Source organism: Lissotriton helveticus, chromosome 8, assembly GCF_964261635.1.
Source record: "Lissotriton helveticus chromosome 8, aLisHel1.1, whole genome shotgun sequence".
NCBI lineage: Eukaryota > Metazoa > Chordata > Amphibia > Caudata > Salamandridae > Lissotriton > Lissotriton helveticus.
The window spans coordinates 1,564,081,304-1,564,153,392 of NC_136069.1; the positions used below are offsets into that span (position 1 = coordinate 1,564,081,304).

General features: G+C 43.8%; 2 protein-coding genes across 2 annotated transcripts; one reads left to right on the plus strand and one right to left on the minus strand.

Moving 5' to 3' along the window:
• Positions 1 to 13,886: 13,886 nt before the first annotated feature.
• On the minus strand, positions 13,887 to 54,977 carry LOC144773927 (odorant receptor 131-2-like). The gene is given in 4 exon segments (XM_078658985.1): positions 13,887 to 13,969; positions 13,972 to 14,557; positions 52,942 to 52,948; positions 54,880 to 54,977. Coding segments are annotated over 4 exon segments (774 nt in total).
• Positions 54,978 to 63,987: 9,010 nt separating this feature from the next.
• LOC144773928 (odorant receptor 131-2-like) lies at positions 63,988 to 64,932 on the plus strand. The gene has a single exon (XM_078658986.1). It carries the CDS (start codon positions 63,988 to 63,990, stop codon positions 64,930 to 64,932), a length of 945 nt encoding a protein of 314 aa, XP_078515112.1.
• Positions 64,933 to 72,089: the final 7,157 nt, after the last annotated feature.

Below are 72,089 nucleotides of genomic sequence, written 5' to 3' on the forward strand. Positions count from 1 at the left end.
TTTCAACTACATCATTTTTCTCATATGTAATCACAGTCACATTATTCGACACTGGGTGTGTTTCTCTTGTGTCTACTATCCTTTCCCTAGCTAATTACATACTACCTTATTTGAGGACTGCTTTTTTACAGCAGGAAACCCCACTGGTAGGAAACCACACAATAGTAATGCAAAAATGATAACTGGAAACCATGGCATGCACTGTTTGATGACCCACAGGAAGAGCCAGGAAAAAATATAATGAAACCAGCCCTGCTCAGGGACAGCTCCCTCCATCTTCTTGTGAGCTTGTAAAAGATGCAGCGCTTGAATGGCAAAAGAGTTCTTTTTTAAAGATAATGTCCATAAATAAACGTGCAACAAGAAGCAACAATCTTGGCACACATTCCACCCTCCATCGTGGTCATCAAGTCCAGCACATACCGATGCTACATCACCATGAGCCGAATGGCTCTTAGTTCGTCTCTGATAACATTTAGGCCGAGCTCAGTGTCCTTAATCATTTTCATCAACTCCCACCTGGTTATCTGTAACCAGCGGGCATTTGCCTTTGTTTGTAAAGTAAAGAAAGGTACGGACCCTCTTGCGATCTCTTGCGTGTCATAGAACAGTCGGAATTCTTCCATAATTTCCTTATAATGAGCCCAGCCCAAATAGTCCGCAGGACTTCTTCTTCGAACCAGAAACAATAGATTTGTTTTCTTGTAAATGTAAATGTGTTTGCATTTATATAGCGCCTTCTACCCAGAGGTCTCGTAGTGCTGTATTCATACCGCTGTGGAGCCTTTCCTGAGAGATGTCGACTCATGGGCACCCCCAAGGTGAAGGCAGGCATCCAAGCGCTGCTGGGGCCGTTGTGGAGATTAAGCAAGCTATTACCCAGAGTCACAGAGTGGGACCCATGAGTAGACTAGGCACCGAGGTGAGAATTATCAGGTCTGGGGAGATTGAGTCCAAGAGCCGCCGAGGCGGGAATTGAACCCTGGTCCCGGGCCAGACCTCTGCATCAGTGTCTGCTGCTCTAACAATTGAGCCACGCTTCTGTAGCCGATGTTAGGACAACTGAGACAGATCTTCTTCAGGGATGATCAGGGTTGGGGTGTGTATGGTCACATAGGTGCAGATTCCCGGCTATCCGGGGACGAGCTGTGCATAAGGCAAAGTCACTGCATTTCCAGTTGTAATAAATCATTGTGGAAGTGCTCCATTGCAGGTCCGGTATGTGCAATATTGTTTAACAGTTTACGTTCCTTTGACTCTGAAACACACAGCATACAGTCTAGGTTTCTATATAATTAGGGGTTGCCCCTTCCCTTCCTACCACGTGTACCTATTGTTCTCGGAATACCAGATTTCCTGGCCTGTGTTGTCTATGCTGGAGTTTGACCACCTCCCATGAGACTCATTTTCCCTATCATCATCGAGGTGAATGACCTGCACTGGAATTCCATGTTCGGAGTCCATTTGTCATTAAGGAAGAATGCCCCAAATAGGTTAAGGGCCACCCTGGGACCGCAGACGGTGATGAGAAAGGACGTATCAGTACCCTGGCGCAGTGGTTTTGCAACCTCCAAGGACCTCTTTTCCACAAAGTCTTGAGGCCAAACAGTGTTCTCCCCTAAAGTGCCCTTTCTGCACATCCTATATAGATCCGTTTTAATGTCACTAGGTTTGGTAAAAAGGTATAGTACTGTTGGGTTGATCTCATAAAGGGTGATGTTACCTACTGCTCTATGGGGTTTTACTCTATTGGGTTGTATGGCATATCTGAATAGGCAAAAAGTGGACTGTAAACACATTATAAGGCATATCATATCAATATCAGAATCACACCATAATGAAAACACGAGTCAAATTTAATGTAATTCCTGGATAAATTACCCAGCAGGCACAGTACAGAAAGCCCTCAGCTGAATCTGCTTGGAGCACTGAGAACAATCAAATTAATTGATATACAAATCATATTCTCACGTGCATGCTACCCAGGACTGTCATATTACTCCCATGTAGCCCATAATGGGCCACAGGGCAAAATGTGCTACAAATCCCATTAAGCACAGTTATACTGTCCCCTTAATCAATTCCTGACAGAGTAACATGATAGTACATAGAGTCCAAGTAGGCTTAATAATATGGCAATGTGACGTTGGTAATCAATCGGCAAGTGTCTAATTGCAACCTTGTACAGAAATAGAGCCCACATGGGCTAAAGTGTATAGAAATGAGACATTGGTAATCAAACATAGACCAAGAAAAATATTCTCAATTTTACTGTTCAAACTAACCCAGATTCACATATAGGTATTAGTGAAGAACAAATGAAAGTGCAAATCATATCACTCAATGTGTTCCAAGTGTTCCAGAAGAAAATGGTAGGGTGCCCCAGTCAGGGCCTCCTCTCGAACTCAGCACAGCAGGTGAGAGTCCCTTCCTGTCCTCCGTGTAAAGATATAAAAACAGGTATCGCACAGTGTCAAGACAGACAACACACAGAGAATGGTCTGTTATAAAAAAAGAAGATGTAAAGCATTATATATAGAATTAGCAAATCACTCTAAGTACATTGAGGGCAATATTTCAGCAATTTCAATCCAGATGGACAAATAGCACTTCATCCAACTTTAGACTGTAAGGGATCTTGGCGTTGAGCTCAATAATGGGTTTAGATTCCCATTTCCTCAGTGTGGCAGTGCGATCACCACCACAGGGATCTATCCTGACATGGTCAATCCTAGGAAATTTGAGTTTTTTTCTGTGGCTATAATGGTGCATCAAATTGCCTAGCTACTAAGTAGTGTTTTTCTAGTTTTGTGATAGTCTGGCCTGTTTTAAAATTCTTTAGCGCACCGGTTGGTTGGTGCGGCCCACGGATGTATGACGGTACGACGCGGGCTATTACCACGCGCACCGTTACAACGCGTGTTTTACAACACAAGTCGTTATCACGACTTGCGCTGTAGGGTGCGGACTTAGGAATAGTTTAATTTAACACCAGTCCCCGTGGATAGTAGGGAAGGTGTTGGAATAGTAAATGAACTATTCCTTGTCCTTGAGCACCCTCCAGCGCAAGTCGTGGTTAAGACTTGAGTTGAAAGAGATGCATCGTAATGGTAGCGCGGGGTAACATCCGCGTCATAAAGGATGTTCCCCGCGGCCCACATACCTAAGTCTACAAGAGTATTCCAAAGCAAAACAAAGGTAGTGCAACATGTAATAAACTAAGTTTTCAGCTTATGCTTTGTGGTGCAAGGGATTGAACTTTCTTTACAGTTGGTAGAGTGCTCGCAAGCTTTCCACTTACTGCTGGTGTAAAAGCCTCTAAGGAGGTTAGTTTGTCCATTGTGTGTGTTGTCTGTTGTGCAGATGTCTGTTTTCACAAGCATGTCTCATTATGTTCTTGTTCTACGGTAAGTGATTGTGGGCTTCTTATTGATACTTTCCCCTATAACTCGATCACCCTTGATGAAACCCAATTTATTGCCAGAATGCCCCATTCTGTACCGGATTTAGCATTGTATGTGGTAATGAGCCTAGTTTTGTTCTTAGTGGTGTCTGTTTTGTCACCAGTGGACCCTCTGTTGGAGCCAAACAAAATCTCATTTCTAGATAAGTTTCCACGTTCCCGACTCCTTTTGTCAAGCACCCATCTCGGGTAACGGCAGGTGTATGAAGAGTTGAACCATATTTTTCTGTTCCGTTTGAAAAGTACCCTCATCAGTGCAGTTTCTTTTATCTCGTATCAGTTCCCCAAAGGAGATGCCCCACTTGAACTCACTCAGACAGCTGTTTTGGGTGTGGAGTAGGTATTTTACCTGCATTAGGCTTTCTGTGTAATTTTGAGGTAACGCTGTTGTTGACTATTTCTACCTCAACATCAGGAAAGGTAATGTGTTTCCTAGTCAGACTTGAGGTGAATTCTAGATTGAGATTGTTGTCATTTAGATGAGTAACATATCTGTTGGCCTCTTGTTCACTGCCTTGCCAGATCAAAACAAGCATTTGCAATGCAATCAGACTTGCCTTTGGGACCTTATAAGTATTTAGCTATGCAGCACATTAGCTTAGGTGCTGAAACATCTACTGTTCTTTAACATGGAGGGAAAGGTATGGCAACACATGGAGAGAAATGGTATAGTCCAAAGCTCTGTTTTTATTATAAAATCAGGGCCTTCGGTAGTCATATCACTGAAAATACAAGATCTGAAAAAATATATTTGTCTACGGGTGCTCGTGGAAGACAATTTCTATGGACTGGAATCTAGAGAATGCTAAAGTGATTCTGGTATTTTACTGACCGCTGCTGGTCATTATCTATCAAGAAAGTTAAATTGAGGTAGTTGCCAGAAAAATAAAAAAAAAGATAGTTCTTCTGCAGAAAGCAATTCTGGCATTTTACTGACCTCTGCTGGTCTTTTTCTATCAACACAGTAAAATAGAGGCAGTTGAACAGACAAAAAAGTCCCGAAGCGAAAGCAGACAAGTCCTAGGGCTGATCTCAAAAGCCCACAAAGTACATACACATATGAGCACATACAAAAGTATGTAAGTCTATACTAATGAATACATAAGAGGTCTCCAATGCTTGAACTAGAGATCATCAATAAATCTCACCCAGAGTATGATCTTCTCTACATCCTCACTGTTTTCCAATGAGAAGATTATTTTTCTCACCATATGTGTAAAATTACGTGAGTGGCTTGGTGCAGTGTCTGTTTTAAGGACAGGCCCTGTGGCTAACCCCAGCTGCACAATGGCATGAATGAATATTGTTTTTTAAATATAACCATTCCTCATAATTGGAATCATAATTTATACTAATAACTCCAATCAATTTTAAAGATATTGGCGTGCCATGCCTTGTTTAAAAATCAGTTTGATGAAGAATGCCAGTTTATCCTCTCTCATATGAATGTGTTTTAAAAACCATCATGCACAATGATTGACAACTGTACTGCCATCTATGGCAATATCATATGTCAACCTGTGTCTTTGCCCACGTGAGCCAATCACATAATACATAAAAAGATCTACACCAAATCGATATGTAATTCACCATCTTAATTGTCAAACACATTTAATTAAATAATTTATGTAGGTCATTGAACAGCAGTCCTTGTGTGACAGTTTTTTTCTTCAAAAATCTTTTTATTGCATTTTCCATCAACAGAGATAGAGCAGCAGTAAAGTATATAAGAATTCTGTGTGCCAACTCAGGGGTGGGACCGCCTATAAGTGAGATATGTACGGCATCATGGCATAAAGAAATTGAGTGGAGTTCACACCTTCAATTAATTTTCCCAGTGTTAAGGGGAGTCCTCATCATGGTCACCATTGTCCAAGTCAGGGTCAGTGTTCAGGTCTGTGTGTGAGTGCCATCTGGCCCAGACCCGCTACCATTTGTGTGGACAACCCCTTCCCAGATAAATCTACTTTTCATTTGTCATACACTAGTCCATGTCCCGTTCCCACCCCACCATGGTTGGAGCCTCTCTAGCATCACATAAATGTTTAGTTTGGCAACCACAATACCCAGTGAGAGCCACAACTTGCTATATCTTGGCGTTGGATCGTCCCCTCATATGTGTAGAAGGCATATCTTCCCTTGTGTGACAGTTGGTCCATATAGCAAAATAGAGCCAGAATCTTATTAATCATGCTCAAGTGGGCTCCATCTTAGTCATTCAAAAACATCATTACCAACCACCATGGAATAATCAGAGTCATAGTCTGAGGTAAACTCTTCTTGCTTAGACGGCTGGACTGTTGTTCCACTCCCTTTACATTACCAAAGAGACATATAAAAGCCTATATCCTGCAAGTGGAGAGTAGTTTGAATCTAGTTTGATTATTGGAAATATCTATCTATCTGCATAGATAAATAGATAGATAGATAGTGAGTTTTTCTTCACATATATATGGGTGTGTGTGTATATATATACATATATGCACATATGTACATATATAAATAAATAAATATATATAGCGTTAATATACATATATGTATGGAGATATCAATCAATCAATCAATCAAGGGTTTGCTAAGCACAGCTACTCACCCTGAAGGGTTTCAAGTCACAGAGGGGAGGGGGGAGCACAGCTCCTAGGTGCTCATGGAGCATCGTCGAGGCCAAGTGGATCCGAGGTCTTTTCTGGCCTTTCAGGGTCTGTGTGGTGCTGGATGCTCATGGTGACAGGGGTGGAGAGGGTGAGTGTTCCAGGTCTTTTCAGCGAGGAAGGAGAAGAAAAAACCTCCTGTTCTAGTCTTCTTGATGCGTGGTACTGTGGTGAGGGAAAGCTGGGCTGAGTGGAGGCATTTTTTGGGGTGCATTGAGCGAGAGGCGGTGGTTCATGTAGGCGGGGGCCAGTGTTGTGGAGGGCTTTGTGGTCGTGGGTGAGAAGCTTGAAGGTGATTCTCTTCTCGATGGGGAGCCTGCCGGTGTTGGGCGATGTGGCAATGGTGCAGTAGGTTAAGGACTAGTATGGTGGTCGTGTTCTGGATGTTCTGGAGTTTGTGGGTGAGGTTCTTGTTGATCCTGGCATAGACTGCATTGCCGTAGTCCAGCCTGCTGCAGATGAGGGCATGGGTGATGGTATTCCTGTGTTCGAGGGGGATCCAGTTGAAAGTTTTACATAGTTGCCGGAGGGTGTGAAAACAGGGAGAGGTGACAGCGTTGATCTGGTGGTCCATTTTGAGTTCAGAGTCCAGGATGATTCTGAGGTTGCGTGCATGGTCCGCGGGTGGGATGGATTTCCGAGGGCTGGGAGCCACGAGGTGTTGTTCCAGGCATCGAGATGTGGGCCTATGATGAGTACTTCAGTTTTGTCTGTGTTAAGTTGTAGGCAGCTGCTCTTCATCCACCTGGCGACTGCTTCCATTACTTCGTGAAAGTTGTGTTTCAAGATGTTGGGTTTGTTGGATAGTGAGAGGATGAGTTGTGTGTCATCTGCGTATGATACGATGTTGAGTCCATGTGATCTGTTGATGGAAGTGAGAGGGGCCATGTAGATGTTGAACAGAGTAGGGCTGATGGAGGATCTTTGGGGGACTCTGCAGATGGTTGGCATGGGCTCTAAGATGAAGGGAGGTAATCTGACACCCTGCGTTCTGCCTGAGTGGAATGACCGTATGTAGTCGAGGGCTTTATTGTAAGCATGGGCTGAAAATTTGTTCCGCTCGCGGAATTTGTGGATTTTCTGCGATTTTGCGATCTGCAAATCTCGCGAAATCGCGGTAAAATCCGCGAATCAGCGGGACACATTTTCAGCCAAGCACTTACAGGGTTACAGCAGCAGGTGCAAAAGTTGAAGCTAATTTTTTGTAACCTTTTACAAAAGGGTTACAAAGAAATTAACTTCAACTTGGGCACCTGCTGCTGTAAGCCTGTAAGTGCTTCCTGGCGCCTCGTTGCCTACTTGCAACTATTCTCTGACCCTGCTCTGACCCTTGAAGCAGGGTCAGAGAATAGTTACAAGTAGGCAATGAGGCCCCTGTCACGAAAATTAAACCTCAACGGGAAGCACTGACAGATATAAAAACAAGCATTTGCAATGCAATAGGTCTCGCATTATAAACATTTGAGCTATTGGTCTTGTAAATGACAATTTTTTTTATTTATGTGTTGGTTTTGAAAATAGCTAAATTAATAGCTTTGTCATTTACAATGCCAATAGTTATAACTTTCGCAAATGTGACACCTATAGCATTTGTAATGCAACATGTTTTGTATTTACGTGACTTAGATGTATTGATATTACAAATTACAATGGCTTTTAATTTTTTTAAAATAATGAATACTTAAATAAAAGGGATTTTAATTTATAATGGCAATAGCTTAAACTTTTGTAAATAACTTTTGTGAAGGTTATGTTCAGTGTATTTTATTGTGACGAAAATCCAAGAACAGAAGTGAAATATTAACATATTTTTGTGACATTTGTAATAAAGCTTGAAACATTGAGAGAACATATTTGAACCAGTTGTTGTTGAATGGTTGCGCAGATTGATGCTGGGGTGGCGCTGAGTGGTGCTGTGGTGGTGCTGAGTGGTGCTGTGGTGATGCTGAGTGGTGCTGTGGTGGTGCTGAGTGATAATGTGGTGGTGCTGAGTGATGCTGTGGTGGTGCTGAGTGATGCTGTGGTGGCGCTAAATGGTGCTGTGGTAGTGCTGAGTGGTGCTGTGGTGTTGCTGAGGGATGCTGTGGTGTTGCTGAGTGATAATGTGGTGGTGCTGAGTGATGCTGTGGTGGTGCTGAGTGATGCTGTGGTGGCGCTGAGTGGTGCTGTGGTAGTGCTGAGTGGTGCTGTGGTGTTGCTGAGGGATGCTGTGGTGTTGCTGAGTGATGCTGTCGTGGTGCTGAGTGGTGCTGTGATGGTGCTGAGTGATAATGTGGTGGCGCTGAGTGATGCTGTAGTGGCGCTGAGTGGTGCTGTGGTGGTGCTGAGTGGTGCTGTGGTGGTGCTGAGTGATGCTGTGGTGGTGCCGAGTGGTGCTGTGGTGGTGCTGAGTGATAATGTGGTTGTGCTGAGTGATAATGTGGTGGTGCTCAGTGATGCTGGGGTAGGGCTGTGTGATTATGTGGTGATGCAGAGGGCAGAAAGGCACAAAAAGCAGTCTAACAAACGGCAGAAGGGCAGAAAAACAAGGGAAAAACGAGTCTAACAGAGGGCAGAAGGGCACAAAAAAACAGTCTAACAGAGGACAGAAGGGCAGATAAACAAGGGAAAAACGAGTCTAACAGAGGGCAGAAGGGCACAAAAAATCAAAACGAGTCTAACAGGGGGCAGAAATGCACAAAAACGAGTCTAACAGAGGGCAGAAGGGCAGAAAAACAAGGCAATAACAGAGGGCAGAAGGGCACAAAAAACGAGTCTAACAGAGGGCAGAGGGGCAGAAAAACAAGGGAAAAACGAGTCTAACAGAGGGCAGAAGGGCAGAAAAACAAGGGAAAAACGAGTCTAACAGAGGGCAGAAGGGCACAAAAAACGAGTCTAACAGGGGGCAGAAGGGCAGAAAAACCATGGAAAAACGAGTCTAACAGAGGGCAGAAGGGCACAAAAAACGAGTCTAACAGGGGGCATAATGAATCCCGCCCAGCGTGTTTGTCCACAAAGATGCCACCGTTTTGAGCAATACCTCTACTCAACTGGAGTACTTTATACTGTCTAATCAGTAAGTGCTCGCTCATTGGCTAAATGTATAGGGGCAAATTTACAATAACTAGCGCATCCCCAGGGATGCACTAGTTATTGTGCGCCGCAGCTCCGCCACCTATGGTGCGCCGGATTTACAATGTGGCTCACCATGTGGCAAAAACGGCACAGATGTGTCACACATCTGTGCCGTGAAAGCAGCGCATTGCTGGAGCTGCGTCACAAGCGCGACGCAGCACCAGCAATGCTCTGGGGGGCCCTATCTTCCCAATGCTGCGTCAAGCCTTGCGCCTGCTTCAAGCAGGCGCAGGGTTTTGACGCTGCATTGGCCTAAAAGTGACTGAGTGAAATCTTGTACATTTCACTCAGCCACTTTCATGAGGCGTCCCTGCGCAGGAACGCCCTCCCCTGCGCCGGAACGCCTCCTGATGGCGCAGGGCTTTACAACGTGACGCATCTCTCAGATGCGTCACGTTGTTAATACCCAGCACCATGGCGCATCTTTTGTGCTGCCGCTGCGTCACAAAAGTGACGCAACTGCGGCGCAAAAGAGGCGCAAGAGGCTTATAAATCTGCCCCATAATGCTTTTACTACACTGTAGCTGCGTAAAGGGCCAGAAGATGTGTCTCCAGTGACCATGTGTGCCTGTGCCTGTATTACAAGCACACATGGTCACTGGAGACACATCTTCTGGCCCTTTACGCAGCTGCAGTGTTGTAAAAGCACTATATATTTACCCAATGAGGGAGCACTTACTGGATTAGCCAGTAGAAAGTACTCCAGGGCAAATCGCAAAAAATCAGCGATTTCGAGGGAAAATTTGCAAATTCGCAGATTTTTTTTTAGATATGGCGGGGAAATCCTTACTTTATTCCAGATTCCTACATTGTGGAGTCTGCATAATAGGGTGCAGTGTGAGAGGTCTGGGAGGATGAGGGCCGCAATCTCTCCTCTGTCGAGGAGGAAGCAGATATCATCTGTCGCGGGGATGCGGGCGGTCCCTGTGCTTTGGTTCTTCCTGAAGCCTGATTGGGAGGGATTGAGGATGTTATTATCATCAGATGAAGGAGGCGAGTTGGCTGTTGATGGCTTTTTAAATGACAATCACCTGATAGGGAAGTAGGGAGATTGGTCTGTAGTTCTTGAGGTCGCTGGGGTCCGCCGATGGTTTCTGTAGGAGAGGTTTGGTCTTGGCGTGTTTCCAGTCATCAGGGAAGGAGACGTCTCAATGGATTGGTTGATGATTCTTTGTAGCTCGGTGCAATGATGTCTGCAGCTCTGTAGTAGATGTGGTGGGGGCAGGGGTCCGTGGGGGCCCGGCGTGGGTGTTCCTCATGGTCTTTGGGGTATCTTTGATGCTGAGGGTGGTCCATCTGCCCAGTGTCAGCTGTGTGGTTCAGGAAGTAGTGGGTGTAGGTTGCTCGTGGGATTGTTGTTGTCGAAGTTGAAATAGATGGTCGTGAATTTTGTGGTGGACGAAGGCGATGAGTTTGTTGCTGAGGTTCTTGGAGGGTGGGATGTTGGTGGACTCGCTGTTGTGTTGGGCAAACTCTTTGATGAGGCCGAAGAGTTCTTTGCTGTTGTGTGCATGGGCAGAGATTCTGTCCTGTAGTGCTTTCTTCCATTGTCTGATGAGTTTGTGGTGGACAGTGGTGGCGGTTTTGTAGTTATCGAGGTTGGCTGGGGTTTTTGAGTTCCTCCATAGTTTTTCAAAACGCCTGCAGGTTCTTCTGGATTCCCGGAGTTTGGTGGAGAACCAGCTGACCTTCTTGGCGTGAAGGTTGGAGGATTTCTTGAGGGGGACGATGGTGTTGGCGCAGTTGATGATCCATTTGTGTAGGGTGTGGGCGGCGGTGGTGGGTTTGTTGTCTGAGGTGGTGGGCGCTGAGCTGCTCAGGGTGATGGTGAGTTGCTTGTCAGAGGTCTTGTTCCAATTCCTGCGTTGGAGCTGGGGTAGGTGTCTGTGGTGGATGTTTGCTTTGTAGGTGAAGTGGATGCAGCGGTGGTCTGTCTATGGAAGTTCAGAGGTGTGTATGAAGGAGATGGAATTTCCTGCTGTGAAGGTGGGGTCCTGCTGAGTGCGTTAGTCCTGGTACAATCTGATTGAGTCTGATGATGTGGAGGTTTCCCAGCAGGGAGATGGAGTTGGGGTCTTGACAGCTGTTGAGGTGGAAGTTGAGGTCTCCCAGCGAAATTCAGTCCATGGAGGGGATGGCAGGCGGGGTGATTATATCGGTGATGGAGTCGGATGAAGTGTGTGCGGGGTCCGGCAGGTCAGTAGTTGAGGGTGCCTCGTAGGCGAGCAAGCTGAATGCATGCATGAAAGCATTGTTCTTCCTAACCATATACTGTTGGTGTGCATGAAAGTTGAAATGTTTATCAAAATTAAAACCCAGATACATGTAGGTACTGACTTCTTCTATGATTACAATATCCAGCTTGATCTTCAAAGCAGCATGCGAATTATTTCCAGTAAGCATGGAGTTTGTTCTGGCAATGTTTATTTCTAATTTGTTAAGTTTTGTATCTGCCGCTGTTTCTTTGATCAATCTTTGAAGTCCGATTTCTGTATGACTCAGCACCACAATGTCATCAGCGTATGATAGATGGGATATCGTTAGTGGACCTAACCTTGGAGCATGTGAATTAACTAGATCCAGGTGGTTGTTAAATCCGCCGTAAAGAGGTTGAACAGATGTGGAACAAGCACACACCCTTGCTTGAGACCTCTTGCGGTTGGTTTTTTCCTTGATAGTTTTGTCCTGTCCCTTGCCTTGATTTGAATCCATGTTTCTGTATATAACAATTCAACTGCTCTTAACTTTTTTTGTTGTATACCCCACCATCTTAGCTTAGCCCATAGGAGTGGTCGATCCACCCGAACGAAAGCAGCTTTCAGATCTATAAAGCAGAGTTGTAGTTTTTTCTTCAGGCGTTTGCTTTCTTCCACAATTAATGCTACTGTTATCATATTAATTGAGGTGCCATACCCTTTCCGAAATTCTGTTTGCTTGGGTGGAATCTGGTTCTTAGAATTTTACCACTCTATTAGATCTTCCAATATTATTGATGCATAATATTTTGCTTCTGAGTCAATGAGGCCTATTACTCTGTAATAAGATGGTTTTGTTTTGTCTCCAACCTTAAATATAGGTTTTATTATTGATCCCCTATATGGAATCTGACCTGTATTTTCCACCTCTTTAAATAGTAGCATTATCGGATTGGCCTAATATGTTGGGTCCACTTTAAATATGGCCTGTGGGTTGCCATTTGGTCCTGGGGCACTGTCACTTCTTCCTGATGTGATCACATTTTCGACTCTTGTTAGCGCACACAATGTATTATCAGGGGAGGGTGTGACAGCTGGGAGGCGGGTGCGGTTAAAACGCATGAGTGGGTGGGTCCGTGGGGGGCAGCAGCAGAGGGAACTGGCAGAATGGCAAGACCAGGAGGTGGGAGGCATGGGAATCAGGATTGTAAAAAGAAGTAAGGGGATAAAAGAAATGAAAAGGTAAAACAACAACCTAAGCCACCAGAGAAAAATCCAAAAGCAGTATGAGGTAGAGCACTGTCTGAATGAGCTGCAGAGCAGTGCTTTAGATGAGCAGGAACCCAGGGGGTTATGCTCAACTTAGCGCCCAGCGGCCTCCATTAAGTAGAGGTTGGGGAAGGGCGTGACCGCTTGGAGGTGGGGGCGGGATAAACAGAAGGACAGAATGCAGAGAGGGAGGAATGAGAATCAGGGGTGTAAAAAGAATTAAGGGGAAAACAAACAAAAAAGAAATAAAGCGAGAACCTAAGCGACCAGAGAAAAACACAAGCGCAGCCCAGGGCCTTGAACCATAATCGGAGCAGGTCAGAGGCAACGCACTTCCTGGATTAGCTGGGGAGCTCTGCACTGACCCAGGGGGTTATGCTCAACTCAGCGCGCAGTGGCCTCTATTAAGCAGAAGTCGGGGGAGGGTGTAACGACTGGGAGGTGGGAGTGGGAAAAACGCTGGAGCAGGTGGGCCCAAGGGCAGCAGCAGAGGGAACCAGCAGAAGGGCAGGATGCGGAGGGGGAAGAATGGGAATCAGGAGTGTAAAAATAAGTAGATCCATTAAAGAAATGAAAAGAAAAGAAAACAAGAACCTAAGACACCAGAGAAAAAAGACAAGAGCAGTCCAAGGTGAGGCACAGGGCCTTGAACCGTGGTCTGAGCAGGTCAGAGGCAGAGCACTGCCTGGATGAGTTGTGGAGCAAGCCCTGGAAGAGCAGGAACCCACAGGTATAGTACATTTATAATTATGTGCATATTCGTACGTTCACAATATCTTTGTAGTCAATATTTTGGCTACAATGTGTTAGTAGTATGAAATTCTAAATTGGTTGGGGAAGTAAAGTAGCTTCTCCTGAAATTCAACTAATGGGTGACAAATGAATGGCGTGATAAGGGAAGGAAGAATTGTTCTTGGGCATGCTCCTTAAATTGGTAAAGTATTCATCCATGCTCTTTATTCGTTTTAAGGGGCATGGCCACACCAAGTGGTACATGACAGTCTTCCAAGCTATGGGTCAGACAAAAAAAGGTCATCCCTAATCACCCATGCTTCTCAGCGTATAAACTACCCATGGCTGAAGATTGTCCATGAGTATAAAACCAGGTAACATTGCAACTTTTAGATCTGACATCCCCATGTTAGCATTTCCTTAAAAAATACATAGCACATTACAAATCATTTAGATGGTCCATTAAGTATTGCATGCTCCAAGGCACCTTTGGGGGAAGCAAGGAAAAAACTTTCTGATATGAGTCCTAAATGTTTCATCACGAAGCCAAAAATTAATGGGCTTAAAAACCTAGGAAGAAGCATGAACATGTACATATTGAAGACTCGAAGGTAGACAACCTGATCTTTCACTAGCGTCTCTGTCATTGGATACGTAAAGGAGCTCATACATAAGAGCAGCTGAACAGCATGAAGGACCACAGTCCTGCTGGCCTTGGAAGAGGAGGTTCTATCACTACTGATCTTCCTTGCCTCCAACATTATTCGTATGTAGGTGTAGAGTATGATCAAAGACACAATGGAAAAAGTAAAGCTGTGTTTGGCAGACCGTAGAGCGGACTGCTCTGGTGTTAATAAGAAGATCTCTCGACGACACACCATTGATGTTGAGAAGTAGCCCACTTTCCCCACAAAAAGCATAATAATAATGTCAATGAAGACCGGCAAGAAGCTGATGGCACAAATGGCAATGATGGCGAGCCATGACCTTTCTACCGGGCATATCTCGGCATGTTGAAGAGGATAACAGATTGCCACATACCGCTCCAATGACATTGCTGCTAGGCTGTTTGGGCTATTTATAAAGGAGGTAGCAGAAATTGCCACTAACACAAAGCATGCAGAGAGTGGAATCTTATAGATGATTGTAGCAACCAAAAATAAAGCGCCGCTTGTTGCTCCAAAGCGTCACTCAAACAGAATGTCACTGGATTTGCATTTCAGTTTCCGCAAAGGTGCTATCCCTGACCTGGCAGGCCGTAATACATCAAGTTCCACAAGTTGCCCTTTTGGATAGCACTCCCAAAAAGATTTTCAAAAGCACTGTGTGAGTGACGCTTTGGAGCAACAAGCGGCGCTTTATTTTTGGAACAATCCTTTGTTGTTTGTGCAAGCAATGCTAACAAAAGGAAAATATGTACTTTATATTTCAACAGGTTCTGTGTCCGGACCCACTTGGGATTTAAAAATGACTCCAACTCCCATGATTCTTTGCTTCCAGGCCCAGCTGGGCAGGATATTAATTAGAGGGGATTTGTTAGTTGGAGTGCTCAGGGAACGAACTTTGTTTGACATGCTGCCTCTGAAGAACGAGTGTTAACTCTGAAACGCGTCAGGCAAGGCGTGTACTGATTAAATTACTTGTGCTGCACGAAGGTTGTCCCAGTTCTTTTGAAAATCTTGTTGGGAGTGCTATCCAAAAGGGCAACTTGTGGAACTTGATGTATTACGGCCTGCCAGGGCAGGGATAGCACCTTTGCAGATACTGAAATGCAAATCCAGTGACATTCTGTGTGAGTGACGCTTTGGAGCGCTCTGAAACGCGTCAGTTGGACATTTTGCTCGTTCAAAACCATAGAAATTCCACCGTTGTAGTTAGTTCACCAAACTATAACTCGCGGCCCCGGAATAAACTGCTGATGACATCACTTATTACATCACTCATGACATGGTCAGTGACATCACTGATGATATCTCAAATGACATCACTGATGACATCATCCAGTGACTGTGTGTATCTGTAAAGTTCAAATATGTTTAATATATATAGGGAAAGGCGTGTTGAAGAATGAGTGTGTGTATAAGTGTCTGAATGGATAATTTAGTAGGTGCATGACTGACTCTATAAGTGAGTGATTAAACATATCTTACTGAATGCATGGGTTAGTGACTAAACTGTGTGAATGTCTGTATCCGTCTGTCTGGTGGTGTGTAAGCGGCTGCATGGGTTTGCGAATAGCTACATGAGTGTCTATATGGGTTATTGATTGATTGTCTGAGTATCTGTATGGGTGCCTGAGTGTTTGAGTGGGTGGGGTGTGTGTGTGACTCTGTGTATAGATGTGTGAGTGGGTGATGCACTGGGTGCATGGTTTCAATAGTGCATCTGTGATGGACTGTATGGGTGGGTGAGTGTGTGTATGGGTGTGTTAGTGTGTGAATGCATATGAATGAATGATTACGTGCTTGTATAGCGCATGGCTACCCGGGGGCATCCCAGCGCTTTGGACCGAGCACGAAACACCGCTCACTGAAAAAGGAAGGCCTTCAGCGTTTCCTAAATGCAAGATGGTTGGATTCCAGCCGGATACAGTCTGGAAGCTGATTCCAAAATTTGGCTGCGTGGAATTAGAAGCGTCCGCCACCCGTACGCGTCCGCTTGATCCTAGGAACTATTAGAATGTTTTTGTGGTTAGATCTGAGAGATCGGGGGATCTGATGGTGAAGAAACATGGGGCAAAGAAGGGCCGGGTCATTGTCAATGGTTGACTTGTGAACCATACACATGGCCTTGAACCGAATCCTCTCCTGCACCAGCAGCCAGTGCAGAGCTTGCAGTACTGCCTTAGCAGAACTACATTTAGGGACATCCATAAGTAGTCGGGCCGCACAATTCTGGACAGACTGTAGGATTTTAATAGTTCCTACTGGTGCACCCAAATAAACCGTGTTCGCGTAGTCCAAACAAGATAGAATGAGTGTCTGGACATGGAGGCGTCTAGACTTGAGGGGAAGTAGGGCCAATACCTTCCTTAGAGATCTAAGCAGACCATAACATGTTGCTGCCACCTTGCGTGCCTGTACTTGGAAACCCAAACCCATATCTCAGTGGTACATGTGTGAGTAACTACATATGTGAAAGGCAGTATATATGTGTGTTGGAGTATATAAATTGTGATAAGTGAGAGTGTGTTATTGTGATAGTGGCTGTATGGATGAGTGTGTGCTTGTATCAGTGATTGTAAAAGAGCACAAGAATGTGCTAGTATTTGTATAAGTAATTGAGCTGGTGTGTGTATAACTGTATAGGTGAGTAAATGACAGTGTGAATAATTATTTGCATGACTGACTAGGTGTGTGAGTACCTCTATGGATGAGTGGCGGTGTGTGAGTGTCTTTATAGGTGTATGAGTGCATATGATAGTCCTCTACTGAGTGACCCTAAGTATGAGTGACTGTACAGGTTAGTGAGTGGATGTGTGTGTAGACCTAAAAAATCAGTGAGTGGATATGTAGTTATTGGAGTGTCTATGGTTTTGAGAATGGCAGTCTGTAATTTAGAGTAGGTGTATCTAAAGTTATATTAGGGTGTGAGAAGATGCATGAAATTATCACATGGATGAAGTCATCAGTGATGACATTTGAGATGTCATGAGTGATGTCACTGACCATGTCATGAGTGATGTAATATGTGACATCATCAGCAGTGCATTGCGGGGGCGCGAGTTTTAGTTAGCTGAACTAACTATAACGGGGGAATTTCTATGGGTTTGTACGAGTAAAATATTTAACTAACTATAACTTTCTCTAAAACCTATGGTTTTTTCATTGAATTTCAAAGGTTTTTTAAATGCTAATTTCTAACTATAATGTGCCGGAAGCCTATGTTTTTTCAGTGAATTTCAAAGGTTTTTCAAATGCTAGATTCTAAGTATGCCTACAGAGGTAGGTCATGTGAAGAAAGAAGAAAAAACGCACAGAAAGAAGCAAAAGAAATGCAGAAAGAAGCAACAGAAGTCCACAAAGACAGGGAAAAGTGCAGGAAGAAGCAAGACATGTGCAGAAAGAACCAACAGAGGAGCAGGAAGAGGCCTTGTTGCAAAATCATCCTGTGGCCACAACGTTTTCAGACGGGTACTGGTGGTAACTGACTCCGACTAACCAGGCCTAGAGCCAGTGCTATGGTAAAAGACACTTAGAATACAGTGAAAACACCTACATACACTAGGAAACACTATGCGTTGAGGTACCCCTGTGATTAGCATGACCTCCTCTGTAAGGCCCTAGTACATAATAGGGCAGGGGGATTAAAACTACCTCTTAAAATGCGCTACAGGGCGCTCTTTGCACAGTGGTGTAGGGAGGGAGGCATGAGATGACATGTGTGCAAATACGCCCTGTGGCCATTTAAAGTTAAGTTAAATTACTTCCTCTTCAATCCTGAGTGTCCCTGGGGTCCAACTAGCCCACCAAGTACCTCCAGTAAGCGCCACAGAGCTTCCCCTATTTTTTATTTATATTTTTAAGTGAAAGGGGGCTACCTGGCCCCTCTTCCGAGGCCATATTTGGTCCCGTGGACCCCATCCCCTGGGGCATGGCCAGTGTTTTTTTCATATCTTTGGAGAGGGCTGCGTGGCCCCCCGCTCAGGCCCTTTATGGCCATGGCCCCGGGGACCCCATTCCCCGGGGACGGCCTTTGCATGTTTTTTTTAAATTATTTAATTATTTTAGTTAAGGGGGGGCATGTGGCCCCCTCCCAGGCCACTTCTGACCCCGGAGACCCCATTTCCCAGGGCCCTGGTCACTTCGTTGGGGACCGTGGGGGGAGCCCCAATGCCCCCACGGTCCCAGCCGGCTCACCGCCTCCTGTGGGATCCGGCATTGCTTTTCCACACGGGGAGCTGCTGACATACAGCTCCCCGTGTGGAAAAGCAATGTGGTTTGAATTTTGGAAGAGAGAGCAGGTTTACTGCCATAGCAAACTGCTGAATCCCGGGGGTGGGCACCCCAGGACACTGCAGGAGCAAGCCCTGGGGGTTGGTGGTCCCCAGGGCCATGAAGGGCTCCAGGAGAGGGGCCGCACAGCCCCCCTCCAAACGTTTGCAAAGCCCAGGGGGTGGTGGTCCCCAGGGCTTGGGGGTCCGTAACGGACCCCAAAATTTAAATATTAGTGCCCTGGGTAGGTGGCTTGAGCCCCCCACACAGGTATATATATATATATATATATATATATTTTTAAAAGAAGTCCCGGGGGCTACGGTCCCCGGGGCTGCGGGAGGGGGCAGTGTGCCCCCCGCAAATAATTAATGAAAGCCCGGGGTGGCGGTCCCCGGGGCTGCGGGGGACCCTCTGGGCCCCCGCAACTCAATTTGAGCATGACCCCGGGCTTGGCCCACACCGGGGCTAAATAATAACGAAGCGTGTGAGCCCGTGCTTCATTTTTTTTTTTCATCCGGATTCGCGCACCTAGAGCGAATTCGGCTGATTTTTCTTTTTTTTAATGCTTTTTTGGGCCCAGGGGGGCCTTGTGGGACCACCTGAGCAGGCCTAGGGGCTCAAAGTGTGTCTACCCTACCCCCTTTTCTTGTTTTGCACGTTTATTTTACTGTTTTGCTGAGTCAAAAGATAGCTGCCAACACTTCCGGGTTTGAAATTTTGACAGCCAATTAAAATGCAGCTCATGATCGGCAGGGTGCGCGGAGCCACCGCTCCTCTATATAACAAAACTTTTATTTGGTTTTTTTCTCAGCAACTACTGAATGGATTTACGCCATTTCAGAAAAAGAGTTCTTTCTGAACTAAGGGCACTCTTTTTGCCAAATTTGGTGTAATTCCGTTCAGCAGTTCGGACTATAGCCGTGTCTAAAGTTTCCTATATGAAATAACATGGAGAAAGCACGTTTGGGACCCCCCTTTTTTCTCGGCCCCCGCTTGGCGAATCATTCCAAAAGTTTCAGGATAGGAGCTGACCGGATATATTGCCGTCATTTGATGAATCTTCATGAAATTTTCAAAACTAATTCTTTGTTCATATCAGCTCCTATGTTGAAAGATTGGGGGTGATTGGTCAAGGGGGGGCCAAGATAGAGGGGGGGTCCAAAAACCTGTTTTCTCTATGTTAATTTCCATAGGAAACTTTAGACAAGGCTACAGGTCGAATGGGTGAACGGAATTACCCCAAATTTGGCAGGGAGAAGGGTCTTGGTCTAGAAAGCATGATTTTGTTTATTTGGTATAAATTGGTTTAGTAGTTGTGGGGAATATCGAAATTTACAGATATTGATATTTGGGAATTCTGCCATCTGATTGGCGGAGGCATTATGAGCACGAGCTTTCTACTGATTGGCTGCGAGCGGTGCAAGCGGTTGCAACTAGGAAGTGTTACCCACCATTTTGTGATTCCGCTGAAGCGAGTAAGGGGAAAAAAGTGGGAAAGAGGAGGGTAGGAGCACTGTAACCTCTGTGGGGTGTTTAGGGTGTGCTATAGAGGGGGTGTGAAGCAAAGTATTCACCCCTACTGGTGTGAAAGTGGTGGGCTACGGAAATTAAGTGAGGTATTGCCTAGAGTCTGATGCTGCTCAGGTGAGCTGGTGCGGGACTCAGGGATTAAAGCATGAGCCCAAATTGTGTGTCTTATGCTGTGAAGTCATGTGCCGTGGCCGCTGCACTACACCTGTGGAAGTAGTGTCAGCATGTGTGTATACCTACTAGGATGAACTAATGACCCGTAATGGTCTGAATGTCCTGGGGTACGGAAAATATGTGAGGTATTGTCTAGAGTCTCATGCTGCTAAGCTGAGCTGCTGCTGGACTCGGGGATGAAAGCGTGAACCCAAACTGTGTGTCATATGCTGTGAAATCATGTGCTCTGGCCGCTGTGCCTCATCTGTCCAAGTAGTGTGAGCATGCAGTTATACCTACTCGGATGAACTTTTGTTTCGAACATTGTAACTTGTGCATGATGCTTAGGGGGTGTTATACAGGGAGTGCGAAGGTAAATTTGCGCGTATCAAATCAATTCGGTATTTGTGAAGTGCAAACTACTTACTCCTACGAGTCTGATGGTGCTGGGGGCGTAAGCTGAGCCGCTGCCGGAGGCGGGGTAAAGTTGCAGAACAACTGACCCCTACCGGTCTCAAGTGCTAGGTACGGAAATTAAGTGAGGTATTGCCTAGAGTGTCATGCTGCTAAAGTGAGCTGCTGCTGAACTCGGGGATGAAACCGTGAGCCTAGACTGTGTGTACAATGCTGTGAAGTCATGTGCTCTGGGTGCTGTGCCACATGTGTCAAACTTGTATATGGTGCTTAGGTGGTGTTGTATAGGGAGTGCAAAGGTAAATCAATACAGTATTTGTAAAGCGCAAACTACTCACCCCTATGTGTGAGTAGAGCAGCTGATCAAAGCGGGAGCGCTCTGCTGCAAATTGAGATGGTCTGGCTGCTGCACCACAGCTGTGTGGAGAATACATTTAGGCGAGGGTCCGGGAGTTGCCGTTACCTGGCCCTAATATAGCGGGCCTAAGTTGTAAGTTATAGGGTGGCTCCAATAAGATCCCATGGGTTCATTAGTTGGAGCTACATATAAGTGCGGATGCACAGCTTCAAGTTATTCAGGAAAACTCGATTTTCCTGATCTGTGAAGTGTACTCCATCACTTCTGTAGATATCAGCCATATCAAAATGTATGGTGTTTTTGTAGATGGACCCCATTTTGTGGTCTCGGAGGTATGCAGACACAATCTGAGGACAAAATTGTTTTGACCATTTCCACTTCTGTCTTTGGCATATATTGGAATATAGAAAAGACAGTTTGAGGCAAAAGTAACATCAATTGTCCAAAGGTGCCCTCCATAAGCATTTCCAAACCTATCCCAGTAAATGTGCCTTGGTCGTTTCCAACGCAGTGCACAATCGTGAGGTCAGAGTGTTGGAGATGCCAACAGGTTTTAACAAAAGACAACATTGGTGCCACTTCAATCCTCTCTGTGCAAACCATTTAATGTCAACATTTTGTAAACCTAGGTCTAAGCCAATAAGTCTCTGTTCTGCATACCTCTTGCACCAAAAAACATAGCTATGTCCTACGATCCACACTAGCATTTTGAAGGTATAGCTGGAAGGTATGGAAAGATGTCTGTAGCTCATGCACTAGCTCATGCAGTTCCTTCATAGAATACGAAATATGTTTAAAGATGGGGAACTAGTTTTCTTTCACATACAAATCGATACCTGATTGGAAAATGAAAAGCATTATTTTTTAAAAGTAGGGTACACATTCGTTTTGTGGAAAAGCATCTTTGTGATTGGTTAAGAAAAAGCAGTTTGAACGTGGAGTACATATTATAGGATAACATTTGCTCAACTCAACCACACCTGCTACTTGCATTTGGAAGGCACTGTTTGAACTTAAAACAATCGTAAACTTTTAACCTGCATGTGCTGTTAAATGTTCAAGAAAATGCTGGAAAAAAAATTGATGGGTTTTAAAAAATTGATGACCTTTTTACCTGCACGTGTTGTAGAGTGTTCTAGAAAGTGTGTTGATAGAATACGTTGCACTGCTCACTTTGATGTTTCGTTGAATATGAAAAAAACTGTTTATATGGAAAATTAAAAAGAAATTAATAGAGAAGTTTTGAAATGTAAAAGAATCAAGGAAGTATTCTAATTTGTTCTTTACATGTATTTATGTGTGGAGGAACAAAATTATAGAAACAACAGCACCAGGAAGAGGAAGTGGGGGGACAGGGGGAGATCGGCACAGTGGCACACATGTACAATGAAGTACAGCACGAGTATAGACAAACAATGGCCAAAATGAAACACACCAACAAGGAACATAAGTCACATAACCCGGCAACATCACACCACTGAACGAGCATAGAAGTGAAAACCACGCTGCATTCATACCGGATGTGTACAAAGGCTGGTCGTGTGTGTTGTGGGATGTCTGCAACCGTGGTCATCATGGATGAGATGCTCAGCACGTGGCACATGGGCGGGTTCACTGTGTGTGTTATGTTGCCAAACAGCTGCTCCTCCCTCCCACAAGGCCCCACACTTTTGTACGGTGCGCTGTTGTATCCCGTGCACTTGTACGGCATAGCATTGTAATGCCTATTCCGGCATGTACTGCAGCATTCAAACTACACCATGAGAGTGCTGTTTGGTGGTGGTGTATGCCGCTTTACAACATCGTCTGCTGCGTCCCTTTTGGCAGGCCACACCAGAACACAGAGAGAAACTTACTGCACTTCCTGCACAATGACATGTCCGAAACACCCTGTTTCCCTTGCCGGATAGGTACACCCCTGTGCTTACCTGTGTACGCCGGACCAGCACACCTGTGTTGTGCTTGCAGTAGGATGCGTACGAAGCTACATGTTCGCGGTCACTACCAATGCTGAGGTGGCATGGTAATGTCTGCTGAATACAGCACACTGTAATGTTGCAGGGCCCGTCCCTATCATGCTAACACAATGACCACATGGACACACTTGCTCAGATGAGCAAGTTGCCCTCATAGGTATCCTTGTATCATGCTCATTGACTCTATGGCACCTGTGGGTGTTCTGGTGTGGCTCTTGGCTGTGTTTCCTTTCATACTGCAGGTAGTCGTCCTACTAAACACCAGCAGAAAGCAGGTGTAATATTCCTGGTGGTAACGTGGGTTATCGCCGGAATTAATTTTGCATTGCAGTTGTGAAAGTTGTGATGTCATTTTGTCGTGCGCAGAACAATGTACGAACTGGGCAGTGTATCCCATCAAGATCCAGCAGCTGAGGCACTATTCCTAATCAATATAAATACGATGAGATTTCTTCATTGATTTTGTGTGTACACTGTAAGTGCAGGCACTACCTCAGTGCAATTCAATACAGGATTTTAGTATTTAGAATAAATTGCAAAGTTGCGCCTTGTGACTTTTTGCACAGGCACGGCTACTCTGCATTTCATTATCAGAACTTTAATGCAACTAAAGTTGAGATAAATCTAACACAGTATTCAGAAGTTGGTGCAAACTGCAGAGATCACCAGTATTCCTGCGATAAGTGCTCCAAAACTTAACACCATGGTGGATACCAGCAAATAACAGTAATAAGAACAAGAAAGAGTAACGCAGCAGTTAAGAAAACAACCAAAAAGGTTATCAATTCTTTTTTTGTCAAACTTTATTTTTTATAAACATATATAAACCATAAACTATTTTCAAATTTTATTTTTTATTAATATATATATAAAAAATAAACCAATAAACAAAATTGTACAAATATAATAGAAAACAACAAGGTGGAAGTGGGGACCATGGATGTCGACGACAGAGCCTGGAAAATAAAGCACAAAATACGGACGTGTGTAATGCGCATATCAAAGGACTGAGAGAGAGAAACAGAGAAGGAAAAACAAGCCATAGAGAAAAAGAGAGGGAAGGAAAGAAAGGGAGTGAGAAAGGGAGAAGGGAGAGAGAGATAGAAGAAAATGAATGAAGAGAGTGAGAGAGGGAGAGAGAGAGAGAGAGAGAGAGAGAAGAGAGGGAAGTGAGTGAGAGAGAGAGAGAGAGAGAGAGAGAGAGAGAGAGAGAGAGAGAGAGAGAGAGAGAGAGAGAGACTTTCGCCTCTGCACATCCATCAGCAAATAATTACATGGTGCCAGCGAAGTGTGTATCAGTGGCCGGCTCCACGTGCACGTCAAAACCTCGCTGATCTCAGAGGTGTTGCTGAGTCCTGAGTCATAAATAGCGGAGACCACATCATCCTCTACGCGGATCTTACACATGTCGCTGAGTCCTGAGTCCTGAATGGCGGAGACCACATCAGCTTCTTCGTGGATCTGACAGATGTCGCTGAGTCCTGAATGGTGGAGACCACTTCAGCTTCTCCCCGGTCCGGCAGAGCTCACACATGTGGCTGAGTCCTGAGTCGTCAATGGCGGAGATAACCTCAGGGTTTGGTGCCGCTAAGCCTGTGGAATTAAAGTTTGTGCCACGTGGTGGTAGGCTCCTGATGGCCACATGAGTTTGGGGTGACACTAACCCTATGCATATGAAGTCCGCGCCAAGGGGATGGTAGGCCGCTGACGGCCATACAGCTGAGGGTGCGACTAACCTTCTGCGCACATTTTCATGGACTCTTTATGATTGAAACCCGTGGAGCGTTCTCCAGCTAGTCAGCATCGGCAATAAGGAATGTGACGTTGTCGATCTATTATATTTGCATGGTCACATGGCCTGTGCCGGATGGGTGTGGGCAGGGATAGACACAATGACATGGACGGCTCTTAGTACTGCATCTGGGAGTCGAGCGGACGGGCCGCAGCTGCCCCTCTTTGAGCCTGGGTCCGAACTGTTCATAACTCACACTACATAAGTATGGGAAAACCATTTTGTGATTCAGTCTGTCAGCTGGCATCTGTCCAAGGCATTTGTGAAAACATATCAGAGTTCTTTCTGTGAGTGATACCCCTTTGATGCTCCCTCTCCCCACATCAGCAGGTAATGTACCCTCTTCCCACATTACCTACACACCCCCAGCAACCTTCTTGGGCCCGGAAGTGTCACTGTGCGGTTGAACAAAGAAGAATCTTAGTCATGTATAGATTTATATATAAAAAAAAATATTTAAAGAAAAGATCAACAAATACTCCTGAAGGGAGTCTGGTTCTGTGGTCGCTGCCATGAAATTGGGGTCACTGCCGTTCAGGTCTCAGGACACAGTTGCACATGTGGGATTGGTTTGTGTTAAATAGGGTTAGTGGTACCAGATGCATTGAGACTGTATGAGCCTGTGATGATGCTTGATGTAGACGGGTCGCACTGGAAGCAATGTGTCTTGCCTACTGGACTGCGTCATGTGGAATTGGGACTGTATCTGAATTGTGAGGCCTCCTGACCATAGTGTAGAGTTTCAACGGGGTATACCCTAAAAATATCTGACCTGGGTCAATAATTAGGTACATATGAAAGGGTCAGTGTCTATTTCTTTCAAACGCAACAAATGTCAAATATATACATTCCGTATTTCTGATACTAACCAGTCCAGTAATTCAATACACATTTTATTTGGTATAGCAGTGAAAGGAAACTAGGCATCAATCAATAAGTTCCGTGAATTATTAATTGTAATACACTTGCAGCGAAAGACATAGAAATTTTTGGGAAAAAATCATTTATAACTTTTATCAATCAAAGTTATATCATGGTATCTACATAAATATAAATCGGCGCACTCTCAGTGAGAAAGGAGAAAGGTAGTAAAGTGGGATAGGTGTGATGGGATAAGTGTGGGGACTGGGTAAAGGTGTTGTGACAATGACACAATCACAGTAGAACTCAATAGGACCTTTACAGTCTAATTTAGATCAACAGTTCCATATATCTCTTTTAATACATAGGATTGGTTTACTCCATTTAATTTTCTCCTATGTTAAGAGAAGTAGTATGGTCTGGTCTACGTTTCGACCCCGCGTGGTGTAAGGGTTAGTTGGAACCTCATTCTGGGGTCTTCATCAGGACATTGAAAGGACGAGGGCACCTGCTTTGCATGTGGCCATCCAATGACCATTATAGTAGGACCTTCATTCGTTCCTATTGTGAGCGATGCAACTGGGATAGAAACAAACATCCAGTCCAAGTCTGTAATTTCAGATTGTTAGGATGCAGCTTCGAGGGTGTGCGGACCGTCACCGTCCCCCGGTGGTTCTAATCTTCACACCGCCGCGCTCCACGACATGTGATCCGGTCGGCTCCGTGTATCCGTCGGGTCGAAACGTAGACCAGACCATACTACTTCTCTTAACATAGGAGAAAATTAAATGGAGTAAAATTGATAAAAGTTATAAATGATTTTTTCAAAAAAAATTCTATGTCTTTCGCTGCAAGTGTATTACAATTAATAATTCACGGAACTTATTGATTGATGCCTAGTTTCCGTTCACTGCTATGCCAAATAAAATGTGTATTGAATTACTGGACTGGTTAGTATCTGAAATACGGAATGTATATATTTGACATTTGTTGCGTTTGAAAGAAATAGACACTGACCCTTTCATATGTACCTGACCATAGTGTAGGCCAAAGGTAGTGATGAGGAAGGGCCCACAGCCATGTGCATACGTTGGTGGCCACACCGGCCGGCGTAGTACAGGTTCAGTGGCACCACAAGTCGCTGGCCTTCCATATGCAAATATCCTTCACTGATTGAAGGGAGTCTGGTGCTGTGGTCGCTGCCACTAAGTTAGGGTTGCTGCCATTCAGGACTCAGGAACCAGTTACACATGTGGCATTGGCTTGTGTTGAACAGGGTTAGTTGGCACCACGTGTCGCCGGTCTTCCACAGTGTAGGCCGGAGGCAGCGATCAGCAAAGGCCTACACGCAGGTGATGTTGACTTGAGCTGCACAGATTGGGAGCATTTGGTCTTCTTAACCCATTATAGTCTCTTACACAATTTGCGTCGCTACTAATCTTGAATTGTAAACCGTGTAACTCCATTGTAGGGCTCAGGCAGCGGTCAGGATGGGCGCACAGCCACTTGGCGTTGAGTTGAGCTGTACAGTTAGTGCACCTGGAGTACTCGGCGTGTGCACACCCTGCTATGATACGTGGTCTCGGCGGGCCACACTGGGAGCAATGTCTTGTCTTGATAAGGCCACGTGGAGATGACTTATGGTGCAGTGAGTTAGTAGCACCTGAAGCACACAGCGTGGCATATTCTGCGATGATGCATGGTCCTGACGGGCCGCACTGGGAGTAATCTGTCTTGCGTACTGGACTGCGTCATCTGCAATCGCCACTGCATCTGAATTGTGAGCCCTGCTGTCTGCAGTGTAGATTGAAGGAAGTAGTTAGCATAGACATCGAGGAATGTTTTTTGTCACTTCTTCTCGACAAAATCCGAGGACATAGAGTACAAATGTCTGTGCAATTAATAAATCAAGGCTGAATTCAAGTTGTGAACCCTGCTGTCCACAGTGTAGATCGAAGGCAGTAGTCGGTACAGACATAAGTCTGCGGTGCTGTGCCGCTGCGTTCGCAGGGGGCCTGTGTGGAGGAGGCCTGCGCTCATGTTGGCAGCCACGTGCCAGGGTGAGGGCCGCCGCTCTTCAGACTCATTGGTCTTCCCAAAAGTGAACCATGCCCAGGCCTGGCCTATTTATCCATACTCCTATGCTGGAGAGGTGTACGTTGGACCAGCCCACTCCGCTTCCAATTCCAGGGTGAACAACACAGCTACATGACCGAGACCTTCCCCACTGCCTGAGGTAACATGGTTGCTTCCATTGTGCACTACACTACAAGTATCAACAGCATATCTCCACATGGAGAGGTTTGTGCTTTGCATAGTGAAGTATGTGCAGCACATCAGCGTTACACTTGGCATTGTGTGCATTATTATTGATGGGTGACTTGCCTTCTTCATATATAGTTGGTTGCCATATCTCCCAACATTCAGCTATTGTGTGGCTGAGGGGACATGGTATTTTCGGAAGGTCCGTTGTCCTATTTTGTGCTGCCTGGGTGGTAATAGCGGGGGGTGGTCCGGGAGGGAGATTCTGGTGGTGGTGGCGTTGGGTGTTGTGGCCTTGTTCGATGTCGGAGCTGCATGATGAGTAGCTCTATCATGTGTTGGTCTTTAGATGTGGCTGTGAGTTCGGTATAATTCACGCAGTAGATAGTCGACCTCCTTACACCAGTTAAAGGATGATGTTAATTTGTTACTGGTAAGTCGGCTTATCTTCTGCTTTTTGGATCGCATTGGAGATTTGGCTGGTTGTTGAAAATATGGGGAAGTGGTGTTCTTGTGTTTTTAATGCACGGGAGAGCCTACTTTGCATATCATTAGCGTTAGTTGTGGCTCTCATTCGTGGCAATTTTGTTGGCGGAAGGTATCGATGGAAGAGTGGTGAGATTTGCAGTTTTCACCAGTTTGAGAATGGGAAGATAATTAAAAAACACAGAAAAAAGATATGTTTAATGAACAATATAATTAGAATCACTGAAAAAACCATAGGTTTCAGGTACATTATAGTTAGAAATTAGCATTTAAAAAACCTTTGAAATTCACTGAAAAAAACAGGTTTTACTGACATTATAGTTAGGAATTAGCATTTACAAAACCTTAGAAATTCACAGAAAAAAACATAGGTTTTAGGGACGTTTTAGTTAGTTGGACATTTCACTCATGTAAAACTATAGAAATTCCGCTGTTATAGTTAGTTGAGCTAATCCTAACTCGCCCCCCGCAATGCACTGCTGATGACGTCACATATTGCATCATTCATGACATGGTCAGTGACATCACTGATGACATCTCAAATGACATCACTGATGACATCATCCATGTGAAAATCCAATGCACCTCATCAGACCCTAATATAACACTTGATACACCCACTCTAAAATACAGACTATATTTTTCGAAACCATGAACACACCAATACCAGTTATTACATATCCACTTACTAATTCCTAGGTCTACACACAATTCCATTCATTGACCCATACAGTCACTCATTTATATAGTTAGCCATCAATACATCATTATCATATCCAGTCACATATCCATACAGACACTCAGACACTGCCTCTCATTCGTAGAGTTATCCAGGCACCTAGTCAGTAATGGAAATAATCAATCACACTTTCATTTACTCACCTGTACAGTTATACACATACCATCTCACTTATTTAAACTAATACAATAACTAATACAAGCACACACTGATCCATACAGGCACTTTCACAATCAGTCACTCTCACATATAGTCATTTATACAGTCCAACACTCACATATACTGCCTTTCACATATGCAGTTACTCACACCTGTACCACTGAGGCATCCATTCACTCACCACCACACCCATACACACACTCTCCCAGCCATAGGGCCCTTCACAGATACAGACTTGAACCCAGTGAATTATCCACATACACATCTATGCACAGAGTCACGCCCCCCACCCATACAGATACTCAGGCACTCATACAGATACTCAGACAACCAATCAGTAGCCCATATGGATCCTCATGTAGTTGCTAACCAACCTATGCAACTGCTTACACACCAACTGACAACCTAAACTGTGTGACTGTCTGTATCAATCGCTAACACATGCATTAAGTAAGACATAATTATTCACTCAGTTATACAGTCAGTCACACACCTATTTAATCATCCATCCTTACTCTTATACACCCATTCATTCTTCAATACACTTTGGCATATATATATAAAACATATTTACATTTTATAGAAACACACATACACTGGATGATGCTATCAGTTATGTCGTGATTGATGTCCTCAACGTGGTACCAGGTAAATGGGATGGCAACAAAAAGTGTATGAAAAGATTGTCTGTGTTGCACTGCCATAGTGAGTAAGGAAGTTGGAGACTCATGTGTTACCTTCTGTATGATGCACCACAAGTGCCATAATCCTTGGTAGTAGAAATGGCAAAACCCTCTCCCACTATTGAAAACATGGGCACAGTACTGCTGCCATATATACCTAACCCTGATAAGTAGCAATTGACAAAGTGCCCTTTCCACTCATTCAGATGCGGCTGAGTCAGCCAAAAACGTAAAGGGTTGTGGAGCATATGAAAATCAACTGACAAATGAATTGGGAAAAAACAAGGGGGCAAATTTAAAGGACTGGCTCATCTGTGCATATTAGCAGGGATGCGCCAGTACCGATGCAACACGCAATTCTACCCTTGCGCCACCACGGATGCGTTGCATTTACAATGCGGCGCACCGTGGCGCAGGGATAGACAGATGTGTGTCGCTTCTGATGTCGTACGGACAGCGCTTTGCTAGAGTTGTGTCGCAAGTGCGACGCGACTCCAACAATGTTCATGGACTGCCCATACCTAATGTGCTACGCCACTCCATACGTCTGCTTTAAAAAGGCATAAGGTTTCGTCCAAGCGACCTCTAGAAAGTGACTCAGTGAAATCTTGTAGATGTCACTGCGTCACTTTTACGTGGCATTTCCCAAAGGAATGCCTGCCCTGCTTACATTAAACCTAACACAGGTTTATTGTTGCGCAGGGTTTTACAACGTGACGCATCTCCCTAGATGCGTCACATTGTAAATAGGTCGCAACGTGGCGCATGGTTTACGCCGCCGCTGTGTCACAGAAGTGATGCAATGGCAGCATAAATGGTTTTGCAAGGGGCCTATAAATCTGCCACAAATTAACCAAGAAGTAACTCACCCTGTGCCAGCCAAAATCACAAAGCAGAAGGTGAAAGAATCCTCAGATAAAAATATGTCATTCACATATTCCGTTGTTCATTTCCCACCCTGCAACGCCATTACATCCCCAATGCCCCACTGCTGCTACCTGCCCCATCTGCGGCAGTACTTCACAGTTCCACATGTTCATTTCCAATTCGGTTAATTTTCTCTCTTCTCACCTATTGATACATTCAGACAGAGCACAGACAACCGCAGTAGCAGAGGTGCCTGCATCTTCTGGGAGGAAACAACATCATCCAGGGCAAGGCATACCGCCCTCACAAACTGGTAAGTCAAACTGGTCAGGAGATTGTCAAAATGCATACATTTGCAGGAGACAACAGAGGGACCTATAGTGCCCGAATATGAAAGGTAACCAGAGATGAAAAACTAGCTTAATTACTATTGGAGTTGTCAATTACATTCACCTTTAGCAAATGACATATGTGAATAGTGAAAGACAAAATATAATATGTCTTGGCTCATCATACCTTTGTAATTGGGGAACATAACATGTATTCCACCAACAGTCCCAGACCTGGGAACTTAATCCTGGAATCGAGTGCCTCAACAAGTCAAAAGGGTGTCTCCACTATATTGTAATAGTTTCTGTAGACCTAATCAAGAAATCCAATGTTAACAAATACGACAATGATGACCAAGAAGTGAGATACCATTGTCAGTAGTATTGACAATGCATCCACTGTCCAACTTAGAATGTTTTCACTATACATGAAATCGCCCAGTCCACCCAGCTGGTCATGTACTTCTTAGATTGGATGGCTTGTGTGTTGGCCATCAACAAAACACAATAGTGGACCTCACTTCAGGATTCATAATCATGTCATTTTGATATACGTCGCTTCTAGGTAGTGGGCCCATAATAAGTTTTATGCGAAATCACTCAAGATATTAAGTGTTAAACACTTCTGCAACGGTGGTGCCCACAACTGCTTGTGCTTATCCTTTGGGCCTGAAATTGAGTGCATCACATGTGGCAGCAGAAATGCAAAGTTGCAAACACACTTATCATTGTAGGTACAATGAGGTCCTCCCAGAATCAAAGGAACACACTGACTTCTGCTGCAAGGTTGGCTGTGACATCTGGTCAGGGACCACACACTGGGCCGTGCTGCGACATGGTAAGTATGCCCAAGAATAATGTACAAGAATGCTCATTAAATGTGTCTTTAATCTCCACTGTATGTTGTATGTGTTGTACAACACTGTTGCCCTGCATCACAATATGCTCACATATGACATTTAACCACATACCAGATCAGACCTTGGTGGCTAATGAATGGATGACACAAAATGTATACCAAGTGAGTGCAGAATGGACATAAAATAGTACAATGTGTCATATGAAGTGTCCAAAACACAACTGGCTTGCAATTCAATTATATGATAACTCCCTAGCAAAATAATTTTGGTAAAAACATATTGAAATTGGTATGTATGAGGCTCACACTGATGCCAGTTGTGTACCTTTGAGATGAGTGTATGGACTGCTAATGTGATTCTTCATGCAGTTACATTTTCAAATCACTTGGCTGAAAAGCAACACGCTAATCCAGTGCAGGTGGAAGCATCAAAGCTTCTCAACTTAGCTGCAATGTGGGATCATAACCAAATGTTCCATTCTGCTTGCCTCCTCTTCTACTGTATTCACATATATAGGTGAGTGGTTGACATATGAGGTTAGGATGTCTGCTGTACAAGACACCATCCATTGTCAGCCCAGTACTTCCATGATGTTGAAAATAGGGCATTCAAACATAGGACTCTCAGAGGATGGACATACGAAAATCTGTGTTCTCTCATTCGAAGATGAGCTTTGTGACTACATGGGTAGAGAAGCACAAATTACCAACATTATGTTCCCGACTATTGCGCATCTCACACATTAACTCCTTTTGGCTTATCAACAGACAGCATTACACTCATGAACCTGTTAGTCTTAATGGTGAAGGTGAAATCAGTGTAATGCGGAGGAGTCCGGATCATTTATCCCCTTCCTTGAAGTATCATTAACCTTCTAATACAAGTTTGTCTGTTGATTTGTCATCTTATTGATGTCAGTGCTGGGTGGAGGTAACAGCTGGCACCTGCTGCATGAGAGCAGGGGCCCACATGTAAAGTCCATTAGGTAAACATGCCGCACATTGTCCTGGATTATCCGATCAATGGTTATTGAGAATGACATGTTAGCTCATAGCTACCATCTATTGTGCTGAAATATGGACTAGTATGTCTCATCACAGCTGCTGACAGGTTGACACCAGTGCAGCGTACACCCTCCTGGGAAATGCATGACACCCTGGCTGCAGCAGTGAAACCCTCTCACACCTGTCCATCAGGTAATTGTGGCATCAAGTGTGTCACTAGCTTAGATTACTAAGCCATGACAGCGATCAAGATCCCTTCTGTATGGAATCAGCAGTTGTTTTCTACAAAATGACATACATATTATGAGTGTCATATGTGCCTGTTTGTCAATTAGTAATGCAGATCATTGAGAATGTTGTCACTTCCCTCTACAGCTGCTGGATCGGGGACAGCTATGTCAATGACATCTATGAGGAGCCAGGTTCAGCAGTTGACATCAGGGGTGATAATGAAGGGACAGAAAGTTGTGGCTGGTGAGTTTGCTTGTATAATGTGCATCTCCGTTTAACACCTCAGTGCTATGGTGTGAGCTGTCATTTGTGGTGGTACCCTAACCAGGTCACATGATCCTCATCTGTTGATGCAAAGTACAGTTAATCCAACCCTTGTGTTGCACCACATGTAATACCAGGCCAATTACTAATACAGTTGCAACCTCTGAGTTCCAGGCGATGATGAGGATGAGGATGATGGACCTACAACCAGTGTGGGCCGACGGGCAATTAGAGGGGAAAATCCACTGATCCCCCAGGAAGGTATGTTGGCAGCAAGTAATGGGCAAGAGAAGAAGGAAATTCCTGAGGACGGAGACTTGGAAGATGATGGTGACTTATGTCCATCAACTCTGGGGATGGTGATTCGGATGCCATTGACAACAATCTTACCACATTGCCAAAATCATTCACGGCATCACATCTGCTGCCCAGCAACGTTCGTCAGCCTACTCTAAGACAAACAATTGCCTGTCCCCATCATAGAGCTAACCAGCCAAAGCTCTCACACATCCCAACACAGACATCACTCCCTCACAGCCCTCATGTCCAAGACTGACATGGTGGTTCCCCAACAAGCTCTCTTCCCAATACAGTGTATTCCCGTCATCCTCTCCACCATCTGCGGGAAGTACCAACCCTGTTGTGGTACATGTATCCCCTGGACATCATTCTCCTCCCCACAGGCTTTTACCTGTCACCCCTCCTGCTGTTAGACCTGCTGGTCCCATCCATGGCCAACACCTGCAGAGAGGACCTGCACCTGGCCATGGTGGCCAGTGGGAGCAGGACTTCTTCCAACAGCAGACAGATGTGAGGCAGGACATTCGTGCCATAGTGGCTACTCTGTCAGACTTGGACAGAGTCCCTGCAGGACATGGTCCAGTTCCCTCAGGTGGTGGACAGACTGAGCAATGTTTTGGATAGGATGGATAGAACTTGTCAGAATATGTCCAGGAATATGAGAGACATGCTGTACATCCAAAGGGAAGAGAGTGTAAGACACTATGCCTTGGCCATGAAGGTTATGGAGGGCATGCTGAAAGTGATCCAAAGACTCTCTTCACGGTCAACGCAGGGAGTGGAGCCATCATATCTGCCTGCAGGACAGCACATCCACACACCTGTACCACCAACTGCACATGACCACAGTAAAGGTACACATCCACACCGGTGCCCTGAGCAGACACTCCCACTACCTGCAAAACCACCACCAACCCCTGTACAGGCACTCCCACCACCTGCACACCCACCACCAACCCCTGTACAGGCACTCCCACCAGCTGCACAAACACCACCACCCACTGTACAAGCACTCCCACCACCTGCACAACCACCACCAACCCCTGCACAGGCACTCCCACCAACTGCACAACCGGCCCTTGTACAGGCACAAACACCAACTGTACATACGCCGTCTGCCCCTGCACATGTAGATCATCCTGTACAGGCACACGGACAACACCCACCTACACATAGGCGACAAGCCAGACCTGATCCCTCACAGCGATCATCACCTCCGAAATTGCGATGTCGTAAGCACGATCGCCATTGACAACATCCCAAAAACAAATTGATCAGTGTGAATATGTGTAAAGAAAAAGTAAAGAACTTTCAAAGTAAGATTCTGTTGTGAATCATGTTCTGTATAACAATGTAGGTGGCCTAGAGATGTGAGGAGGTATGTGTGTGTGTGAAACAGTTACAAGTGTAACTCATCATTGCAACAAGCCATAATGTGCATAGCAGATGACTCACTAAATACGTGCCTATTTTCTGTACCAGACATTCACAATGAAGTCAAACAAGTAGAATTCCTCAAAGATATTTATGTATGATTAGAAAAACAACCATCCATTTGGAAGGGAGAAAGGAAAACAAATGATGATCTTAATGCAGATGTAGAAGGGAACTTGAATTGGGGTGGGGCAACAAAAATGTAACACGTCAGGGAGCGTCAGGGAAACCGGTCTATTTACAAGAGGAAAAGAAAATATTTGTCTGCAAAGATTATTCAGTCAAAAAGTCAAGTGTCCTTCTAGTCATCCTCTACTACCACAATGTCCTGATCCTCCGAGTCCGATGCCGGCATGCGGCTGGCTGATGCAAGAACAGGCACCACACGGGGTCGGAACACACGAGGAGTACAGGGGAAACAGTGTGGGCCAACAGACAGGGGGAGACATTGACAGTGATATGGGAAGGAAGTTGGGAAACAACAGACGACATGGCTGTGGCCAGGAGGAATTGTTCGGGTTCTTCCTCCCCCACTTCAATGTCCAGAGCATCCACCCAGGCTGGTCAGTCGGGGTGGGTGCAAACCCCTTTGCCTCCAGATATTGAGGGTCCCTCCTCATCCTCTTCTTCCTCACTGGTAGAAAGAGGTCATAGCCGCTGGTGCACTGATGTTGTCCCGCTCTGGTCCTGCTGTTCTGCGATTTGGCCAGCTGAGTCTGCTGAAATGTAAGCAAAATCATGATGTAGTGGTTGTATACTTCAGGACGAGACACATACATAGATGAGCCAAGGTCAGATTTAGTTTTCCTTTGATCACACTATACAGGTGTCAGTGTTTATGAGCCTACATTACGTGTATGTTCACTGTCATCTCCTGAATTGAATCCAACATGGACATCTCACATGAATATTTGTGGCTTTCACAACTGTATTGGCCAACCCTCAACTTTGGCATTCCTTGTGATCTGTGTGTCCTGTCACTGCTACAAGTGCAGCTTCCAAAACTAGCCCACCAAAGGAGATCAGAGAGTCCAGATTTAGTTGAAATTGGCCAGTGATATGGAGTCGGAACTCTTTTACGTCTGGACAAATGTCATCTGCTGTGTAGCATTGTATATGGCAAGGTATTTGTCCTAGGTACTACACAGGAGCGGGACACACTAAGAAGATGTATCCTGAGATTGGATACTTAACCCCCCCCTGGCCGCCCTGTTAAGTTAAGTTGAGAGATTTTCCTCTAATTTTAGAAATCATGTGCACTTACAAATCTTTTGGTCCTGACGAAATGCCACCGACCTCTGGGCGACTATGAGCATGAAACATGTTGACCGTTAATTCCTTGATTCACCAGGGGAAAATACCTATTAGAACAAGAACGTCTTTCATGGCTACTACAGCTTGAGGTTTATCACTACGACATTTTGTTGCGTACAAACCCCCTCCCCAATTTTTCAATAGGCACTGGTTTTTCCCTCACTTTACCCCATATCACCTTTACCCCGCACACCTACATGCACCATCCGGCTGTCCAAAAAAAGATCTCCAGCAAAGTGTCCCATCTTGGGGCCCGTGGGGGATTGCAGCGCCGGCCCCACGTGGAACTGTGGCCCGATGATGAAGCATGACATCCGATGGGTGTATGATGACACATGATATCCCAAGGGTGTGTGAGGGCTACGAAGGACAACATTTGCCTTTGTTACGAAGGGTGATTATACCTAGGCTCCTTTTTCTCCTTCTCTTTTTTCTCTTTAAATTGTTTGTGTAGGTGACTTTTTAGCACCCCCACGTTTTGTGATGACTATTTGCATCCGACGTCCAAGTTGCAGTGTCCCTTTATGTTTTAGTGATGTAGTTAGGAGCATGGACTCTGTATCTTCAATAGCTCTTGGGTCTCCTTTTGTTGTTGATATAATTGCACGGCGGCTCAGCCGTAGACCCTTAATTTGTTTCTCTTTTTTTCACCCCTCCTTCGTGATTTGACACATGAGGCACAGCCGCATATATTGGCAGTATTGGTTCACTTTTGTGGCCACATATTAGTTCCATCTTGGCCTGGTTTATACTACCTAGACCAGACGTAAACACCCTGAGCAGGCGCTCCTAGATCAGCCCAGGAACCTTTTTTTCCCCTTTGAGGATTTTATATTTTACGTTCAGACAAGAGCAGCTTTGGCAGGGCCATTTATACTGCAATAACATGTCTACAGACCAATAGTTGGTTGTAGTTTGGGCGGCAAGGCTCGCTACTGCATATTAAAAATTTCATACTTAACCTTGGGCTTCAGGAACACGTAAGGATGCACTTTGTAGGCCAACACCGATATACCCAGACTTTGGGTCAGTGGCCTCTCAGCTAGTATCCTATACGCATGCGCTGCTAATCAGCAGTCCTACCTTAGAACATGCGCTCTGTTTCCTGTGCTCTTGCGCATGCGCTGAGCCTTGCGAGCACCATTCTGTCCCCCGGATGGGGTGGTCCCTGGGGGTCATGCCCTTTTCCCTTCAATTTTTAACGAGCATCGGACGCCAAGTCCTCTAGACACCCACCCGATATGACTAGGTTTACAGCCGGCAGCCCCGCGAGAGCGACGTAAGTACTGAGCGGGTCCCCCTTATGGGATCCCGACCGCTAGACTCTGGGATACTTGTGCACGAGTCGCAGGCTAGCTCATGTTTTTTTGCTTCTGCTGCTCTTTTGTTTGTTGTGTTTTTTTACTGACTAGTGATTACAAATTTGTTATCGAGTTAATACAGGATGCCTATGCCATACCAGACACTCGTTAATGAGCAAGGTAAACCTGCTTATTATTGTTGCCATGATTGTAATTACCACTCGTTACCAATGTGTGGTTCGCCTTTTTGGTTTAGTCAAGCACTCTCCCTAACTAGTGAGATGGGTTTGTGTAATTAATTGAACTTTTTATTATTTTTTACGCCTGTAAGGTAGTTTCTTTAGATCTGGATCTTCTTTTAATAAACTACGAGGCATTGAGTTCACTATCACCCATGTGATTGCTGAGCCCCTCTTTTGGGTGATTTTGCCTATTCACGCACTCGTATATGTACATGCCTGCGGTGTGTCTCTTGTGTGCAACTCACGTTTGTTTTTTGTGTAAGATGTGCACCACTGTGGGCACACGTTATGACATCAAGTTGTTACTGATGCATATACAAATACTCTTCTGTCTGTCTCTTTGTCCTAGGTACTACACAGGAGCGGGACACACTAAGAAGATGTATCCTGAGATTGGATACTTAACCCCCCCCTGGCCGCCCTGTTAAGTTAAGTTGAGAGATTTTCCTCTAATTTTAGAAATCATGTGCACTTACAAATCTTTTGGTCCTGACGAAATGCCACCGACCTCTGGGCGACTATGAGCATGAAACATGTTGACCGTTAATTCCTTGATTCACCAGGGGAAAATACCTATTAGAACAAGAACGTCTTTCATGGCTACTACAGCTTGAGGTTTATCACTACGACATTTTGTTGCGTACAAACCCCCTCCCCAATTTTTCAATAGGCACTGGTTTTTCCCTCACTTTACCCCATATCACCTTTACCCCGCACACCTACATGCACCATCCGGCTGTCCAAAAAAAGATCTCCAGCAAAGTGTCCCATCTTGGGGCCCGTGGGGGATTGCAGCGCCGGCCCCACGTGGAACTGTGGCCCGATGATGAAGCATGACATCCGATGGGTGTATGATGACACATGATATCCCAAGGGTGTGTGAGGGCTACGAAGGACAACATTTGCCTTTGTTACGAAGGGTGATTATACCTAGGCTCCTTTTTCTCCTTCTCTTTTTTCTCTTTAAATTGTTTGTGTAGGTGACTTTTTAGCACCCCCACGTTTTGTGATGACTATTTGCATCCGACGTCCAAGTTGCAGTGTCCCTTTATGTTTTAGTGATGTAGTTAGGAGCATGGACTCTGTATCTTCAATAGCTCTTGGGTCTCCTTTTGTTGTTGATATGGCAAGAGAAATGCCAAATATGGGTCACACATCCACATAGGGTCTAAGCTATTTGTTTTGCTACATTGTGAGTCTAGCCATTTGATGTCCCCTCACAAAATCTGACAATCCAGTGCCACATATTGGCTTTGGTGACTGATAAGGTAGTGCAGTACACCGGTGACCAGTGGTGGGTCGTTGTCACAACTACCTGTACATGTGAAATGCCATACAGGCCACTGAGGGTAAGAAGTGTATTATCAGTGGACACACTTTGCAAATTTAGAAACACTTAAGAGTGAGGCAAGGATCTCAAAGTCTGTCTTGACTCCATGGCACATGATGATCTGTCTCAATTAGAATGGAAACTCAACAAATGCTATGCGAGTCACAGCATACAATACCGTTTGGCCTGCCATACACACACTGCACAGTGTCTGTACCATTGCTCATCCAATGCACACATCAGTTATGATTCCCTTGGTTCACTGGTAGTGGTGCTGGCAGAGCAAATTACAACACAAATGCACAAGTGTGGCTCATTTACCCAGTTGTCATGAAAAACCTACAACTCCCAAAATTCACTCTGCCCTGTACAGTTCATATGCCACAGTTTGCCTTTTTATTCTTGATGACTGCTGCATGGACACGGAATAGGTAAATGGAGGCATGGAACACACAATGGTACAGCACTGTCTTCACTCAGATCATACTCCCAGACATACATTGCATATAATGCACTTACCAGGTCTCTGCTGCTCATGTTCCTCCAGCTGAGCATGGAGGGTTGTCCAAGCTGCTCGCAGGACCCTCCTGTACAGTGGGGAGAGGCAAGGACGATGCACTTGGTGCTGGGAGGACTGGCCCACCAGCTCCTCAGCCTTGTGCCGGGACCATCGTTTTAGGTCCTCCCAGCCCTTGCGGCATGCCCTAGCAATCCTAGTGTGGACTCCCAATGCACTGCAGCACTCACCGATGTTGGCTCCTAGCCTGGCCCGGCTGCAGTGTCCAGCTGGTATTCAGGATCCCCATATAGCTGAGGATATTTGGACAGCACCCCCTCTACCAAAATGTCTAATTCCCTTACTGTGAAAGGGGGTGCTTTCTCCTCATAACCCTCAGACATTTTGGGGCAAATAAGTTTAATAAGAGCAGCAGGGTGGCAGAGGATCTGATCTGTGATAGAGGATGACTCAGAATGAACACAAAATGGCTGTCAACAACTTCCTGTGATGTATTTCCTGTCTTCCACGTCCTGTATATCCTTTCCTGTACTGAATAATGTGTTCCGGTTCATTTTCAGGGATTACTGCCCGAAAACTTGGTTTCCGGTTCCAGAGCGGGGGGTCCGCATCTGCGCATTACAGTCTGAAACCGGAAATGATGCTTTTGGGCCGTAACCTCCGAAATTGACCAGTGAACACATTATTTGATACAGGAAATGTTATACAGGAAGTGGGAGACAGGAAATACATCACAGGAAATTGTTGGCAGCCATTTTGTATTCATCCTGATCCATCCACAATCACTAACCAAATCCACTACCATCCTGCTGTTCTCTTGTGGAAAAACCTGAAATGACAGTGCAGGTGTGAATCATAAACATGTAACAAAAGGGGGAACAGACCATTTAATTACATTTTTGCGCGGACAGGTGGGGCTGACACAACATCAAACCACTGTTTTGTTTTCACCTACTTTGCATTATGGTACATGAAGTCTATATTGAGTACTCATTACAAGAGTTGTGTGTTGTGTTACATAAAATTGGGGTGAAGCAGTGCTCTATATCACAGACACATGATGCATGATTCCCTCATGACATCATCACTCACGTTGTGGGCCCATCATTTGTGGGGGAGTCAAATCTGTTGAGGGCACAGGCCTGAGAATGCAATGGATATGCCCTTTTGTGATTAAGTGACCCATTCTCATAAGGTCCAGGTAGGTCTCTCAGAACATGCATCATTTTTCATCTGCGTGAATAGATTCTTTAGGGATATCCACTACACTGATCGCTGACATGGGCACATGACCTGAGGCACGCTCAGCCTTTTGACTACTGTCAACAGCGGTGATTTACATGCAGTTAGTGTGGCTTGCAAATTCATCTCAGGATGGAATTTCTTGACACAGTCGTGTATATCCAAGTTTCATCATTGACAACAGACTGCAAACCACATTTGGTCCATGAAAATACAGGTTGCTCATGTGAAAAACATGGCAACAAGCTGAATGTGGACTTGCATACCCTGACCTCGGTTATGTGCAATGGCCCAGTTTCCCAGATTCAAAGCTAGCCGAGGTTCCAGAGGTATGTGTAAGCCATGCGTTAAAGCCATGTTGTGCAAAACACAACAGGCTAACATGATCTTGTATATGACTTCAGGGGAGTACAGCAGCACACCCCCTGTACGGTCAAGACATCTGAATCACTACTTCAATACATCAAAATTACGCTCTATGATGGCTCTAGTCCGTATGTGTGCCCTATTGTACTAACGCTGTGGTACAGTGTTTGCACGCCTGTAAAGGGTGAGGAGTTATGGGGAGAGTGCATACCCAGCGTCACCTGAGGAGGGAAGAAAGGGCAATTTGTTACATTTCCCTCTTTGATTTGCACAGGACATGATCTATACTTTAGTACATGCAGTGTCTGTTGAGACCATGTATGTAGCTTTATGATTCTTGTTGTATAATAGTTAATGTTAGGTGGCATTCAGACATTTCAATAACACATATCCCTCAATTTTAGTGCTTGGTACTTACCCAGTAGCCACATGTTGCCAAATTCTCCCACAGCCATCCGCCGGGCAAGAGGTGACATGCGGAATACGAATCTGTCATGGGTACTGCCTGGGAACACTGCATGCACATCAATGAATCTCCCACTGGCATCACAGACAGCTTTCACATTGATGGAATACCATCGGTGTCTGTTGCAGAAGATGTGTGCAATGCGGCGGGGTGGCTGAAGGGCCACAAGGGTACAATCAATTGCATCCAGCACATGTGGGAAGTGAGCAATGAGATCGAAATCTAGTGCTGCCCTTTGTCTCCTGGCCAGTGTATGGGGCATTTGTATGTGGTTGTGGGCTCTAGCAATGATGCATCTCAGTACCTGATGCAGGCCCTGTGACTGGCTTGCCTGGGAAATACCTGCATGGTCACTGGAGACCCTTTGGAATGACCCAGTGGCAAAGAAATGGAGAGCAGAAAGGATCTTGAGATATGTTGGTATGGCATGGGAGCAGCAGATCACAGAGGCAAGTTCCTGCTCCCACTCACATACCATCTCCAAGTTGAGTTCTGGAGGCAAACGGTACCTGGCCCTGACATCTTGGCTGGACATTCCAAATAGGTTGATCCTCTGTCTGGAGATCCTCTCTGCTCTCCTCCTCCTCCTTCTCAAGTAGTCTTGCTGCATGGCAAGGGGCAGAGCAACAAACACATTCAGCGACATGTTGAAAGGGTTTGTGTGTGTCGGCTCTGCATTCATACATGCTGCAGACTGGGATTGGTTGCAGTGTGTCAGCTGATGCATGGTGGGGGATGGTAGGCACTTGGACAGGTAAGTAAGTAAGTAAGTAAGTAATTTTATTTAGCATAGTTACTTAAAACCATTGCAATACAAAAGCAGAATAAAAGAAGATTTAACTACATGTTTGATAAAACCGGTAAAACACAGTCGCAGTTCCTCGATTCATTTAGGCACAAAATTTCATCCTGTTGAATTAGTCTTTTAAAATTTCGATTCAGTTTTGTTTTATAAAATATTGTTGATTTCCCGGTATCCTCATTTTCTCTTTAAGTCAGCCATGACGGTGGGTGCTGTTATGTTTAGTCAGCTATATCGAAACCCTTAGAGATTAATTTTTGGCATCTTCTTTTCTTCTTCATAAATTTCACAAAACTACAGTTCAGCTGGGGATCCTGGGATAAAAACAGGCAAGAACTGCATTCCTACGTGTGCATATCCCTCGTCGATTGAAGTGGTGCTTCAACAGATATTTCCGTTCATCCAGCAGTTTCTCGCAGGAGCATATCAAGTGCAGCATGTCCACTTGCGCTAAGCAGCATAACCGACAGAGGGAGCCTGCTTTGACTTTTAGCCAGCGTGGGAAGTTTTGAGTGCAGGGTAGCAAGCCCAACCTATACTTTAAGAAGCACATTTTAACAGATTTGGCATAACCCACACCAAAGTAGCTCTGTGGTGCTTTCGTTGAATAAGAGTTCAGGGTCAGCCAGCCGAGCGTTCTTTTTGAAAGGGCTGCCTTATCTTGAACCCACAATAGTTGTTTGATGGATTTCTTGACCAGATTTTTAAATGTTGTATGGTTTACTGGGGTGTCCCAAAGCTGCTTTAATCCCGTGTTTGCCAGGCTACTCGTGAGGTACTTGGCTGCTGGTGAGGATGGATGTTGCTCTAGCTCCGTCCATAGGTGCTCGTTTATTGTTCCTTGTTTGGATTTCCTCACTTTGTCACAGGCTGAAATATAGGCCCCCTGTCTTGCCAGGAGCTGTTGTTGGATGCCGAATTCTAGCCTGATTTGTGCTGGTAAGGTTCGCATGGGCAGGCTAAAAATGATTCTATAGGCAGCTATAATTGTATTGTCGAGAATCTTGGCGTCTCTGCCGCTAAGTACCACGCTCCCATAAGTAATTGTTGGGAGAAGTTTGGCGCGGATTACTTGTGCCAGAGGCAGAAGAGAAGGTCCAGAGAGTTTTCTGTTTTTAAAGAGATTGCCAAAGCTAGCCCTGTCCCTCTGATGCTCGTTCTCTAGGTGGAGAACTGCCCGCTGTTGTCAATCTTTACTCCTAAATATTTGTATATTGGCGTGTTTCCGATTCTTTTTTTTTTATATATATTTTTATTAGTTATAACACAAGAGTAGAAATGTACATTTTGGGTGTCGTTGGTAGAACATAATACAGTGGCGAACGGGCAGAAGAAATGAAGAAATACAATACAATTGTAGGCATCCGGACAATATCAGCACCAGCCAGAGCTGGGTCAAAATAGTACAATACAAATAATCATAAGCAAACATTATCAGAATCCGCCCACCATGGATACAGGATATAAAAATGGACACTCAACACCCGAATATGCATAACAACAGGCTCAGGAGAATACGCCACATCTCTTGTGAAGAAGGGAAAAGGGAAAAAAGATAGGTCATAGAACAAAATAAAGGAAAAAAAAAAAAACATCAACCCCCCACCCTACACCCCTGCAGATGGCTACGACCTAACCCCACTAGCAGCGTGCCTGTCGCCCCCTAAACTACACCCCAAGGAAGGGAAAAGATGGAGGAGGAATGTCTTACGATATGATGCAGGCTCCCGGGCTCCCCTCTCCCCCGCCGCGAGCAGATGTTCCCTACCATGGTACTAAGCGAGGTAAAGCAGATTTATAAGCAAACTGATAGGGAAATCACCAAAAGAGAAAAGACCATCCCGCCAAGCCCCAGACACCACAGAGGCAACAAATCCCATTGTCGAACACAGTCAGTACACCAAGCCCAAAAAGAGCAGAATCCCATCTGGCCCTCACTCCCACCGATGCCACCCAGCAGTGTCAAAAGAAGTCCCTGCACAGAATCAGAACAGTCAAGTTCAGCCCTGGCCTCTACGTTCCATCACACAAACCTTTTTCGAAAGGACCAGCATAATAGCAAAATAGTCAAAACGTTGTAGAAAAGGGAGGGGATCAATATAGCACGAAAGGGTCAGAAGAGTCAGGTCTCGAAGTCCATCAGAAACACGAAAGTCAATCCAAAGAATATCGATGGAGGTCTCCAGAAACAAAGAAAGAAATAAGTCCTGTGCGGGCGATTACTTTGCCGAGCTCGCTGGCTGGTCAGGGGCTCCAGTCGCGGGCTGCTGTAGTTGCGCAGACACAATTGGCATCAGATTATAATGATGCTCGGGGTTCTCCTCTCGGATAAAATCAAGCTGCGCGGGGGTCACCATAAGTTGCGGGTCTGACTCTGGGCTAGGGTCCGGTCTCGAACAAATAGTCTCGATGCGTACAGTCAAGTTGTGGAGAGCAGCCTCCATTTACCAGTGAAGAGCCCCGATGGCGGCCATTACAGTCCCCTGTGTCGGTCCACACTTTGTCCGATCCATCTCCGCTTAATCGATGACAAAGCAGGTTATCAACCCCGGAGGCCGGCTACTCCGGGGAAACCAACTGGAGTGGGGTGGGCGAAGGCGACTGGCTACTTTCAGGCTTTGCGCTCTTTACACCGCTGCCGAGAGTGGGGGCCCCCCCCACAGCGGACCCAGAGGGCTGCAGCAGGGTCCCAGGAATCGGACCCCCACTCACCGCAGCATCCACGTCTCGTCACCGTCTGGCTAGTATACGCAGGGACTCGAGACCACCACCAGGATCGAGAATTCGTTTCACTCCGATGAGACCGGACCCTGCCAGGTACCCGCGGCCGATGTTGTTCAACTGAAACCCGGCTGGGTCAGTACTCGAGGCCCCGGCTTATAGTCTGGAGGAGGCCCGAAAATGACAGACGGTGTAACTTCGTCCAAAAAGGTGATAAAGACTCCGGGATTGCGCCCCTGGACTCAGAGACGATTCAGACACACAGGAGTCTGGCGGGAGGTCAGGATTAAGTTCAGGATAGATCCGCCAGCGACGGAGGTCGACGGAGCCGGGAGCTTATGCGGCCATTTTGGTTGCTAGCGTAGCTCCTCCTCGTGTTTCCAATTCTTGTCTTGTCTTGTCCCACTTGGACAGGTGTTTACCCTTGAGGAAAATGATCAACGGCTACAGTGCCTGTATTACTGTCCGGAATCAGAGATTCCAGCCGTGAATCGGAGATTCTGGCCCAAAAGCAGAGATTCCGACTCAAAAGCGGAATTCCCGCTCCAGTTGCGGAAATTCCCGCCTGAGTAAAGCCGTAAAGTTAGTAGTCATAAATCCATTCTGTGAATACTAAAATTAATAAGTGCATTCTGTGAATACCAAAAGTAGTAAGTGCATTCTGTGAATACCAAAAGTAGTAAGTGCCTTCGGTGAATACCAAAAGTAGTAAGTACGTTCTGTGAATACCAAAATGGTAGTAAGTTTAGGATTTTGTCTTAAGTTAGTTCTGTGAATCGGGCCCTTAGTTTTTATTTAAAATAGACTTACGTTATTTAGTGGTTTTGTTTTGATTTTCTTTGCATTTAGTTTGACTTTAGTTAAGAAGATGTGTAGAGGAGAGATAATATATAAAAATAATATATAAATTGTTTAATTTATTTATAATTGTATTTACTTGTAATTTGAAAACATGGACTCCCGTACGATTGAAGCTCTTCCTGAAACATCTGATGCAGAGGATCAGCTTTGAACTGGATACTCAGCACTGTACTAAACTGCTGCATTATAAACTCTATGCAGAATCAATCGAATGCAAACAGGTTCAACAATATACTTGTTTCTCTTTAAGGCATGGAATTTCGGCACTGTATAATTTTATTGCGGCTTGGGTTACTCCCTTTTAATTCACTTACGTTTAAATGGACTAAAAAAGAAAATGCGACCAGCATCTGTGATCTTTACAGTGGTGGAGTGCAAGATCTGAAGCACGTACTGTCGATATGCCCGAACTTGAAAATGGTCGAGGCTAGAAGACGCCACTTAAAAACAGTCCAATTTAGATACAACAGCTCATCTGTACAGAGTTTGATTTCGCTTTTTAATTTCCACCCTGATAAATTTGTGTGTCATCACCTGTTTAAATTCTTACAATCTTTTTTAAATTTGTATTGAATGTTATTTTTACTTATATTGTCTAACAAACGTTCTGTTTTAAAATGTGTTGTTCTCAGCAGAGAACTAAATCAAATAAATTAAACTTGAAACTTGTATTTTAGTTACTTATGTAATAAAGTAGACAATATTCTTACTTTGAAAAGTTGGTATTGAAAGTGTAAAATTAAATGTTTGGCATTCTGGTAAAGTTCTGGCAAATATTTGGCATGTTCTCTTAGCTGCAGTTGTTATGCTAGATTATATCTAAATTTGTATGCCTTGTATAGTGTTTATTTTTTGTTGGTAGATCTTTAATGGTTGCTGTTGGTTGTAGTTTTATTTTATTGGATTGTAAAGCGTAAGTTTCATTGTTTTGACAGTTATGTCCTTATGTGGAAAGCGCAAATTATTTTTCAATATAGGTATATTTGGTTATAAAGTTCTATATTAGTAATATTTTTAATAATAAATGATGTATTATATGTTTGAAATATGTATTTTTTAATGTTGTGTTTTTGTATGATATTTAATTTTTGGCAAAGAAATAAATTTAAGAAAATGTGGAGTGGTATTTTATTTATATATTGTTTATATAGTGCTTATAATTATGTTTGTGTGTTGAATTATTTTTATATTGCTGTTATTATTATATTTGTTAATTTTTCAAATTTTATTAAGGTTGCTATATTTGTGTCTGTACGATAATTATGTAGTCGATAATTTTAGTTTTCATTTTTTGGTTATATTCTATATTTATTTAATGTTTACGATATTTTTTTTCCGATATTGGGTGTTTCGATGAAATTCATGATGATATTTTGATTCCGATATTTGTGTTTTTTTAAAAATAAATATAGGTTGTCAATATTTTTGTTGTTGATATTAGTGGGAGTATATAAGAATCTGGATCCTCATTTTAATGGCGCACTGGACTAATGCATCCCCAGCTGTAATCTGTATTTAACTGTTTGGCTACAGGTCAAAGGTCTGAATGCTTAAGATATGCATTTTCAAAGTTAAAAAATGAATTACTTTACTGCCCAACTAGGCACCATTGAAATCAATAGGCAGAAATAGGAAAATGCATATAAGGTCATAGAGCTGAATCTCAATGTTCGCCTTTGGGATTTAGGGAAGCAGCAAGGCCAGACCCAATGTTCTACCAGTGGATTCTCAGGAGCATCCTGGTTTCGGCCGGGAGCAGGGTGCTGAAATTGTTGGTAGCTGGTGTGCTACAAAGAAGGGGGCCTCTTGAATAACATACTGCACAAGGCGACTTAACGGTAAGTCTGTGGGTCCCAGTTGAAAGAGCACGTCACAAGGGCCTCAGCACAGCTCGTTCCTCAGTACCTAGGTTAGGTGGGCTAGGTGCACGCGTCAAAATATCCCTGAGGTCAGGAGAAGGAAAGCTTGTAGAGGCGATTGCGGGACAGCTGTGCCACTTTCAAAGTGGCCCTCAGTGGTATTGACGTCCTGGGTGGTTGCTTGTTTCCTGGTAGTCAAAGTCGGATTGGACTCTGCATCTCAGTCAATGCTGCATGGGGTCCTGTACAATGGGTAATCGTGTGGCAAGGCTCCGGTAGATCCTGGTGTCTGTAAACTTGGCGGGGAGGCAGATCTGATTCTCCAGAGCTGATGTACCTCTTTTGGTTTGGGTGCTGTGTAGGAGTCGCCGGGGAGCAGCAATAGGTAAAACTGGATTCTGCGGTTTGGGGCCTGTGAGCTTGCAGGGGAGCAGTACCTCCACTCCAAGAGACTTTTTGGGTGACTTTTTGGGTGATTAACTCTGGGGTTCCTAGAGACCTCACAGGTGCAGAACAAGACAGCATACCATGATTGTCAAGTCCTTAAGACAGCAGGCAGAGTTTGGCATCAATTCTTTGCTGCAATGCTTTAGTCATCCAGTCTAAGCTCTTCTTTGTCCTTTTCTTCTCTGTGTCCATCAAATCTAAGTTTCAGGTCCAAGGATACCACCTAAATACTAATTTAGGGGTGTTAAAGGTGGTGACAGGTAGTAGCCAATGAGCCAATGGGCTACCTACCTTTAGGGTGTCTACACCATCTAAGTGACCACCTCCTGTAAGAAGGGGCACAACCCTCACCCTAATTGGCTAATTCTCTCACAAACGAAGATGGAGGGAACTGAAAAGTGGGCTCCACATTGCCTGCCCCACCTTAGGGCTGGTGCTGGCTGAATGGGAACCCACCTTCTAATTTACTTAATTTTCCTGCCAGCCCTCCTGCTAAATGTGGACCAGGAGAGGGGGGTGGCATCCTCAACTAGCTGGAGCTACCTGGGTTCCATTTCAGAGGTGTCATTGCCTTTGAAGCTTCCCCCCTTGGAAGGCCATCTTGGCCTAGGGGTGGTGTGAAGCACCACTGCCCAGAGCAGGCTTTATTCCTAGCCTCTGAGAGTGCTGACCCTTACCCCCAAGAGGTCAGAAACATGTCTGGCACCAGTGAGGATTTATTAAGGCAAAATATTTGCTATCAAACATCTTAGAGTAAAATGAAGCCATTGTGGAGAGAGGAAACTCATAATGACAAGTATCCAGCCCATGCATTCTCTATGGCTGCCCTGTGATCTTAAAATATCCAAGAATGACAGATATGTCCACACATGGGATTTAGTGCAGCCTGCCTTAGGGTTGTAAGGCCTGCAGTAGGGGTAACTTACCTTTAACTCATGCACTATATGGGGGCATGCCGACTCTTCAGTTTTTGCTTTATCAAGACACACAGACTGCAATGGCAGCTTGCATAGTCTTGATGATGGGTGTTATATACGTAGTTTGTTATAAATGAAGTGGACATGAGCACGGTGGCTTTTGTGCTGACTTGAAATGTCATTGCGTGCGTGGTGGCATCTTTTAAATGCGGTGGAAGGGATATAGGCATGGCGGGTGGCGGTTTGTGTATTCTTTACTGTACCTGACTCGTCTGGAGAGGATCATTAAAAGGCACGCTGTAATACTGAAGTCTCCGTCTTCCTTTACTGGCTATAGCTGGATACTTGGATGATTTTTCCACACTGGCAACGAGGATGGGCTGGATACTTGGATGATTTTTCCACAAGGGGTCTCTAGAGTGGTACAATTTGTGCTGCAGCCCTGTGGACCCTCTTCAGTCCCAATGCCCTATGTACCAGGGGTATGGTTTTCTAGGGACTCACAGGGTTTGTTGAAGTTGTGCCAATCGTCATGTATTTTTAGGAAAGAGATCTGGCACTGGGAACCTGGTTGCCAGGGACCCAGTGCACTTTCAATTTGAAATCACATCATACACCAGGCAAAAAGTGGAGGCTAACCATGTTGAAAGAGGTACTTTCCTACAGCCCCCCAATTTCACAGTGGTAACGGCCTTGGCAGTCATGATGGACACTGTTCTCTTCTTCAAACCCCATGCTCATGAAATGGCGGTAACCTATTCGGTCTGCTAAAATCCCTGAGAAAGCTCTTAAAATACCTTGCCCGGGACACCATCAAGGCGATTGTACATGCACTTATCACTTCAGGCTGGACTATGCCAACATACTGTACTTAGGTGCCCCCCCAGAATCTTCTAACCTGACTACAATGTGTATTCAAATCGAGCAGCAAGGCTTATTCTGAAGGTTTCCAAATTTCAATCTATCAGACTAGGGCTTGAAAAACTACACTGGCTTCCACTGAAGACAGGAAAACGTTCTAAACTCTCATGATCACTCACAGAGACCTCCATCAAATGGGGCCCAAGTACATCTAAGATTTGCTTCATCACTACTTGCCTGCAAGGGCCCTCTGCTCTTCTAGTCTCAACCCCCTGTCTATTGCAGAGGCAGAGCTGGTGTCAGATCCTTCTCAGTACATGCACCAGGCCTCTGGAACGTCCTTCCTCTCTCACTCCTCTCTACACCCTCTGAAAGCAATTTAAGGCACACTTGAAAACTTGCTTTTCTGTGAGCTGTAATTATGCCCTCTCCCACCTGTCTATCGATAGCCCAGGACGCTTGTTCTGAAGCAGTAGTTGCCCTCTAAATATCTCTTCATTCATTTATTCGACTTTCAGCACTTGGTGGGAGTGCATGATTTTCCTCTCTATGTTTTGTGATTTTTGTTGTTGCATGTTTTTACCTCCTCCTTCCACTGCTATTCTTTCTTTGCTCTCCCACTCCTCCCCTCTGTTCTCCCACTGTTGCTTCCATCCCCTTGAAATACATATATTCTCCTCCTTTTGTTCTCTGATGTTACCCCCAATCTCTTCTCCCCTTCATTGCTTTTACCTCCCTCCAGTCGCTGTGTTGCCTCCAGAGTCTCATGTTTTTCCCTCTTGATTCTTGGTCATTTCTTGGTCCTTGTTACCATTCACTTGCAAACACTAACCTTCCCCCTAGAATACCCATAGATTCTACTTGCTTATAAGCATTATAGCCACTGCTAAGTTTTTTTTTAACTGCTGCTGATAGTGTATTTCATTTCTTTCCTACACTCCCTTGACCCCTATCGCTCCTTTCACGACTTTGTCTATTTTCCACCAAGTGCTCCTCTTTCCCAAACCTCAGCAACCCCATCACTTTCCCAGTCTGCAGCTATACCACATGCCTCGCATCAGGAGTTAAACTAACACATTTGAGGTTACTCAATAAAATTATAAAAATGCAATGTTATTATCATTTTATTTTTCTGTACTGAGGTAGTTTTTCCGGGCAGAACAGGGCTGGGCAGAGCAGGCAGGAGGAGTGGTGGCACTCTGTAAGTGTCAAGACTGTTTGTCCGGCTCATGCCCACTATGCATGTTCTCCATGGGCTGTTTTGAACAGTCTGGGTGGAGAACATGCCCAAGCTCCCAGTCCCTTTCTGAGCACCGAACCACGGCACTCAGACAAATCACAACACTGGATTGCAGCGTTATGATTGGCTTAGGGGAGCCTGAGTGTTTTCTGCTTCCTGTTCACACAGAAGCAAGAGGATAGAAAGGACGGACGAGAGGTGGCACCTGGCCAGCCGGCCGGCAGGTAAGTGATCTTTTTTTTACCCTCTGCTCCTCCCCGCCCCACTCCTGCTGCCCGGGAGCAGCTGTCACTGCTGCAGGGTACACGGTTTGTCAGGCAAATCAGCGTATCTATGCTGATAAAGTGTTCAGTATAGAATGTTCAGATTCTGCAGGTTCTTGGCTTCTAGCATAATGTTTATGTATGTGTCCCCATCTCCTCACAGCTCCTTCACCCTAGCTGTTACAACAACATTGTTGGATGGTACATGCTAAAAAATCACAATGCAATATTGCATGTGCATTGTGAAACTGTCTGAACAGAATATGCTCCTCCTCTGCCGAGCTGCATCATCTGCTACACCAGAGAGCAACATGTGTGTGTAAGATGCAGTGGACTTGAAGTTACAACATTTTCTAACCTGTGGACAGTATGTGGAGAATGCAAGTGTAACTTTCATTGGTACTTCAGCTACAGTGAGTCAGCTATGCAGCAATATAGCAAGAATGCCGGGGCCCTGGTACAAGCAAGGAAAATGGCTAATTTTGATGTTGTTAAATACACCAATTATCAGTGCACAATGGGCCCCAGTGCACTGCACCTGCTGCACCTATGGTAGCTACGCACCCGCAGCTATGTGTATCAATATGTTACTGGAGTGCCAGTCCCCAGCAACAGTGTCTAGAGTAGCCTGGAGGAAAGACATGCACTGATGCAGCACTCAGGAGCAGCATGAGGGTGCCCAGCTCAAGAATAGGTGTCAACGTTTTGATGGAATAAGCGTTACTTTCAGAAGCAGAAGGGGAAACTCTCTCTTGACCTATAACCACTTTGCTATTGGGAACAACCTCTAATGGCAATGGCATACATAAACCACATATTCATCTTTTATTTGGTTATTTATTCATTTTTATTTTTAGAAAATGGCCATTCCTTTATTTAGATCTAACCTCTTGGTTATATAGTGGACAACTGGTGTAAAACAACAGGGTGTTCATTTGGTTGTAGTGGATTTATGCCTGATTAGGATGTGTGAGTGAGCAGATGTATTTTTGGTTCTCGACCTGGATTATAATAATTGTCTCGTTTTAAAAAAAAAATGATATGTATGTCTATCCAGATAATGGATTTATAGAATGAACTTTTGTATATGTATTTAAAGAAAATTATATGAAATACAGTGAATAATTACCTGTTTTCTAAAAAAAAAATAGAAAAAATGATTCAATGAATGATAAAAAAAGATTCTAAAAATAAAAATGAATAAATAACCAAATAAAAGTTGAATATGTGGTTTATGTATGCCCTTGCCATTAGAGGTTGTTCCCAATAGCAAAGTGGTTATACTGGCGGAAGGTTTCAAGTGCTGCAGAGTAGAACTGTTGCTAAAAGAAGTTCTCTGAGGTCAGAGACTCCTCAGAGAGGCCCAAAGCACCAGAAACGGGGCTCTCAACCTATATACGCAAGCAGTGCCTTCCATCCAGGGTTTTTATTTTCTGACACTATTGCCCTTTTATTTCCATTATAAAGTCAGGACCAAAGCAACCAGAATGGAAAGAAAGTGTCAGGAGTGGTGAGACCTCGAAGCTTGTAATTGTGAAGCTTGCGAGCAGTATAGTATACCAGCCCATGCCTCCCTTTAGGGTATAATTTTTCTGCTGGGTATATTTCTGGTATATTTTGAAGTAAAGCTTGTGTTAAATTAAATGTATGACTGGGTGATGCTCGAAACTGAGTTGTTTATCTGTGTTTCATACAATAATGACATGATCTACGAAATGTCACTTGAGCTCATAAGACATTAAAATGTCTCACTTCAGCATAATGGAAATGTGGAAATGTCACATGCAAACATAATTCCAAAATAAAAAGTCAACCCTGGTCTGTCCTTCCATAAACGCGGCCTATCATTAATGGTGCCTTTAAAAAAATCCAGGAACCATAATTTTGGCTACTCCTAGTAAATAAAACGTTATCACTGCTGAAAAACATTAGTAATGTTGCGGGAAAATATTTTGTATCTATTTTCAGTTAGTGCACCTTATGGTTCCATTACATTTATTGTTTACCTTTCATCAATATGTTTATATGTTGCTTTCCTGTGGTAAAGGTAGAAATATAAGTAGCATTGACATTCATCCACTCATGAACATCATTGCACAAGAACTTACAGGGCCTTCCTGAACAGGTTTACCATGTTATTTTTGAAGGTTATGTGCCTGATCCGTTTGCATTACCAATGAAGAGTCTGTGACTGGTTTTTTTATGCACCCATCAGCTAAAGCATGAAGGCCCCCACTATGAGTGATCAGGTGAATGGGCAATTTTCTCATCCTGTGAGTGAGTAGGGAAAATTCAGTCCAAGTTGGACCGTGGGGGTTCGTAAGAAATGTATATTTACCAGGGAATTGGTCATTCCGTTTCCATTTCCAGTGTTAATTTCTATTACCTGCTCCCCCGCTCTTACTTTCACACAGGAAGCCAAAAATCTCTGTGTGAAAATAAAGAGACAGGTCACACTATGGACTCAGGTCGGCACCGTGTATTTAATTTTCTTCTCAATTATGTTTATCGCTTTATGCCAGCAGAGCCACAACCTTCCTCATAAATTTATCAGACAGACCTTGAAGTGCTTCTTCATACTCCTTCCTGTGTGTACTCTTGTTGGCAGATATCTAACTTTAATGTGGCTCCATTCACTGCTGCTTCAGTATTGCTCCTGGCACCTGCTTCACATGATGAATCTCTGACCACATGTGTCTCTAATCTCTTACATGAGGTGCGAGATTAATAGCTCTACCTGACATATTTACTGCTTCCCAGTGTCATTACATTTGTTTCCTAAAGGCACTCTGGTTTAGTCATGAAACATACAACTTTCACATGTGCATTGTTTCTCGGAGGCGGTCCCAAGATGGCGGATTGACACCGCTAGAGCGGAGGAGCACTTACGGGTCCGGGCTTGCATGCTTGAAGTGCCGTGAGTGAAAACGAGCCTCAGACGTTTGAATTGCCGGTGCCGGTGAATTACAGAGCTGTGCCAGACTTCAGTGCTTACCAGGCGGACGTATGCCGTATCTCTGGCTGGTCAGGAGACGAGTGCAGAGTCTGTTTGGCTCCGCTCGATTACCGCGATTGTTCCCTGAATCTGCGAGGGGCTGGTCGGCGGTCAACTGGTTTGGGCTGCGGTTTTTTCGGCGGCTTCCTTCCTTGCCGAAATTCAATCATCATTACGGAATGGCCCCGAAACCTCCAGTGCGCAGTACTCGGACCGCGGCGGCAGCAGTTGGGAAAGCAGCAGTAACTCCAGCGCTGGGACCGGGGCTGGTAACAACCATGTCTCCCAACAACACGACGCCCGGTGGAAAGGCTGTCAAAAATGCGCCGGCTGTCGCCCTGGATGTAGTTCTGGACAAACAGAATGCTGGTAGGCAAGAGAAACTGGCATTAAATATGTGCAGTGTTAAGCTTAAAGGCAGTGTTGTGGATAACATGGTATCAAATGTAGTAGCAAAATTGATACCGTCTGATGCAGCGGGTAATAGTGCCAATGGGGGCCAGAGCGATGTTAATTTAAATAACTTGCACCTAGTAAAAAATACTGAAAGCGGACTTGAAATTAATATTGGCTCGAATGCTGGCACTATTGCATTGACTAGTGAAATTACAAATCCTCAAGCTTTAAACTTGCTAATTGATACCAACTCGAATCCTACTCAGTCTGCAACTTGCTTAATGGCAAATATCTCATCAAATCAAGTGCCATCCATGATTTCAGCTGCAACCTTTGGTGATGATGGAACGATAGGGGTTGAGGGGTGTGAAAATGGCGACTACACTGAGGTAATTGAGACAGATGAGGAGTATGTCGACCTCAACGATCATGGAAATAGCACACCAACAGGATCTACTAAAGATAAAGCTATCAATCTTAAAAAGCTTAGAAACAAGACTAAGACTAAAACCAAAAAAACTATAAGCAAACCAAAGCCTAGCACTTTGAAAGCAATAGCAGAAAACAGCCCAATAAGACAATGGGTACAAGCCAAGGGCGGAGTCAAATCCATGGCCATGAGACTCTCTGGTAATAGTCCTAATGATGTGGTTGCTGTAATTGAAGATGTAAATACCCCTAACTCTATGGTGGATGTACCTGGTACTATACCTGGGCCTGTACCTGTATTAACGGTCCTGAACCATCAGCCTAATGAGGCATCCGTCGTAACACAGAACAAAGAACACAGTATAGAAAACCCCAGGGCTTTAGTGGAAAGACATCAACTTTCTGACTTTGGTATAGCACCTATTAAACCGTCAGAAGAAAATCTCGGTTCTTCAATGTTAACCGTACAAATGTCTCCCTTATCATCAACTATACTTTTAAATCCCGGGGATAACACTGCTATACTCCCTTCTATATTCCCTTCTAGTAACAACAGCTCAACGCAAGATATAGCTGGCAGAGCTATAGTAACAGTGGCTAGCACTGATTCAGCTTCAACAGTAGACCTAACAAAGGGAATAACTCTGGCGGAGCCATCACATTCCTCTATTTTAACAGCTGATTGGACTCTTCAAGGTGAGGTATCCGCATCTTTTCAGACGATATTACAGCTTCTAAGTGAACAGAAGCAGGAAGCAAAAATACACTATCAGCAGATGAGGGAAGACAGCAGTAAGACTCAAGCCTCATTACAAGAGATGTCATGCAAACTGGGGGCTGTCTCTCAAGATATAGAGGAACTACAACAAAGAGTTGTTTTAACAGAGGAAAAATCACAACGCGCTGAAACTGCTGTGAATAAACATGCCTCTCAACTTCTTCAGATGCAAGTTAAACTTGAAGAATTAGAAAATAGACAACGGAGGCAAAATTTACGTGTTTTTGGTATTGCGGAGGGAGCTGAGGGAGCTGACCCTCGAGCTTTTATTGTCCAACTATTTCAAAAAGCTTTCCCTGATTTAGCAGATTGGGATTGGGACTCCCAGATCCAGCGTGCGCATAGACTACCCCTATATCAAAGGGATAAGAGTGGGAAATTCCCACGACCAATTCTGATATATATTGGCAATCATTTACTTCGTCAAGCAATATCAATCAAAGCACGGCCAAACACGCCCGTGACTATCGACGCAGTTGTTTTCTTTGTTCGCTCTGATTTAAGCAAACTCTCTTTGGAACGGCGCTGGAAACTGAAACAATTTATTGACCCGATCAAAGAGCTAGGAGGTCAAGCCTTTTTACAGGAACCAGCAAAATTGAAAGTTATAAAAAATGGCCGGTCTTATTTTTTCCTGGAAGTAAATGAGGTTGAAGCTGCTATTTCCTCTTGGAGACACGGAAAATGATTCGGACATTGACTATTGTCATGCTCATGTATCTTCTTGTGGCTCTACTGTTATTGCACTACTGTCTACTAGTAGATTGATTGATTTGCCTTTCTTCTGAGTGGGTGGTAATGGGTCATGATAAGATAATGATTACCATTAAGTATGGCACTTTTTGAATTCTTTTCTTTTGCTTTTTTGTGCCCGGGCCCTATAAGTGTTACACAAAAAGGGGTTTAACCCATATAGTCACGGGGACCTGGGTGCAATATGATACATATAGAGGGGAGTGTCCCCGTGAAAAGAGTGTGTGCCGCAAGACCACACTAAAACACAACAACTCAATATTTAAGCAATAAACAATGACATTTCAAATGGTAATAAAGTTTTATTACCAAAAAAGCAGAACACAAATTCAATAATAATACAAAATTCAATATTGTCAAAACCCCAAGGTGGGGGAAAAAAGGGGAAGGAAAGAAGGAAATACTAGGGAGGAAGGTGGTAAAGATAATAGACACAGTAAAAATGACCTAATTATTACAAGGTTACGTGACACAATACAAAAAATAAACAATATAAAGGCCTAGCTATGACCAATTACAACCAATTAACAAATAATCCAAAATATATCCGGTATGTCTGATAAATCAGATTAGTAAGGACAATGTCCGGTATATCAAAATAGAACAGTCGACGTTTCGACCCCTATTAGCAGGCTGAATGTAGTCCTTTCACGGGGTCTTCATCAGGACGTCACACAGGGAGGGGGGGGGGGAGGTTGGGGCGGGCCAACTGTGGGAAAAGACATTACGACTTTAGTACATGGTCAAGACAGGAGATAATCCACGGGTCTAAACCTATTAATTAATTATAAACATATATACAAAAATTACCATGGGGTACGGCTAGGGAAGGCTCTGTACTCTGGATTTGCGCCACGCTACGGAGTCGCGGTCAATCAATAACGGTGGGGAACCACCACTACAGAGGAGAAAGACTACAGTTAAAACTGCACAGTGACACAACATCACAGTACTATAGATTAAGACCAAGAGACTCCATTACCTTTTTAAAGTAATAGGACTGTCCACACGCGGGAAACAAGCTCCCTTGTTCCCGCTAAAATGATGATACAAGATGGTTAATTGCCTTGGTGCTCTGGCGGTATATTACGCCAGGAAAGGCGTGTTTAGCACATATATTAAATTATGGCCTCTCAGACGAGCTAAAAAAGGGGGATGAATGAAATAACGTTACTAAATATGTAACATTATTGACCGCAAAGATTAGGCAAGTTAAAAAAGATGGAATGGGTGTTTTCAACTTACGAGAGAAATGGTATGAGACCGACTTATCTTGGGCCCTATAAGTAGCTAAATCCGTTCGATGGCTACCATTATAGCGGTAGCCGGTCTTAGGGGGGGACCTTTAGGTAACTATTGGGTGGGGGGTGCTCTTTGTAGAGTGTGGGGTGGGGTAGCGGAAGAAATGTTCGGGGGTAAAAAGAGCATCAAAGGACACAAAAGACACAAAAAATTCAAAACACATAAAAATAAGAAGAACTATAAGATTTATAAGAATTACACAATTGATTTAATGTGTTATGGGGATTATAGAGATCATACAGATAGGGATAAAGATTACTTAAAATGCATCGAATAAAATGTCTAGCTTGGAATGTTTCGGGCTTAAATAATAAAATAAAGAGGAGTCTTGTGTATGAGGAGCTGAAGATGTACAAACCTCAAATTGTGGTAATAACGGAAACCCATATAGCTTATAAGGATAAATATTTGCTTAAACAATTAGGATATGATATATTAGTTTGTACTAAATTTAACGCTTCAATTCGGGGGGTGGCGATTTTAAAGAACAAAGGTCTGAAGGGTGAGACACTCAAGACACTAACTGATAAAGCTGGTAGGTGGGCCATAGCTCAGATAAAGCTGGGAGGTCGAATATTTACAATCTGTGGGGTTTACGCATCAAATCAAGATGAACCAACCATCTTTGATCAGATTAACATAGAATTGCTTGGATGGGAGGGGGAACACATTGTATTGGGTGATTTTAATTGTATTATGAATTACAACCTAGACACAACAAGAAAAAATTCTTTCCAGAGGATGAGGAAAACTAGAGCTGCAATTCTTGATTTAACGTCTACTCATCTCTTGAAAGATGCTTGGAGATGTTTAAATCCCAAACTAGCTGGTTACACATACTATTCTGCAGCTCATAAGCTATGCTCACGCATTGATATGATCTGGGCTTCAGATTATATCCTCAGTAATTGCTCAATGGTTATATATCCAAGGGTAACATCAGACCACAATCCAATTTCTTTGACTTTCGAGGTTACTGCTGGGGAGTTTTCTCCTCGCCTTTTCTCATTTCCAAAATATTTGCTTACTGACTATGGGTTTGTGAATCAGCTTAAAGAACACATAAAAGAATTTATTAATATAAATATCCAATCCAGTCAACCAATGATAGTTTGGGATACTTGTAAGGCTAGCATACGCGGATTTACCCAACAATATATCTTTCGACAAAATAAAGAACATCGGAATCTAAATGAGAAAAGGCTTGGAGAAATTCGTGAAATTGAGCTTCAATTATCAGCGGCTCTGTCTGATGGGGCATCTAATATGGAAGTACTCAATTTTAAACTAATTGAACTGAAAGTTGCATTAAAGGATTTTTATCGAGCTAAAAGCATTAATAAATTGAGAAAATATCAACTTGATCAATATGAAAAAGGTGATAAAATTGGTAAACTTTTGGCTTATAAAGCTGCTGAAGATCGTTCGCAGAACATAGTCAAAGAAATTAAAGGAGACAATAATCAATTATTTTGCGATTCTAAATCAATATTGTTACAATTTGCTTCCTTTTATCAAGCTCTATATACACCAGAGACCATAATTTCGGAGGATTGTATTAAAAACTATATAGAACTTAATATGGTTAAAACTTTAGAGTGGGAACAATCTGTACAACTAGGGGAAGACATCACAGCAACTGAAATCAGGGACGCCATCAACTCCCTGGCAACAGGGAAAGCTGTCGGGGAGGATTCCATACCTTTGGAATTATATAAACACTGTGCCGAGGAGCTAATACCTCTTCTAACGGATGTTATCCGGGCTATAGGTAATGGGCAACAGGCACCCAGATCTTGGAACTTAACTCAAATTATTTTCTTTTAAAAAAAGGGTAAAATACCTCAAGAGAGAGGTTCATACAGACCAATCTCGCTTATCAACAGCGATGCTAAAATCTTTGCTAAAATTCTGGCTATTCGGCTCGCGCCAGTATTGTCTCAGTTGGTATCTTTTCAGCAACACGGATTTATCCCTAAACGGGATACTACAGCACACATTAATATGGCCATCTCTGCTTTTGATGCTGCTCGGACTCATTCCACCCCACTCGGTATGATTCTACTAGATGCAGAAAAAGCATTTGACCGAGTGGGGTGGGGTTTTTTATGGGCAGCTTTACAGGCATTTGGTATTAACGGCCAATTTTTGAGATGGATTCAATCACTTTACGACAATCCTGCGGGTAAAGTATGCTATATGGGAAAATGCTCTCCTATGTTCTCAATTAAGAGGGGGACAAGACAGGGGTGTCCATTATCACCCCTTCTTTTTGCTTTAGGTATGGAACCTTTTTTAATTGCATTACTACGCCAGCCCCTAATCAACCCATTTCTCAATGGTTTAAACAAACTTGATATTACCGTATATGCTGATGATGTAGCAGTGTTCTCTTCGGATGTGCCTCAAGCTTTGAAAGGTATCATAATTGAAGCCGATATATACGGCTCAGTCTCTGGCTATAAACTTAACACCGCTAAAACTCAAATTGTTTCGAATTATCAGCTGGCTGTTCCCACTCTAGGAATTTGTGGTGTGGCAACGTACTTTGGTGTTAAAATCTCCTCGGATATTGACTCAATTGTAGCAATAAATTATGAAATATTATTAAAAGAGACTGCTATGCAATTTAAAAAATGGCATAAATTACCACTTAGCATTATTGGCCGCATAAATTTAATTAAAATGAAAATATTACCAAAATACTTATACTTGTTTCGTGCAATCCCTTTACGTATAAACAATTCTTATTTTCTTAGATTAGAAGGAATTATTAGCAGCTTTATATGGGGGTATAAAAAAGCCCGTCGAGCTGTCTCCTCACTCAAACTTCCGTTTAGCCAAGGTGGCTTGGCTCTTCCGGATTTTAAGCTATATTATTGGTCGGCTTTTTTGGTTCGTTTCCGTAGTTTAACAAATTTTGACAAATGTTTGTATTTTCACAAATTCTTACTTGGACAGGACGCTAATATGTTTATTTACCGATTAAATGATCCTAATTACTTCAAAAGAGTAAAATTTAAGACGGTACGAGATACCGTTAATATCTGGCGATCTATTATGATTAAATGCAATATTTCCTGTTTACATTATAAAACACCTTTGTGGGGCAATCCTTGCTTCCCTGTAATTTTTCAGGATTTAACATGTCGATTATTCTTAGAATCTGGTATTAAACTCTTGGGAGATTTGTACGATCGTCAAGGATTCATGTCATTTGAAAATATAAAGCAATGTTATAATTTATCAGAGCTTGCTAGGTTTAAGTATTATCAGATTAGAGATCATTTGGTGAAAAAATTAGAACTTACTATGGTAACTGATTCTGATCTGTGGGATTGTATTTATAGCGAATCTGACAAAGCCACGATCAGTATAGGATATAAGATATTCTCTGACTTCAATACTAGCGATATCACTAAATTAACGGAGAAATGGAGTAGAATATTAGCTTTAAATGTACCAATAGATCTAATTACTCTTTCCCTTAAGAGTCTTAATTCATCAGTTCACTCTTCTAGTCTTAAACTACAAATGTTTAAAACTATATGTCATTTATATCATACTCCCGAGCGAATTCTCAAATGGGCAAGTAATAATAATTATAGTGAACGTACGAAATGTCCGAAATGCGACCTAATTGGTGCTGATATTGTTCACATGTTTTGTTTGTGCCCCCATCTCAGTGAATATTGGGACGGAATAGTTAAGGTGGTTTCTGATAGACTTACTGAACCTATTTCTCTCTCAACAACTGATATGTTGATCGGTATATATGCGGGCTCGAATATACCTAGTGATCTATTGAATATATTAATTACTTGTGCAAGACTTGTTATTGCTAGAGCTTGGATTCAGAAAAATTCACCAACTGTTATGGATTGGTGGTGTTTAGTTAAGGAAATACATACAATGGAGAATACCCTAGCCATCTCAAAGGGCGTTCGCGCTAAACGTAAAATTGACAGAATCTGGGGATTATTTATGTCTTAAATTTAGTATATTTTACTCATCGAGGTTTTTTTTCTTTTTCTATTTTTTTTTTTATTTTTTTATTTTATTATGTATTTTTTATTCTGTATCCTGTAAGATCTCGTTACTGACTATGATTAATTTAATGTTGTATGTTCTTCTGTGACTCTACTGAAAATTGTGTAGATGGACTCTGATTATTAGGATTGATTTTCTCTGTGTCTGTTTGATGCAAATAAAAAATATAAAAAAAAAAAAAAAGAAACATACAACTTTCGTTTATGTCCACTACCATAGTGGGTAGATAGGTACATTGCTGCCACATGGCTTTGCTGGTGATGCCAGTGTTGTGCTGGGTGGGGTTGTATATGTTATTATTGGTCATGTCAAAGTCCTACTTCCATACTCATAGCATGACGTTGTTGTCCTTAATTTCATTTCCTTATATTTACAACATTTTGGGCCAGATGTAGGTGTCCAAATACCGTTCGGAAACGGCCAAAAATACCGATTTTCGGCCGTTTCCGACCGGTATTTGGACATTGGTATGTAAGGGTAGCAAAAACATACAGATTCGGTAAATTTACCGAATCAGTAATTTTACAGATTCGGTAAAATTACTGATCGGTAAAATTACCGAATCTGTAATTTCTTATGTAGGTAGCACTTTAAACAGTGCTACAGGGCCTATATAATTCGTTATTTACCACCTAATACCATTGGGTGGTAAATAGCGAATTCCTGTGTACATGCACATCTGTGCATGTACACCTGTGCCATGTGACACACATACATGGGCATGTATGTGTGCCACATGGCACACAAGCCAGAAACAGGGGTGGAACAGTGTGTCAAAGTGACACCCTGTTCCCCTTGGCAATTCGGTATTTTTACCGATTCGGTAATTACCGAATCGGTATTTGCTACTGATTCCTATGGGCTTCAAGGCCCTTAGGAATTAATGGCAAACACCGATTCGGTAATTACCGAATCGGTAAATAACGAATCCTACCGATTCGGTAAAAAATACCAAATTTTGACCTACATATTATTTACCGATTCATAAATACCGAATCGGTAAAATTCGGTCTTTATGAATCGGTAAATAAGATTTACCTACATCTAGCCCCTTATACTTTATATCAGGTTCTCAGGTCAGGGTTTGGCGGAGTTCCTTGACAGGAGCTGTGGCATTGACTGGCCAGCCACACTCCTTTCTTTTAGCATTATGAAAAGTACATCTGGCATTGCATTTAAAAACCGATGTTGCTATGAAGGCACAATAAAGCGTGAAATGCTAATTATTAGAAATGTGCTTTCCAAATTAACATGAATCAACCAGTGAGTTTTATTTTACGGCAAAAGCATATGTGTGCCAATTGTATAATGAAGTAGCTACTGCATTATATAAATTGTATCTTCTTGCACATATTTGTAATATTGATTTTTATTACTCTACTGTCTTTTTATTTTGTGTCCTCGGAAATGTGCAATCAAGCATGTAAGGTCTGTGTCCTTCTTGGATCCCTAGCTTCAACATTGATGGAGATATGGATACCTCCGTTTCATTGCCTTATAATGCAACCCAGAGGATTTTCACCACTCCCGACATCAACACATGGATTACATTAACCATCACTTTGTTGCTATTTTTAAGCTTCTTCCTCTTTTTCATCTTGCTAATGTTGTACGTGTTCTTTACCACGGCCCGCCTCAGGCAGCAGACGCGCTACATCCTCTTTGTGTACACTCTGGCCACTGATACTGGGAACTTCACTACTTGTGTGCTTCTCTTTTTTTTATCCTTTGCTGTATACAGGATACCAGCAGGCGAGTGCTATTTTGTTATTATAATAGCAACGTCCACCTTCTATAGCAGCCGCAACAGCCTGGCGGCCATGGCCCTGGAACGCTATGTGGCAATTTGTTTCCCTTTGAGACATCCAGTGATCTGCCGGGTGGAGAGGTCTTGGGTGATAATCATGGCCATTTCTGCCTTTGGATTTTTGCCACCTTTTATTGATTTAATGATCCTGAGCTCATTGGCGCCACACAACTTTTTCTTTCAGAGACTAATATGTCAACGTGATAACTTAACATTAATACCCCAACAGAAAATAGCGATGTTTGCGAGTGGTTCTGTTATCTTTGCCGTCGTAGCTTTGATAATTCTGTACACATACATAAACATTATGCTAGAAGCCAAGAAGATCAGTGGCAACAAAGAATCTTCATCCAAGGCCAGCAAGACTGTGATGCTCCATGCTGTTCAGCTGTTGCTAAGTTTGACATATTTCAGTGCCACCTTTTCAGAGAATCCCCTTCAAGGAAATGTATACTATGTTAGGTTTTTAAATTTTTTTATTTTTATGTTATTACCAGTTTTTCTAAGTCCGTTGATTTACGGTCTCCGAGATGAGAATTTCAGAATTCATATACAAACTTTTTTCACATGCCGGCCTCACAGGGCTAACTCTGGAGGACAACAACCATAAAGCCAAATGTTTTATACTTAAAGACTCAGGAGGCTGTGTTGATATATTCCAAGATTTTTGTCTTGTAATAGTTAATCAAGAGAATAGATTTCTGGATTTACCAAAATAAAGATGTCTTTTTATGAGCATTTGATACATGCTGTTTTATTTTAGAATCTGTATGGTTTGATGACAAGTGACCATTCATAATGCAGAATGAACAAGCATGTATACGGTTTATTAGAGCTAAACAAGCCCAGCTATTTTTTCTGTAAAGTATTTATTGACATTTTAAGCATATTTCACTCTCTATAATAGTTTTATGTTAAAGATACTGAGTGTAGACTCTGGTCACGTAATAGTCATTTCCTACTCTGCTTCAAATCTCAGATGCATTGACTAACACCAATGGAATAATTAGGCCAACATTGTAATATGTTATTATTAGTTATGAGATGATTTTGCCATGCTGATGCTTCTGTACTATGAATTTTCTGATATTGAATCTGCATACTTATGACACATCTACTCTCACATTCTCATGTGCTGAATCAAATTGTTCTTTTTCAAAAGCCATTTGAAAGTATGGATCAGTGAGACTGACAAAGAAATAGATTTCAAAGTCCAAACCTTTATTATTTTTATTTTTTTGTCCTCATTCGCCAAGGAGTATCCAAAAGGCATAACCATCGGACCCGCCCTTCATTCAAGTATAGGTAAAATAACAAAGCAAAGATAAAAATTGCTAATTCATTCTTAAGTTATTTCCTTTGGAGCAGCAAGTTCCAGTCCGCAATCTTTTTTCTACTGCGAGCTCTGGACAAATCTATCTTAGATATTTCATATAGTGAGGTCAACCAATCTGAATGCTTAGTAGGGTCTGGGTCTACCCAATGTTTACATATTTGTCTCCTGGCTAGTAAAATAGAATACAATAGAAGAGATCTGGCTGGACCTAAGATGGGCTATTAAGGCCAAAGATTATCAAGGTCAAGCCCATTTGAATTGGTACTCTCAAGATACTCTCCAACATTGTCCGTATTTCTTCCCAATATAAGCCAATGGGGGGACAGTCTTTGAACATGTGCAAGTCTGAGGAATCAACCAACCCACAATTCTTCAGTTAACGTGAGACCCTTTTAAACATTTAGATAGTCTGAGGGGGGATAAATATGCTCTGTGCACCGTGAACAAATGGTTCCTCTTCAACCAAGCTAGTTTACCCAGCGAAAAAGATTTTAAAACAAATTGTGCCATAGAAGATCGCACTGTGCATTTGGCATCTGTTCACTCCTTAACTCGTATGCAAACTTAAATTCCCCATCCACTGCCTCTTCTATAGCCCAGTACCAATGTGAAAGTAAACCTCCTTCTTCCCCGCTAGTCTCTCGACTAACTGTTGCTCCAGACTGTTGCCCCCGCCTATAGATTTCTTCTGTCTTAGCTGGGATTGTCCCCAGCTTTGCAACTGAATATACTTAAATCTTTAGAGGCCGCTGCCCACCCTCTTTTTTAGATCTTCCCATGAGATAAGTGTTTCCTCACTAACAGGATCCCCTCATACTTTAAGCCCAGCATCTTCAAGTGGAGTCGCCAGCCTGTCCTGGAGGCAATCCGGCGAGCCCGGTGAATCCCAGAGGGGGGCTAGGTTTGAGAAATAATTGAGGCCCACCAGACTTTTTAACCGTGCCCATATTCTGACGAATGCCTGAAGTACCTTAAGTTTAACTTTCTTGAAAAAATGTTGGTCCCCAAATGTTAACATAAAGCCCCCTTCTGGTAGACCCGCCCCTCTTAACATGGCCAAAAACATGTCTCCTCCCCGGTACTGGCAGGCATTTTTGATAGCATCCGGGAGTGTGAAAGCTGAAACGCCCAGGCATAATACTATAGGTAGGGTAGCGCGAGACTTCCTTTCTCTCTCCTATGCCTTAGTTTTTTCCAGGCTATTCTAGTGGATCTGTATACCCAAATAAAGGAGTTTATTTCCTGCTGGAAATTATCTATGGTGCATTTGTCAAAGTGGAGGGGTATTGTCTTAAAGAGAAAAGTAATCTTAGGTAGTATCATCATTTTAACCAGATTCACCCTCCCCAAGATAGATAAGGGGAGGTGGGCCCATGACTTCTTCTGTTTATGACATTCCCTGAGGACTCATGCTAGGTTGGTTTCCGCGATTTTATCTATGTCTTGAACAATTCTGACCCCCAAGTAACACATGCTGGGACTGACCTGGTGTAAAGTTTCCGTGATGTTCCAAGTCATGATCTCGGTGTTCCCAGCATTTACCTCACACCCCGAGACCTGACCAAATTCTTCTGCCAGTCTGATGACTGCCGGGAGGGATGTATCCAAATATGCTGAAAGTATCAGGTTATCATCCACATGCAAGGCACCCTCCTCTCCCAATCCCGGTGTTTGAAAGACTTAATGCTAGGATCTTCTCTGAGCCTCTGGGCAAAAGGCTCTTAATACATGTCAAAAAGCAGGGGGGAAAGGGGGCAGCCCTGTCGAGTTCCCCTGATTATCCTGAATGCCTTAGTCAGACTTCCGTTGACCAAAAGCCTGGCCGACGGTGCTTGATATAGCAGCTGTATGGTACGGCAAAACCTATCACCCAGGTTAAATCTTACCATGACTTCCGACAAAAGCCTTGGTGGCGTCCAGAGTTAAGGCTGCAAGAGGTGGAAGCGATATCTATTGCACCGACCAGATCATATGTGAGGTCCGCCAATTGTCTCCCTTCCACGAACCCTTTCTGGTCGGGATGAAGGATGTCATTCGTCACCATCCCCAGCCTGGTTGCTAAATGGAAGTAAAGATTTTACAATCGACGTTTAAAAGCGATATAGGTCAATATGTACCACGGGTGGCTGAATTTTAACCAGGTTTGAGGACCAGGACTACTGTAGGATCATTCCAGGTTTCAGGAGGGCTAATTCCCTCCAATAGTATCCTATTGAATAATTGGGTTAATACTGGAATTATACCCTTCCCCGAGGATCTATATAATTCAGCTAGTAGTCCGTCAGGTCCGACAGCTTTACCCCTTTTACATCCCGCCATAGCCTTCCTCTTCCTCCTGTGCGATGGCTTGTTCCAGATCTGTCTGTTGCTTGGAACTAATGGGTTTTACTGTGGTTCCCTCCAACCATGCCTGTGCTTTAGGTCTATCTTCTGTACAGGACTCTTTGTATATATTTTGGAAATATTCCAAGAAGGCCTCACCGAACCTTCATCCGAAGATATGGAGCCTACACCGTTTCCCCCAGTAATTTCTTTTATATAGTTTCGGAGCTGGTCTGCTTTGATTTTTCATGCAAGTAACTTTCCTACTCCTTCCCAAAACTCAAAGTGGGCGATCTTACCTGCCTCCCATCTACGCATGAGCCTCCTTTGGAGAATGCCCTCCAACTGTTCTTTTAATTCTTTAAGTTCATCCAAGTCTTCCTTCAAGCCTATACCAGCCTGGCTATTCAGTTTTAACTCCACGTCCCTCATTTGTGCCTCCAAGGCTGGAGTCTCTTCTCTATATTTTTTACTCTATAGCTCGATCTATTGGTGATGATGCCCCTCAAAAAGGCTTTGAGGGTGTCCCAGACTATAGCAATATCAGCTGTACCTAAATTAATCTCTAAGAATAGATTTGTTTCACTAGAAAGAAAGCCTGTCTCTTCCTCTTCAAGTAATAATGATCAATCAAAGGACCATGTTTTAGATTGCTGTGGCTGTATACAATCAAGTGATAGCAGGTATTTTATATCTTTAACTCTATCCTTAAAACTGTAGCTGAGCAGAATATAGTCAAATCTTGACTTATGTTTATACTTAAAATTTCTATAAGATACCCCCAGTTGCTGACCTGCCCTTTACCATATATCACAGAGGCCCGTTTGGGACATCATTGTCAGGGGAGACGCCCTAGATCTTTAGGGGACTATCGCTTTGCTATTTGGGGATTTATCCAGTTTGGGGTCGAGAACAATATTAAAATCTCCTGCCCATATCACTGGTTCCGGAAAATACAGGAGATGAGTCCTGGTTCAGGCCATCATACCCAACTAAGGTGAAAAGGATGCCCATTAAAGTGATCTTCAGTAGCAGCCACCTGCCCCCTGGATCATCCCTATGTTGTAAACTCAGGGCATTGGCTTGCTTTTTTAAGAGAATTAATACCGCTCTAATATTAGTCCTCTGGTCAGTACAGATAAAAGAATCCACCCATTTCTGAGTCCTAAGGATTTCTTTCATCCCTGCCATAAGAAGATGAGTCTCCTGAATGACGATGACCTGTGCTGGGGAATCTCTCAGGTATTGCAAAGTTCTAGCTCTTTGTGACCTCAAGTGCAGGCCATTTACATTCCAGGACAAGATCTGGAGTATTGTCATGTATTTTGAATGTTGACATTACCAGCCCACACTAAGCCAAGGCAGAGGCCGCATCTGGCTCTTTGCGTACTGACTGAATCTATCCCAGCTGAGATTAACAGGTCTAAACGATCTAAGATGAATGAGGTTATTTTATTTGTTATCATGCTGTGCTCCCCTACCCCACTCCCATTCCTTCCACCCCCCTTGGAGAGCCCTTCCCCCATTTGTCCGGACCGGTGTTGTCCAGATGTTGCGTCTGTGATCTACCCCCATATCCCTATTGCGAATGTGTATTCCCCTACCAAAAACTTTAACCTAATCAAAACAAAATATAGCCCCTACCAGACTAGGTAAGTGCTACGAAACAAAAACATAAAAATTGTGCTCACTGCGCAGGCCTAAGGGACCTCCAACATTTGCTGCATTCTACATTTCTTCTTCCCTGATTAATTTATGCAGGGTTATGAACACTTGTTGCCCAGCAGATCAGATCTTCAGGTAATATAATCAGATAGTTACAATCTGAAACAATGTGAAACTCTATTCAACCCTGCACTGTACTTCTCTATCGTGAACCTCTATTAGGGCGACCCAACAAGGCTTTCTGTAAGGGCCTATGGGCCTATGAGACCTCCTAGCTGATAGTATTGAGCAATTCATCTGCCTCCTGATTATACATGACTTTTAAGAAGGCCGGAAATTTGAGTTGTACTATTGTGACGATCTTCTTAAAATTGTCCATCTTTCTGCCGAGTTCCCACTGCCTTTCCAGTGTAGCTTTCGAGAGATCCGAACGAACTTCGAAAGAGATATCCCTGCTCCTTAGCATTTTTGCCTTCAAAGCCAAGTTCAGGATCTTTTCTCTTACAGCGTAGGTGAGGAAATTAATAAGAATCTTCCTCGGCTTTGCCCTATTTGGGTTCATTCGAAACGGGTCCCTATGAATTCTTTATATATCTTTTTCCAGGAACTCGGTGGACTCTTTGAGTGACAGGACTTCCTTGAGCAACTTAACCATGAAAGTCTTGAGATCTGACCCTTCTTTTCCATTCTGGAATGTTCATAACACGAAGGTTATTTCTGCGGGAGTTGTTTTCAAGCATCTCCATTCTGTCCCGCAGAGCACCTTCCCCTCTTTATAGGTCCTAGATCTTAGACTCCGCTCTCCCTAGATTAGCTTTAAGTTCGTCTACAGCATTCTCTAGGGACTTGGTTCTGGAATTCAGGTGATCCACCTTCTTCTCTAGGATCTCACAAGAGTTCCTTATCTTTCCTTGTTTAGCAGCTGATGCTGCAAAACCTTGCTTGATATCCTCCTTTAATGAGACGAACAGAGCTTCCATCGAGGCTGGTGGAGGCCCAGTCTGCTCCTGAGACTTATGACCTGACTCAGCCCCATCAATAGTTTGACCAGTGCCTTTAACTGGGTTCTGTACGGCTAGCTCTATCTCCTCCCCCAACAACGGTTCAGGCATCTGTTCAGAAATCGCAGTGGATATGTCATTCTGAATGTGGGGGCTCCCGTGGGCTCCATATTATCTCGGGATACGTCTAATACAGAGCCAGTGGAGCAAATGTCGAGATCCCCTCTGAGGTCTTCTCTCTGCTTTGTAATAAACAAGACCTCAGGTTGTAGGGTAAAAAATGACCTCAATGAGGGGGTGACTTTAACTTTGCTATGTGAGGAGATGTTTTTATTCCTTTTCCCTTTTATGCTCCTGCCCTTAACCTGATAGGTTTGTCGCTGGGAGCACTGGGGGTACTGGGGTGCTTTTGTTATTAGCGCCTTCCATTGCCTGCCCATCCTCTAGCTAACACCCAAGTATCCCACTTTCCTTCTCCTTAGCTTTCCCCTTGCTATTGCCAGGCGCGCCCCACTGCGTTTTCCTACCTTTTGTCCTACCTCGTTTTGTCCCGGACCTGCCGCACCGCAAAAACGCCCGATACTGGCACTGGTGCTGCCGACCCGGAGGAATCGGCGAATCCGCTGCTCTGCGGCCGCGCCTCAGCTCCAGGGCGGCCCGCACCAACGGGGAAGGCAGGGCGGGCAGGGAGCGCCGGGGGACTCCACAAGCATCTGATTCTCTCTTCACCGAACTTCAGCAGGCAGCACCACAGAGCTCCTGAAAGTCTCCACAAAGGAAATCCACTCAAATGCCAGGTAACCTCACTCAGTTTGAAAGCAGGGATAGGGATAGATAGACTGGACACAGGCTGCTGCTCAGCTAGCAGACGCCATGTTCTCTGGCGTAAGGACACTTTCATGAATTTTTAAAAATGTTGGATATTTTCAGCTGTACCATTCTTGGTGGTTTCATATCCTGAAGAAATTTCTGTAGCACTACGTTGATGAACTTTCACCAGTGCCTAGATGAAAGTGAATGTAGAACTTACAGAAGTTAGATTATTGTTGTAGAATTATAACCTTAACATTCTTCACCGCAACCTAGAGCGATGGCTGTAGGATAGAGAAATTACAGCCTGAATTGAGACAACGAACACTCGCTTTTGTTTGTCATTGTAACTTCTGGGTTGCTCCTTGCAATACTTCCACAGCCTAAAATGACATTGTCTGAGAAGGTGCCCCTGCTAATTGGAAGGAAAAGGGACTTACAGAGCTCTGTTAAAAATGCTTCAGCAGACAAGAAGTGGATGGGCCGGGTGTGTGGTAACCCAGCATAATGACATGTATCTGCCTGCCATCTGAGCTGCTCCAACATAGTTCATGCCCAGAATGCCCTTACATAGTCTTATTAGTGGAGCCTTTATATTTTAACACCCCGTCCATTGAAAGCATGATAGGAAGG

Coding starts and splice junctions, on each gene's coding strand:
- LOC144773928 (XM_078658986.1), top strand. CDS start 63,988: ATGGATACCTCCGTTTCATTGCCTTATAATGCAACCCAGAGGATTTTC.